We start from the raw sequence: 72,089 nt of genomic DNA on the forward strand, positions 1-72,089 counted from the left end.
GCGCACTCTTAATTGCGTTGGAAAGTAGACATCCAGGGCTTTCCAGCAATATATAATAGTCTATACTTTGCCCGAGTTTTGACGACATAAACTGGCGTTCAAACGCCAATTTCCTGCCCTATTCTGAAGTTAAACGTCAGAAATAGGTTACAAACCAGAGTTAAACGCCACAAACGGGCTGCAACCTGGCGTTTAACTCCAAGAGAAGTCTCTACATATGTAAAGCTCAATGCTCAGCCCAAGCACACACCAAGTGGGCCCCGGAAGTGGATTTCTGCACTTAGTTACTTATTTTCTATAACCCTAACTACTAGTTTAGTATAAAAACTACTTTTAGTGATTTATTTTATATATTTTGATCAGTTTTATGCTATCATAGATCATTGTACACGCCTAGGGGGCTGGCCTCACGGCCATGCCTAGACCTTCATCACTTATGTACTTTCAACGGTGGAGTTTCAACACCCCATTGATTAAGGTGTGGAGCTCTTGTTGTTCCTCATGAATTAATGCAAAGTACTATTGTTTTTCTATTCAATTCAAGCTTATTCTTATTCTAAGATATTCATTCGCACCCAAAAACATGATTAATATGATGATTATGTGACACTCATCACCATTCTCACCCATGAACGCGTGCCTGACAACCACTTCCGTTCTACATGAAAACAAGCTTGAATGCATATATCTTAGCCTCCTGGTTCATGATCAGAGTCTTCGTGGTATAGGCTAGAATTATTGGCGGCCATTCTTGAGATTCGAAAAGTCTAAACCTTGTCTGTGGTATTCCGAGTAGGATCTGGGAAGGGATGACTGTGACGAGCTTCAAACTCGCGAGTATTGGGCGTAGTGACAGACACAAAAGGATCAATGGATCCTATTCCAATATGATCGAGAATCGACAGATGATTAGCCGTGCGGTGACAGCACATTTGGACCATTTTCACAGAGAGGACGGACGGTAGCCATTGACAACGGTGATCCCCCAACATACAGCTTGCCATGGAAAGGAGTATGAATGATTGAATGAAGATAGTAGGAAGCAGAGATTCAGAAGGAGCAAAGCATCTCCATACGCTTATCTGAAATTCTCACCAATGAATTACATAAGTATCTCTATCCTATTTTTTGTTTTATTTATCTTTTAATTATCAAAATCCCATAACCATTTGAATCTACTTGACTGAGATTTACAAGATGACCATAGCTTGCTTCAAGCCGACAATCACCGTGGGATCGACCCTTACTCACGTAAGGTTTATTACTTGGACGACCCAGTGCACTTGCTGGTTAGTTGTGTGGAGTTGTGACAAAGAGTTGAGATTATGTTCGTGCGTACCAAGTTGTTGGCGCCGTTTTAGAGATCACAATTTCGTGCACCAAGTTTTTGGCGCCGTTGTCGGGGATTGTTCGAGTTTGGACAACTGACGGTTCATCTTGTTGCTCAGATTAGGTAATTTTATTTTAATTTTAAGCTTTTTGCTTTTATTTTTATTTTTGAAAAAAAAAAATTTTTTCAAAAAATAAATTATTCTATGTTCTTCAGAATTTTTAAGAATGAATTCTAGAGTTTCATGAGATATGTTGAATCCTGGCTGGCTGTTAAGCCATGTCTAATCTTTTGGGCCGAGGTTTCAACTATCCTTAGAAGAGCTTCTTTGTCTTTCTCAGCAATTTAGCTGTTGTATGTAATGATCTGCTAAAGCTTGGCTGGCCATTGGCCATGTCTAGTGTTTTGGACCAAAGCTTTCACTGAGAGCTTGGCTGGCTAGTAAGCCATGTCTAATTCCTGGACCGGAGTTTTAGACTAACATTGTATGATTCCTGGAATTCTTATTAAAAATTTTTGAAATCCTTATTTTTCTTTTTCCAAATAATTTTCGAAAAATACAAAAACAAAATTTATAAAATCATAAAACAAAAAATAATTTTGTGTTTCTTGTTTGAGTCTAGTGTCAATTTGTAAGTTTGGTGTCAATTGTATTTTTTTAATTTTCATTAAAATTTTCGAAAACTCATGCATGGTGTTCTTTATGATCTTCAAGTTGTTCTTGATGATCTTCTTTGTTTGATCTTTGCATTTTTATGTTTTGTGTCTTTTCTTATTTTTCATATGTATTTTCAATTTGTTAGTGTCTAAAGTTTGAAAATTTCTAAGTTTGGTGTCTTGCATGTTTTTCTTTTCTTAAAAATTTTCAAAAATAAGTCTTGATGTTTATCTTGATCTTCAAAGTGTTCTTGATGTTCATCTTGACATTCAAAGTGTTCTTGCATGCATTAGTTGTTTTGATTCATAATTTCTATGTTTTAATTCAATTTGGTATTTTGCTCTCTCTTTACTAAAAATCCAAAAATAAAAAAATATATCTTTCCTTGTTTTACTCATAAATTTCAATTTCAAAATTCTATCTTTTCAAATCTTTTTCAAAAATCAAATCTTTTTCATTTATTTTAACATATTTTCGAATTTTTTTTATTTTTTATTGATTTTCAAAAACTTTTTCTTATTCTTACTTCATATTTTCGAAAATCTCACTAACATTTAATGTTTTAATTCAAAAATTTTTCAAGTTGTTACTTGCCTATTAAAAAGGTTCAATCTCTGAATTTTAAAATCATATCTTTTAATTTCTTGTTAGTCAAGTAATCAACTTTAATTTCAAAAATCAAATCTTTTTAAATTTCTTTTTCAAAATTAATTTCAAAATCCTTTCTAACTTCTTATCTTTTCAAAATTGATTTTCAAATCTTTTTCAATTAACTACTTAACTTTTTGTTTGATTTTTAAAAATTCTTATCTTTTTCAAAACCATCTAACTACTTTTCTCTCTCTATTTTTGAAAACTCCTCCCCACTTTTTCAAAATTCCTTTTAATTAACTAATTGTTTCAAATTTTACTTTTAATTTTATTTCTTCTCTTAAATTTTGAATACTAACCAATAATTAAAATAAAAATAAAAATATTTTCCTTTTATTTTAATTTTAAATTTCGAATTCTCTCTCTTTCTCATCTCTTTCTATTTATTTATTTATCTACTAACACTCCTCTTCCACTCAAAATTTGAACCCCCTCTTTTTCTTTGTGTTCGAATTTTTCTCTTCTCCTTCTTATATTCTTCTCTTCTTCTACTCACATAAAGGAATCTCTATACTGTGACATAGAGGATTCCTCTTCTTTTCTGTTCTCTTCTTTTTTATATGAGCAGGAACAAGGATAAAGACATTCTTATTGAAGCTGATACTGAACCTGAAAGGACTCTTTAGAGGAAACTAAGAGAAGCTAAAGCACAACCCTCTGGAGAGGACCTGGCAGAAATTTTGGAAAAAGAAAGAGACATGGCTGAACCCAACAATAATGGTGGAGATGCAAGGAAGATGCTTAGTGACTTTATTGCACCCTCTTCTGACTTCTGTGGAAGGAGCATCTCAATTCCTGCAATTGGAGCAAACAACTTTGAGCTTAAGCCTCAATTAGTTTCTCTAATGTAGTAGAATTGCAAGTATCATGGACTTCCTTTGGAAGATCCTCATCAGTTTTTAGCTGAGTTCTTACAAATCTGTGACACTGTTAAGACTCATGGGGTTGACCCTGAGATCTACAAACTTATGCTTTTCCCTTTTGCTGTAAGAGATAGAGCTAGAACATGGTTGGACTCAACCTAAGGATATCCTGAACTCTTGGGAAAAGCTGGTCAATGCCTTCTTGGCAAAGTTTTTTCCACCTCAAAAATTGAGTAAGCTTAGAGTGGAAGTCCAAACCTTCAAATAGAAGGAAGGCGAATCCCTCTATGAAGCTTGGGAAAGATACAAGAAGTTGATCAGAAGGTGTCCTTCTGTCATGCTTTCAGAATGGAGCATCATATGCATATTCTATAATGGTCTGTCTGAACTGTCCAAGATGTCATTGGACAACTCTGCTGGAGGATCTCTTCACCTGAAGAAGACACCTGAAAAAGCCCAGAAACTCATTGAAATGGTTGCAAATAACCAGTTCATGTACACCTCTGAGAGGAATCATGTGAACAATGGGACAACTCAGAAAAATGGAGTTCTTGAGATAGATACACTGAATGCCATATTGGCTCAGAACAAAATATTGACTCAGCAAGTCAATATAATTTCTCAGAGTCTGAATAGATTGCAAGCTGTATCCAACAGAACTAAAGAAGCATCTTCTGAAGAAGAAGCTTATGATCCTGAGAACCCTGCAATTGCAGAGGTGAATTACATAGGAGAACCCTATAGAAACACCTACAATCCTTCGTGGAGAAATCATCCAAATTTCTCATGGAAGGACCAACAGAAGCCTCAACAAAGCTTCAATAATAATGGTGGAAGAAACAAGTTTGGCAATAGCAATCCTTTTCCATCATCTTCTCAGCATCAGACAGAAAATTCTGAACAGAGTCATTCTGGCCTGGCAACCATAGTCTCTGATCTATCCAAGACCACACTAAGTTTCATGAATGAAATAAGGTCTTTGATAAACCCATATTTCATGAGTTCTTTTGTGCTTAATTTGAGTGATTTATACAATCCTTCACCTACTTATTCACATTAATTGCATGGTTTTACTTTCCCTTCCTTATTATGTCATATTGTGAAAAACATGTTTCCTAAGCTTTAAAAATTAATCATTTTAATTACCTTTATTTCCATTCGATGCCGTGATTAGTGTGTTGAGTAGTTTCAGATTTTCTAAGGCAGAATGACTTAAAGGATGGAAAAGAAAACATACAAAAATGGAAGGAGAAGGCAAAACGGAGCTTTGAAGGAAACTGGTATTCACGCGATCGCATGGACGACGCGATCGCGTGCCAAGCACGAATCAGCAGCGACGCGGCCGCATGACTGACGCGACCGCGTGGCAAGGAAAAGCTCCGAATGATGCGACCGCGTGACCCACGCGGACGTGTGACAGAGGCCACGCACCAGAAATTGCAGAAAATGCTCATAGCGATTTCTGAATCCCTTTTTGGCCCAAATCCAAGTACAGACAGCATAGACCAGATGTTATAAAGTGTGGGAATGCATCCATTCAAAGAGAGCTCGCATATTTTATTTTTCAATGATTTAGATTTAGTTGAGAGGGAGATCTTCTCCTCTCTCTCTCTTAGGATTTAGGATTTCTTCTTGTTTTAAGAGTGACTCGCAATCCAGGTTTTACGTTTCTTTGTTTTAGCTTCCTTTTACTTTTATTTATTCCAGCACTTGAATTGATCAGTGAATTTATGAATTTCTTCCATGTTATAGATTGTTATCTGAATTAATAATATTTGAGGTATTTTCAGTTTATGATTATTCTCTTTGATTTAAGTTACCATTGCTTCCCATCTAAGGATATTTTTATTATTCCAGCAATTTTACTTTTTCCCCTTTTGGCCCTGGTTAAGAATTCAGTAACTCAACAGTTATTAAACTCAACATAATTGATAATCGTTATCTTGCTAATTGAGCTGAACTTAAGTAATCCCAGCCTTTTCTTAAGAAATAAATAGGATTCAAAGGTCAATTTAATTAGTCCCTTGACTTTCGTTTGCTTTAGTAAAGGTTGACCAAGTGGAATTCAGATTCAACTTTCATTATAGTTGAGAGAGATAACTAAGTTGGACCTCTAATTTCTCTTACCTTGCCAAAAGCTTGCTTTACAGTATTTATTTATTTTAATTGCCATTTACTTTACTTGTCATTTAAATTACTTGCTTCTCATCTTCTAAACCCCGATTACAACCTTTATAGCCAATAATAAGAACATACTTCCTCGCAGTTCCTTGAGAAGATGACCCGAGGTTTGAATACTCGGTTAACAATTTCTAAAGGGGTTTGTTGCTTGTGACACCCAAAACGTTTGTACGAAGGGATTTTTGTCGGTTTAGAGACTATATCTACAACGCAACTGTTTTTATGAATCTCTTTACTGGTAAAAACCCCGACGTCAGTCTTCCATTAGAAATTTGGAGGCACAGGTGGGTCAGCTGAGTAAAAAGATCACTGAAACTCCTCCCAGTACTCTCCCAAGCAATACAGAAGAAAATCCCAAGAGAGAGTGCAAGGCCATAACCATGACCAACATGGGCGAACCTGTATAGAGTGAGGAGGACGTGAGTCCCAGTGAGAAAAGCCTCATGGGATGTCCTCTAGATAGAAAGGAGTTTCCCTTTGAGGAACCAAAGGAATCTGAGGCTCATACAGAGACCATAGAGATTCCATTGAATTTCCTTCTGCCATTCATGAGCTCTAATGAATATTCTTCCTCTGAAGAGGATGAAGACATCACTGAAGAGCAAGTTGCTAAGTATCTAGGAGCAATCATGAAGCTGAATGCCAAGTTATTTGGTAATGAGACTTGGGAGGATGAACCCCCTTGTTCACCAATGAACTGAACGCATTAATGAGGCAGACATTACCCCAGAAGAAACCGGATCCCGGAAAATTCTTCATACCTTGTACCATAGGCACCATGACCTTTGAAAAGGCTCTGTGTGACCTGGGGTCAGGGATAAACCTCATGCCCCTCTCTGTAATGGAGAAACTGAGAATCTTTGAGGTACAAGCTGCAAGAATCTCACTAGAGATGGCAGATAAATCAATGAAACAGGCTTATGGACTAGTAGAGGACGTGCTAGTGAAGGTTGAAGGCCTTTACATCCTTGTTGATTTCATAATCCTAGACACTGGGAAGGATGAGGATGAATCCATCATCCTTGGCAGACCCTTCCTAGCCACAGCAAAAGCTGTGATTGATGTTGACAGAGGAGAGTTGGTCCTTCAGTTGAATGAGGACTACCTTGTATTTAAGACTCAAGTTTCTCCTTATGTAACCACGGAGAGGAAGCATGAAAAGCTTCTCTCAATACAGAGTCAAACAAAACCCTCACATTCAAACTCTAAGTTTGGTGTTGGGAGGGCACAACCAAACTCTAAGTTTGGTGTTGGGAAGCCACAACCAAACTCTAAGTTTGGTGTTGAGAGGCCCCAACCCTGCTCTGATTATCTGTGAGGCTCCATGAGAGCTCACTGTCAAGCTATTGACATTAAAGAAGCGCTTATTGGGAGGCAACCCAATGTTATTTAATTATATCTATTTATTTTCCATTGTTATTTTATTTTTTCTGTAGGTTGATGATCATGTGAAGCCACAAAAACAACTGAAAAATCAAAAATAGAATGAAAAATAGCATTAAAAATAGCACACTCTGGAGGATAAGCTTACTGGCGTTTAAACGCCAGTAAGAAGCATCAGACTGGCGTTTAACGCCAGAACAGAGCACAAAGTTGGCGTTAAACGCCAAGAAAGGGAGAAAAGCTGGCATTTAACGCCAGAAACAAGCAGCAGTCTGGCGTTAAATGCCAGGATTGCACTCTAAGGGCGTTTTTGCACGCCTCAATGGAGCAGGGATGCTAAGTCCTTGATCCCTTAGGATCTGTGGACCCCACAGGATCCCCACCTACCCCACCTCTTCTTCTCTCTTCTTTACATCTTTTCATAACACTCTTCCCCAAATACCCTTCACCAATCACCTCCATATCTCTTCCCAAATACCCTTCACCAATTACCTCATCCACTTTTCCCCAAAACACCACCTACCTTCAAATTCAAAACCCTTCATCCCTCCTTCAATTTCACACATCACAAACACCTTATACCCCCTTGGCCGAACTCACCTTCACCCTCCATCTCCTCTATTTTCTTCTTCTTCTCCTTCATTCTTCCTTCTTTGCTCGAGGACGAGCAAACACTTTAAGTTTGGTGTGGTAAAAGCATTGCTTTTTATTTTTTCATAACCATTTATGGCACCTAAGGCCGGAGAAACCTCTAGAAAGAGGAAAGGGAAGGCAAAAGCTTCTACCTCTGAGTCATGGGAGATAGAGAGATTCATCTCACAAGCCCATTACTAAAAAAAGGATGGAGCAAACAAGAGAGCCCACTCATGGACCTCAACAAGAGCATGAGGAAATCCCCCATCATGAAATCCCTGAGATGCCTCAAGGGATGCATTTTTCTCCACAAAACTATTGGGAGCAAATCAACACCTCCCTAGGAGAATTAAGTTCCAAAATGGGACAACTAAGGGTGGAGCACCAAGAGCACTCTATCATTCTCCATGAGATTAGAGAAGATCAAAGAGCCATGAGGGAGGAGCAACAAAGGCAAGGAAGAGACATTGAGGAGCTCAAACACTCCATAAGATCTTCAAGAGGAAGAACTAGCCGCCATCACTAAGGTGGACCCGTTCTTTAATTTCCTTGCTCTTTATTTTCTGTTTTCGTTCTCTATGCTTTATTTATATTTGTGTCTTTATTATATGATCATTAGTATCTTAGTGTCTATGCCTTAAAGCTATGAACTTCCTATAAATCCATCACCTTTCTTAAATGAAAAATGTTTTAACCACAAAAGAACAAGAAGTACATGATTTCGAATTCATCCTTGAAATTAGTTTAATTATTTTGATGTGGTGACAATACTTTTTGTTTTCTGAATGAATGCTTGAACAGTGCATATTTTTGAATTTATTGTTTATGAATGTTAAAATTGTTAGCTCTTGAAAGAATGATGAAAAAGGAGAAATGTTATTGATAATCTGAAAAATCATAAAATTGATTCTTGAAGCAAGAAAAAGCAGTGAAAAAGCTTGCAAAAAAAAAGTGGCAAAAAAATAAAGAATAAAGAGAAAAGAAAGAAAAAGAAGAAGCAAGCAAAAAAAGCCAGTAACCCTTTAAACCAAAAGGCAAGGATAGAAAAAGGATCCAAGGCTTTGAGCATTAATGGATAGGAGGGCCTAAAGGAATAAAATCCTAGCCTCAGTGGCTAAACCAAGCTGTCCCTAACCATGTGCTTGTGGCGTGAAGGTGTCAAGTAAAAATCTTGAGACTGAGCGGTTAAAGTCGTGGTCCAAAGCAAAAAGAGTGTGTTTAAGCGCTCTAGACACCTCTAATTGGGGACTCTAGCAAAGCTGAGTCACAATCTGAAAAGGTAATTTATGTATCCGGTGGTAATACTGGAAAACAAAATGCTTAGGGCCATGGCCAAGACTCAATAAGTAGCTGTGTTCAAGAATCAACATACTAAAATAGGAGAGTCAATAACACTATCTAAATTATGAGTTCCTATAGATGCCAATCATTCTGAACTTCAAAGGATAAAGTGAGATGCCAAAACTGTTCAGAAGCAAAAAGCTACTAGCCCCGCTCATCTAATTAAACTGATCTTCATAGATGTTTTCGGAATCAATTGTATATTCTCTTCTTTTTATCCTATTTTGTTTATAGTTGCTTGGGGACAAGCAACAATTTAAGTTTGGTGTTGTGATGAGCGGATAATTTATACGCTTTTTAGCACTATTTTTAGGTAGTTTTTAGTATAATTTAGTTAGTTTTATTATATTTTTATTAGTTTTTAAATAAAAATCACATTTCTGGACTTTACTATGAGTTTGTGTGTTTTTTTGTGATTTCAGCTATTTTCTGGCTGAAATTGAGGGACCTGAGCAAAAATCTGATTCAGAGGCTAAAAAAGGACTGCAGATGCTGTTGGATTCTGACCTCCCTGCACTCGAAGTGGCTTTTCTGGAGCTACAGAAGCCCAATTGGCGCGCTCTTATTTGCGTTGGAAAGTAGACATCATGGGCTTTTCTTCAATATATAATAGTCCATACTTTGCTTGAGATTTGATGGCCCAAACCGGCGTTTAAAGTCAGCCTAAAATTTCTGGCGTAAAACGCCCAAACTGGCACCAGAATTGGAGTTAAACACCCAAACTGGCACCAAAGCTGGCGTTTAACTCCAGGAACAGCCTATGCAAGAAAAAGCTTTAATGCTCAGCCCAAGCACACACCAAGTGGGCCCCGGAAGTGGATTTCTGCATCATTTACTTATTTCTGTAAACCCCGGGCTACTAGTTCATTATAAATAGGACCTTTTACTATTGTATTTTGATCCTTTATCTTTTGATCATCTTTGATCTTGGGATCACTTTTGATCTCTTGATCACGTTTTGGGGGCTGGCCATTTGACCATGCCTGGACCTTCATTACTTTTGTATTTTCAACGGTGGAGTTTCTACACCCCATAGATTAAGGTGTGGAGCTCTGCTGTTCTTCATGAATTAATGCAATTACTACTATTTTCTATTCAATTCAAGCTTATTCTTGTTCTAAGAAATACATTCGCACTTCAACATGATGAATGTGATGATCAAGTGACACTCATCACCATTATCACTTATGAACGCGTGCCTGACAACCACTTCCGTTCTACCTGAAAATAAGCTTGAATGCATATCTCTTGGCCTCCTGGTTCACGACGCATGGTTGCCTCTCCTGACAACAGAGCCTTCCATTACGTAAGATCAGAGTCTTCGTGGTATAAGCTAGAATCAATTGGCAGCATTCTTGAGATCCGGTAATCTCCGTGGGATCGACCCTTACTCACATAAGGTATTACTTGGACGACCCAGTGCACTTGCTGGTTAGTTGTGCGAAATTGCAAAAGTGTGATTGTAATTTCGTGTACCACCTTGGGAATCCCTTTTTCACTGTGTGCCTTCTACACAGATATCTAAGAGCACCTGATCCAATCTCTGATCATGGTTGACTCTCCTAGTGTAAGGATGAGGATCTCCTTGCAATAGAGGCAAGTTGAACGCTATTCTTACACTTTCCGGGTTGAAATTTATGATTCTTCCTCGGACTATGGTGATCCAATTCCTTGGATTTGGGTTCACACTAGTGTCATGGTTTTTAGTAACCCATGCATTAGCATAGAACTCTTGCACCATGAGAATTCTAACCTCTTGGATGGGATTGGTTAGGACTTCCTAACATCTTCTCCGGATCTCTCTTTGGGTTTGCAGATACTCATTCTTCTTATGCATGAAAGGGACCTCAGAGATCACTTTCTTCTCAGCCACTACTTCATAGAAGTGGTCTTGGTGGGCTTTGGTGATGAATCTCTCCATCTCTCAAGATTCAGAGGGATTGGCTACTGCCTTTCCTTTTCTCTTCTTAGAGGAGTCTCCAACCTTGGGTGCCATGAATGGTAATAGAAAGGAAAAAAGCTATCTTTTCCAATACCAAACTTAAAACTTTTCTCTTCCTCAAGCAGAAATAGAAGAATGGAGAAGAAGAAGAAGAAGAAAATAGAGAGAGAGAGAGAGAGAGAGAGAGAGAGAGAGAGAAAGAGAGAAAGGGAGAGAGAGGGCTCAGCCTTGTGGGGTGGAGAAGGTATGAGAGGTGTGTGTATGAAGGGTGATGGAGTGGGATATTTATGGGAGTAGGTAGGGCTTGGGTTCGGCCATAGGGTGGGTTTGGGTAGGAAATTTGATTTTTGAAGTGGGTGGGGGTAGGTGGGAGTTATAATAGTTTGGGGAAATGAAATGGATGTGATTGGGCTAGGGTTTTTGGGGAAGTGTGTATGGGAAAGTGGAAAAGTAGGTGGGGTTCAGTGGGATAGGTGAAGATTCTATGAGACCCACAATTCCTGAGAGGCTAGGGAATTGCAGATTCCTTGCTTCTCTGCATTGGCATTTGAACACCCAGGGGTTGCTCCCTGGCTGGCGTTCAATACCAGTAATGCTTCTCTCTTGGGGCGTTGAATGCCCAGGAGGGCTTCTGATGAGCGGATAATTTATACGCTTTTTGGCATTGTTTTTAGTATGTTTTTAGTAGAATCTAGTTACTTTTAGGGATGTTTTCATTAGTTTTTATGTTAAATTCACATTTTTGGATTTTACTATGAGTTTGTGTGTTTTTCTATGATTTCAGGTATTTTCTGGTTGAAATTGAGGGACTTGAGCAAAAATCAGATTCAGAAGTTGAAGAAGGACTGCTGATGCTGTTGGATTCTGACCTCCCTGCACTCAAAGCGGATTTTCTGGAGCTACAGAACTCAAATAGGCGCGCTTCCAATTGCGTTAGAAAGTAGACATCCAGGGCTTTCCAGAAATATATAATAGTCCATACTTTGCCTGAGTTTAGATGACGCAAACTGGCGTTCAACGCCAGCTCTCTGCCCAATTCTGGCGTCCAGCGCCAGAAACAAGTTGCAAAGTGGAGTTCAACGCCCAAACTGGCACAAAAGCTGGCGTTCAACTCCAAGAAGGACCTCTACACGTGCAACACTCAAGCTCAGCCCAAGCACACACCAAGTGGGCCCCAGAAGTGGATTTATGCATCAATTACTTACTTCTGTAAACCCTAGTAGCTAGTTTATTATAAATAGGACTTTTTACTATTGTATTAGACATCCTGGATTGTATTTTGATCCTGTGATCAAGTCTTGGTTACTCCGGTTCCCCTCTGGGGCCAAGACCAATGAACTCCATTATCACTTATGTATTTTCAACGGTAGAGTTTCTGCACTCCATAGATTAAGGTGTGGAGCTCTGCTGTTCCTCAAGGATTAATGCAAAGTACTACTGTTTTCTATTCAATTCATCTTATTTCGCTTCTAAGATATTCATTCGCACTTCAACCTGAATGTGATGAACGTGACAATCATCATCATTCCCTATGAACACGTGCCTGACAACCACTTCCGTTCTACATTAGATTGAATGAGTATCTCTTAGATCTCTTAATCAGAATCTTCGTGGTATAAGCTAGATTGATGGCGGCATTCATGAGAGTCCGGAAAGTCTAAACCTTGTCCGTGGTATTCCGAGTAGGACTCTGGGATTGAATGACTGTGACGAACTCCAAACTCGTGAGTGCTGGGCGTAGTGACAGACGCAAAAGGATAGTAAATTCTATTCCTGTATGATCGAGAACCTCCAAGATGATTAGCCATGCAGTGACAGCGCATCGGACCATTTTCACAGAGAGGAATAGGATGCAACCATCGACAAGGGTGATGCCTCCAGACGATTAGCCGTGCTATGACAGAGCATTTGGACCATTTTACCGAGAGGATTGAAAGTAGCCATTGGCACCGGTGACATCCTTACATAAAGCCAGCCATAGAAAGGAGTAAGACTGATTGGATGAAGACAGTAGGAAAGCAGAGGTTCAGAGGAATGAATGCATCTCTATACGCTTATCTGAAATTCTCACCAATGATTTACATAAGTATTTCTATCCTTATTTTAGTATTAATTTCGAAAACTCCATAACTATTTTATATCCGCCTGATTGAGATTTACAAGGTGACCATAGCTTGCTTCATACCAACAATCTCCGTGGGATCGACCCTTACTCACGTAAGGTTTATTACTTGGACGACCCAGTGCACTTGCTGGTTAGTTATGCGAAGTTGTGAAGATATGTTTAGACCATGGTTCTGTGCATCCGTTTTTGGTGCCATCGCCAGGGAATCAATTTCGAACAATAATTCACAACCTGAGTAACAATTTCGCATACCAAGTTTTTGGCGCCGTTGCTGGGGATTGTTCGAGTTTGGACAACTGACGGTTCATCTTGTTGCTCAGATTGGGTAACTTTCTTTTCGTTTTCTTTTCAAAAAGTTTTCAAAAATCTTTCAAAAAATCCCTTTTAAAAATTTCTCCCTTGTTTTCGAAAAAAATTTTTAAAATAAAAATGTTTTCAAAAAAATATATTTTTCTTCAGAATTTTTAAGAATGAATTCTAGTGTTTCATGAAGCATGTTGAAGTCTGGCTGGCTGTAAAGCCATGTCTAATTCTTCTGGATAGGGCATGTCAGCCATGTCATGTCTGAGTTACATACTAAAGCTTGGCTGGCTATTAAGCCATGCCTAACCCTTTGATTGGAGCTTTAGTCTAAAGAGCATAAGATTCCTAAAATTCATATTAAAAATTTTGGAATCCTTATTTTTCTTTTTCAAAATGATTTTCGAAAAAAATACAAAAAAATTAGAAAATCATAAAAATCAAAAATATTTTTTGTGTTTCTTGTTTGAGTCTTGAGTCATGTTATAAGTTTGGTGTCAATTGCATGTTCATCTTGCATTTTTCGAAAAAATTCATGCATTCATAGTGTTCTTCATGATCTTCAAGTTGTTCTTGGTAAGTCTTCTTGTTTGATCTTTGCATCTGCATGTTTTGTGTCTTTTCTTGTTTTTCATATGCATTCCTGAATTCTTTATGTCTAAGCATTAAAGAATTCTAAGTTTGGTGTCTTGCATGTTTTCTTTGCATTAAAAATTTTTCAAAAATATGTTCTTGATGTTCATCATGATCTTCATAGTGTTCTTGGTGTTCATCTTGACATTCATAGCATTCTTGCATGCATTCATTGTTTTGATCCATAACTTTCATGCATTGCATCATTTTTCTTGTTTTTCTCTCTCATCATAAAAATTCAAAAATCAAAAAAATTATCTTTCCTTTTTTCTCTCATAAAATTCGAAAATTTGGATTGACTTTTTCAAAAATTTTCAAAATTCAATTGTTTCTTATGAGTCAAATCAAATTTTCAATTTAAAAATCTTATCTTTTTCAAAATCTTTTTCAAAAATCAAATCTTTTTCATTTTTCTTAGTTATTTTCGAAAATTTCAAAAATATTTCTCAAAAATCTTTTTCTTAATTTTACATCATATTTTCGAAAATAACATCACCAATTAATGTTTTGATTCAAAAATTTTAAGTTTGTTACTTACTTGTTAAGAAAGATTCAAACTTTAAGTTCTAGAATCATATCTTGTGATTTCTTGTGAATTAAGTCATTAATTGAGATTTTAAAAAAATCAAATCTTTTTCAAAAACTAATTTCTATCATATCTTTTCAAAAATATCTTCTTATCTTACCTTTTTCAAAAAAAAGTGATTGCAAAATATCTTTTCTAACTTCCTAACTTCTTATCTTTTCAAAATTTGTTTCAACTAACTAACTAACTTTTTGTTTGTTTCTTATCCTTTTCAAAACCACCTAACTAACTCTCTCTCTCTCTCTCTAATTTTCGAAAATATCTTCCCTCTTTTTCAAAAAATTCTTTTTAATTAACTAATTATTTTAATTTTTGATTTTTTTTATTTTCGAAAATTACTAACCTTTTTCAAAAAAACTATTTTCGAAAATCACTAACTCTTTTTCAAAAATTATTTTCGAAATTCTCCCTCTCTCATCTCATTCTAATTATTTATTCATCTACTAACATCTCTTCCTCACATCACTCACCAAATTTGAACCCCCTCTTCCATTTGTGTTCGAATTTTTTCTTCTTCTTTTCTTCTACTCACACAGGGACCTCTATACTGTGGTATAAAGGATCCCTATTATTATTATTATTATTTTTTTCTGTGCCCTCTTCTTTGTCATATGAGCAGGAGCAAGGACAAGAATATTCTTGTTGAAGCAGATCCAGAACCTGAAAGGACTCTGAAGAGGAAACTAAGAGAAGCTAAATTACAACAATCCAGAGATAACCTCTCAGAAATTTTCGAACAGGAAGAGGAGATGGCAGCCGAAAATAATAATAATGCAAGGAGGATGCTTGGTGACTTTACTGCACCAAATTCCAATTTACATGGAAGAAGCATCTCCATTCCTGCCATTGGAGCAAACAACTTTGAGCTGAAACCTCAATTAGTTTCTCTGATGCAGTAGAACTGCAAGTTTCATGGACTTCCATCTGAAGATCCTTTTCAGTTCTTAACTGAATTCTTGCAGATATGTGATACTGTTAAGACTAATGGAGTAGATCCTGAAGTCTACAGGCTCATGCTTTTCCCTTTTGCTGTAAGAGACAGAGCTAGAGTGTGGTTGGACTCTCAACCCAAAGACAGCTTGAACTCTTGGGATAAGCTGGTCACGGCTTTCTTAGCCAAGTTCTTTCCTCCTCAAAAGCTGAGCAAGCTTAGAGCTGATGTTCAAACCTTCAGACAGAAAGAAGGTGAATCCCTCTATGAAGCTTGGGAAAGATACAAGCAGCTGACCAAAAAGTGTCCTTCTGACATGCTTTCAGAATGGACCATCCTGGATATATTCTATGATGGTTTATCTGAGCTATCAAAGATGTCATTGGATACTTCTGCAGGTGGATCCATTCACCTAAAGAAAACGCCTGCAGAAGCTCAAGAACTCATTGACATGGTTGCTAATAACCAGTTTATGTACACTTCTGAGAGGAATCCTGTGAGTAATGGGACGCCTATGAAGAAGGGAGTTCTTAAAATTGATACTCTGAATGCCATATTGGCTCAGAATAAAATATTGACTCAGCAAGTCAATATGATTTCTCAGAGTTTGAATGGAATGCAAGCTGCATCCAACAGTACTCAAGAGGCATCTTCTGAAGAAGAAGCTTATGATCCTGAGAACCCTACAATAGCAGAGTTAAAATACATGGGTGAACCATATGGAAACACCTACAATCCATCATGGAGAAATCACCCAAATCTCTCATGGAAGGATCAAAAGCCTCAACAAGGCTTTAATAATGGTGGAAGAAACAGGTTTAGCAATAGCAAGCCTTTTCCATCATCCACTCAGCAACAGACAGTGAATTCTGAGCAGAATCCATCTAGCTTAGCAAATTCAGTCTCTGATCTATCTAAGGCCACTGTGAGTTTCATGAATGAAACAAGGTCTTCCATTAGAAATTTGGAAGCACAAGTGGGCCAGCTGAGTAAAAGGATCACTGAAATCCCTCCTAGTACTCTCCCAAGCAATACAGAAGAGAATCCAAAAGGAGAGTGCAAGGCCATTGAATTAATTACCATGGCCGAACCCATAAGAGAAGAGAAGGACGTGAATCCCAAGGAGGAAGACCTCCTGGGACGTCCAGTGATCAATAAGGAGCTTCCCTCTGAGGAACCTAAGGAATCTGAGACTCATCTGGAGACCATAGAGATTCCATTGAACCTCCTTATGCCATTCATGAGCTCTGATGAGTATTCTTCTTCTGAAGAGAATGAGGATGTTACTGAAGAGCAAGCTGCCAAGTTCCTTGGTGCAATCATGAAGCTAAATGCCAAATTATTTGGTATTGAAACTTGGGAAGATGAACCTCCCTTGTTCACCAATGAACTAAGTAATCTGGATCAACTGACGTTGCCTCAGAAGAGACAGGATCCTGGAAAGTTTATAATACCTTGTACCATAGGCACCATGATCTTTAAGGCTCTGTGTGACCTTGGTTCAGGAATAAACCTCATGCCCCTCTCTGTAATAGAGAAACTGGGAATCTATGGGGTGCAAGCTGCTAAAATCTCATTAGAGATGGCAGACAATTCAAGAAAATAGGCTTATGGACAAGTAGAGGACGTGTTAGTAAAGGTTGAAGGCCTTTACATCCCTGCTGATTTCATAGTCCTGGATACTGGAAAGGAAGAGGATGAATCCATCATCCTAGGAAGACCTTTCCTAGCCACAGCAAGAGCTGTGATAGATGTGGACAGAGGAGAATTGATCCTTCAATTAAATAAGGACAACCTGGTGTTTACAACTCAAGGATCTCTCTCTGCATCCATGGAGAGGAAGCAGAAAAAGCTTCTCTCAAAGCAGAGTCAACCAAAGCCCCCACAGTCAAACTCTAAGTTTGGTGTTGGGAGGCCACAACCAAACTCTAATTTTGGTGTCAAACCCCCATATCCAAACTCCAAGTTTGGTGTTGGGAGGTCTCAACAAAGCTCTGCACATCTGTGAGGCTCCATGAGAGCCCACTGTCAAGCTATTGACATTAAAGAAGCACTTGTTGGGAGGCAACCCAATGTTTATTTATCTAATTTTGTTTTTGTTTTTCATGTTTTCTTAGGTTCATGATCATGTGGAGTCACAAAATAAACGAAAAATTTAGAAACAGAATCAAAAACAGCGAAAGAAAAATCACACCCTGGAGGAAGCACCTGTCTGGCGTTCAACGCCAGAACAGAGCATGGTTCTGGCGCTGAACGCCCAAAATGGGCAGTATCTGGGCACTGAACGCCCAAAATGGACAGCATCTGGGAGCTGAACGCCAGAACTGCACCCTGGAGAAGAGCTGGCGCTGAACACCCAGAACAAGCATGGTTCTGGTGTTCAACGCCAGAAATAGGCAACAAATGGGTGTTGAACGCCCAAAATGGGCACCAACCTGGCGCTGAACACCCAGAGTTGTGTGCAAGGGCATTTTACATGCCTAATTTGGTGCAATGTTGTAATTCCTTGAACACCTCAGGATCTGTGGACCCCACAGGATCATCTCCGGATCTGTGAATCTCACAGGATCCCCACCCACCTCACCCTCTCTCTCTCCATTCATGGTCATTCCTTCTGTCATCCATTCACCACTCACATCCATACACACATCCCTCTATCTCCTCCATATCTTCTTCTTCTTCATCTATTCTTTCTTCTCTTGCTCGAGGGCGAGCAATATTCTAAGTTTGGTGTGGTAAAAGCATAAGCTTTTTGTTTTTCCATTACCATTAATGGCACCTAAGGCCAGAGAAACCTCAAGAAAGAGGAAAAGGAAGACAAATGCTTCCACCTCTGAGCCATGGGAGATGGAAAGATTCATCTCACAAGCCCATCACTAAGAAAAGGATGGAGCAAACAAGAGAGCACATTCATGAATCTCAACAGGCACATGAAGAAGCTCATCATCAAGAAATCCCTGAGATACATCAAGGGATGCACTTGCCTCCACAGAATTTTTGGGAGAAAATCAACACCTCCCTAGGAGAATTAAGTTCCAACATGGGACAATTAAGGGTGGAACATCAAGAACACTCCATCATCCTTCATGAAATTAGAGAAGATCAAAAAGCAATGAGGGAGGAGCAACAAAGACAAGGAAGAGACATAGAAGAGCTCAAGGACATCATTGGTTCCTCAAGAAGAAAACGCCACCATCACTAAGGTGGACTCATTCCTTGTTCTTACATTCTCTGTTTTTCGTTTTCTATGTTAAGTGCTTATCTGTGTTTATGTCTTCATTACATGATCATTAGTAGTTAGTAACTATGTCTTAAAGTTATGAATGTCCTATGAATCCATCACCTCTCTTAAATGAAAAATGTTTTAATTCAAAAGAACAAGAAGTACAGGAGTTTCGAATTTATCCTTGAACTTAGTTTAATCATATTGATGTGGTGACAATGCTTCTTGTTTTCTGAATGAATGCTTGAACAGTGCATATGTCTTTTGAAGTTGTTGTTTAAGAATGTTAAATATGTTGGCTCTTGAAAGAATGATGACAAGGAAACATGTTATTTGATAATCTGAAAAGTCATAAAAATGATTCTTGAAGCAAGAAAAAGCAGCAAAGAACAAAGCTTGCAGAAAAAAAAACAGGCGAAAAAAAAGAAAATAGAAAGAAAAAGAAAAAGCAAGCAGAAAAAGCCAAAGCTCTTAAAACCAAGAGGCAAGAGCAAAAAGCCAATAACCCTTAAAACCAAAAAGCAAGGGTAAATAAAGAGAATCCCAAGGCTTTGAGCATCAGTGGATAGGAGGGCCTAAAGGAATAAAATCCTGGCCTAAGCAGCTAAACCAAGCTGTCCCTAACCATGTGCTTGTGGCGTGTAGGTGTCAAGTGAAAACTTGAGACTGAGCGGTTAAAGTCAAGGTCCAAAGCAAAAAAAGAGTGTGCTTAAGAACCCTGGACACCTCTAATTGGGGACTTTAGCAAAGCTGAGTCACAATCTGAAAAGGTTCACCCAATTATGTGTCTGTGGCATTTATGTATCCGGTGGTAATATTGGAAAACAAAGTGCTTAGGGCCACAGCCAAGACTCATAAAGAAGCTGTGTTCAAGAATCATCATACTGAACTAGGAGAATCAATAACACTATCTGAACTCTGAGTTCCTATAGAAGCCAATCATTCTGAACCTCAATGGATAAAGTGAAATGCCAAAACTATTCAAGAGGCAAAAAGCTACAAGTCCCGCTCATCTGATTGGAGCTATGTTTCATTGATAGTTTGGAATTTATAGTATATTCTCTTCTTTTTATCCTACTTGATTTTCAGTTGCTTGGGGACAAGCAACAATTTAAGTTTGGTGTTGTGATGAGCGGATAATTTATACGCTTTTTGGCATTGTTTTTAGTATGTTTTTAGTAGAATCTAGTTACTTTTAGGGATGTTTTCATTAGTTTTTATGTTAAATTCACATTTCTGGACTTTACTATGAGTTTGTGTGTTTTTCTGTGATTTCAGGTATTTTCTGGCTGAAATTGAGAGACTTGAGCAAAAATCAGATTCAGAGGTTGAAGAAGGACTGCTGATGCTGTTGGATTCTGACCTCCCTGCACTCAAAGTAAACTTTCTGGAGCTACAGAACTCAAAATGGCACGCTTCTAATTGCATTGGAAAGTAGACATCCAGGGCTTTCCAGCAATATATAATAGTCCATACTTTGCCTGAGTTTAGATGACGCAAACTGGCATTCAATGCCAGCTCTCTGCCCAATTCTGGCGTCCAGCGTCAGAAACAAGTTGCAAAGTGGAGTTCAACGCCCAAACTGGCACAAAAGCTGGCGTTCAACTCCAAGAAGGACCTCTACACGTGCAACACTCAAGCTCAGCCCAAGCACACACCAAGTGGGCCCTGGAAGTGGATTTATGCATCAATTACTTACTTCTGTAAACCCTAGTAGCTAGTTTATTATAAATAGGACTTTTTACTATTGTATTAGACATCCTGGATTGTATTTTGATCATGTGATCAAGTCTTGGTTACTCCAGTTCCCTTCTGGGGCCGAGACCAATGAACTTCATTATCACTTATGTATTTTCAACGGTAGAGTTTCTGCACTCCATAGATTAAGGTGTGGAGCTCTGCTGTTCCTCAAGGATTAATGCAAAGTACTACTGTTTTCTATTCAATTCATCTTATTTCGCTTCTAAGATATTCATTCGCACTTCAACCTGAATGTGATGAACGTGCCAATCATCATCATTCCCTATGAACGCGTGCCTGACAACCACTTCCGTTCTACATTAGATTGAATGAGTATCTCTTAGATCTCTTAATCAGAATCTTCGTGGTATAAGCTAGATTGATGGCGGCATTCATGAGAGTCCGGAAAGTCTAAACCTTGTCCGTGGTATTCCGAGTAGGACTCTGGGATTGAATGACTGTGATGAACTTCAAACTCGTGAGTGCTGGGCGTAGTGACAGACGCAAAAGGATAGTAAATTCTATTCCAGTATGATCGAAAACCTCCAAGATGATTAGCCATGCAGTGACAGCGCATCGGACCATTTTCACAGAGAGGAATAGGATGCAACCAACGACAAGGGTGATGCCTCCAGACGATTAGCCGTGCTGTGACAGAGCATTTGGACCATTTTCCCGAGAGGATTGAAAGTAGCCATTGGCACCGGTGACATCCTTACATAAAGCCAGCCATAGAAAGGAGTAAGACTGATTGGATGAAGACAGCAGGAAAGCAGAGGTTCAGAGGAATGAATGCATCTCCATACGCTTATCTGAAATTCTCACCAATGATTTACATAAGTATTTCTATCCTTATTTTAGTATTAATTTCGAAAACTCCATAACTATTTTATATCCGCCTGACTGAGATTTACAAGGTGACCATAGCTTGCTTCATACCAACAATCTCCGTGGGATCGACCCTTACTCACGTAAGGTTTATTACTTGGACGACCCAGTGCACTTGCTGGTTAGTTATGAAAAGTTGTGAAGATATGTTTAGACCATGGTTCTGTGCATCCGTTTTTGGTGCCATCTCCAGGGAATCAATTTCGAACAATAATTCACAACCTGAGTAACAATTTCGCATACCAGCTTCCTTACTGGCGTTCAACTTTAACACTCTTTACGAAGTGTTCTGTTTTCACTGCTGTGAATTCTGTCTCTTGACTGATGCACATGATCATGACTCTAAGACTGAAAGAAAAATAAAATAAAAAATGGAAATGAAAATAAAATAAAAAGTTGAGTAAAGTTGGGTGGCCTCCCAACAAGTGCTCTTTTAGTCACTAGCTTGACCTTTAGCTCCTTAAGGAGGTGAGTAAGGGCTCAGATTTTCGCCCCTGACAGTGAATTTTCTTCCTGTCCTCTAATGAATGAGCTCTACATGATCTAGAGATAGGACACGGATCACTGTATATGGTAGGACTGGGTTCTTAGTGAAGACAACTCTCATACTAGGTGAGAAGCCTTCAGTTGGAACTTTCTTGTTCCTCTAGCCTTTAGGTACTTTCTTTTTAGTACCTTTGTGCTTAGAGCTTGTTGAGAGCTGCCCAACACCAAACTTAGAATTGATATTTGGGGGCTTTGCAGAGCTCTCCACAGAAAGAGAAGGTTGGCACACTAGGTGTTGCACAGTTGTCTCTTTCTTGGGAGGGTGAAGCTCTAGCAAGTCATTCTCTTGGCGATCCTACTCAAAGCGCCACAGACAAGGTCGAATCTTTTGGGTCAGAGAACGCTGCTTCTTTGGATTCTAGCCTATACCACAGGACCCTAATTTCCATGGAAATCGACTGAACTGGTGTCTCGAGAAGTCCCCAACGACGTCGTGGATTAACCGTCTGAGAGATGTATAAACTTAGCTGTTGGCTCGTGCTTTTTTTCCAGGTACTCACACGAACCCAAGTAGACACGCGTGTTTGTCAGGAACGTTAGTCTTAATGTGATGAACATAGCTAATTGGTTAGATCATCCTATTCACCATGATGAAGATCGGATATACATCTTAGAGATAGATCAAACACGGATCGAAGAAGAAACAATAATACTTTTATTAATTCATAGGAGTTAGTAGGGCTCCTCCCCTCAACCTAGGAGGTTTAGAAAGTCATACTGAAGTAAAATACAATGTAAAACTCGAAAATAGTGTAAAAGATCTGATGTCCAGTTCGAATTACATAAACATAATCCATTAAATCCTAAATAGATGACTAGTAATGGCAAAACAGTCTAATTAGTGCTAAAATCCACTTATGGGGCAAACTTAGTGAGTGTTTGGGCTGAGCTTTGATGAAATCCACGTGCTTAGGCTTCCTTGGGCGTTGAACTTCAGTCCTGACACCTTTTCGGGCATTGGACTCCAGCTTGGAATCCCTTTTTGGCGCTGGACGCCAGAACTGGTCAGATGGCTGGTGTTGGATGCCAGTTTTGGGCCTTCTAATCCGAAGCAAAATATAGACTACTATATATTTCTGGAAAGCTCTGGAAGTCATCTTTCCATACCCATTAAGAACGCTCCATTTAGACTTCTGTAGCTCCAGAGAAGCTCTTCCAAATGCAGGCAGGTCAGATTTGGACAGCATCTGTAGTGCTTTCTCTGTCTCTGAATCAGACTTCTACTCCATCTCCTCAATTTCAGCCAGAAAATACCTGAAATTGTCCAAAAATATAAAAACTCATAGTAGAATCCAAAAATGTAAATTTAACACTAGAACCTATAAAAACGTAATAAAAACTAAATAAAAACTACTAAAAACTATATGAAAATGATGTCAAAAAGCGTATAAAATATTCGCTCATCAGTAACTATTCCCCTTTTTGATGCTATTCATCAAGTTCCTAAGTATGCTAAGTTTCTAAAGGATTTTTGCATGAATAAGGAAAAGATCCATGATTTAGAAACTATTCCTTTGGGTAGCTCGATTTCTGCTTTGATGGGTGCTATACTAGAGAAATGTGGTGATCCTGGTCCTTGTATGGTTACTTGCACTATAGGTGGCGTATAGTTTGTTGATTGCATGTATGACTTAGGTGCCTGTGTTAGCATTATGACATTATCTATATATGATGCTTTGAAGCTTCCACCGTTGAAAAGGTCGACAGCCCGTTTTGTGTTGGCAGATAAAAGCATAATCTCAGTGGTTGGTATTGCGGAAGACGTCTTGGTGAGCATTAAGGGGCTGATTTTTCCTATTGATTTCTACATTCCAGAGATGCTCCCTAATGACTCAAGAAGACCATCATCTATCTTTCTTGGAAGGCCGTTCTTGAAGATCTCTCGGTTTAAATTGGATGCCTTCTCGAGTACCTACTCCTTTGAGATAGATGGAAGAGCAGTGAGTTTCAACTTTGATAAAGCTATGAAGCACCCACCAGAAGACCACTCCATCTTCCAATGTGATATTATTGATGAAACTGTGGCTGAAGTTCACCAAGGGACAGTTGATGAGAAGAACATGGTTCAAGGTGCAAGTGTGGGGGAGCCCCCTGAGTATACTGAAGACACGTTGCCACCTCTCGTAGTTTCGGATAATCAAGTGCGAAGCCATGAGCTGAACATGGAGTTAAAGCCCCTTTCACCTCACCTCAAGTATGCTTATCTTGAAGACAATCAAAAGCTCCCAGTGATCATTGCAAAGAAGCTTACTTCCCAACAAGAGGAGCAACTGCTTAATGTACTGAGAAGAAACAAGAAAGCTATTGGGTGGAGTTTGGCGGACATAGTAGGTATAAGCCATCAAGTCTGTGAGCACCGCATTTTTCTAGATGAGGGAGCCATGCCTATCCTTCAACCTCAAAAGCGGTTAAAGCCCACAATTCTGGAAGTTTTGAAAAAGGAAGTGACCCAACCGCTTGAAGCCGACATTATCTATCCAATCTCGGATAGTGAATGTGTTAGTCCAATACAAGTGGTTTCGAAGAAGTCTGGCGTCACAATAGAGGAAAATGAGAATGGGGAACTCATGGCTACAAGGGTGCAAAATTCCTGGAGAGTGTGCATTGACTACAGGAGCTTGAACTTGGCCACTCGCAAGGATCACTATCCACTACCTTTCATCGATCAAATGCTTGATCGCCTGTCAGGTAAATCACACTATTACTTTCTAGATGGTTATACTGGTTATTTTTAGATCCATATTGCTCCAGAAGATCAGGAGAAAATAACTTTTACATGCCCCTTTGGAACGTATGCATATAAGAGAATGCCTTTTGGTTTATGTAATGCACCGGCTACGTTTCAAAGGTGCATGATGAGTATCTTCTCAGATCTTCTTGAGCATTGTATGGAAGTATTTATGAATGACTTTAGTGTCTATGGTGATTCCTTTGACCTTTGTTTGGATAATCTTGTCAGAGTATTAGAAAGATGTGCTAGTTCAAACCTTGTACTTAATTTTGAAAAATGTCATTTTATGGTAAAATAAGGTATTGTTCTAGGCCATGTCTTTTCTAATACTGGTATATCTGTTGATCCTGCAAAGGTTGATGTTATTTCTGGTATATCAAGGACTTCAGTAAGGTTGCGCTACCGCTTTCCCATCTGCTGCAGAAAGACGTAGAGTTTGACTTGAGTGAAAACTAAATGGAAGCATTTGACAAGCTGAAGATTGCTTTGACCCAAGCTCCTATTGTGAGAGGGCCTGACTGGAGTAGGCCGTTTGAGATCATGTGCGACGCATCTAACTATGCGATAGGAGCGGCGCTGGCTCAGCATGAAGGTAAGGATCCTTACATTATTGCTTATACTTCTAAAACTTTAGATAGTGCCGAGTCTAATTATACTACCACTGAAAAGGAACTATTAGCCATTGTTTTGCTTTGGATAAATTCCGGGCTTATCTACTTGGAACCAAAGTGGTAGTATATTCAGACCATGCGACTTTGAAATATTTGTTAGCTAAGAAAGAGTCTAAACCAAGGTTAATCTGTTGGATATTGTTATTGCAAGAGTTTGATTTAGAGATCAAAGATAGGAGTGGTTCCCAAAATTTGGTGGCAGGCCACTTGAGTCGCCTAGAACATATTAAAAGTGACTCCACTCCTATCAATGATGCATTTCTACTTGATAGCTTGCAAGCAATATCTGAGGTGGTTCCTTGGTATGCACCCATAGCTAATTCTTTGGTTAGTCGCACCTTTCCTCTAATTTTTTCTAGGCATCAAAAGGACAATCTCAAGAGCGAGTCCAACTATTACATATGGGATGACCCATATTTGTAGAGATGTGGTGCTGACCAAATAATCAGAAGGTGTGTTCCACAGTCTGAAATCCAGTCAATTTTAGAGGCATGCCACTCTTCAGAGAGTGGTGGACACTTTGACCCTCAAAGAACAGCAAGAAAAATTTTAGACTGCGGATTTTGGTGACCCACACTTTTTAAGGATGCTAATATTTTCTGTGACTCTTGCCACCAATGCCAGAGGTTTGGAAACATATCCAAGAGGGATGAGATGCCCCAACAACTCATGTTGTTTTGTGAAATTTTTTATGTTTGGGGTATTGACTTCATGGGTCCATTTCCAAACTCAAATGGTTTCTTATACATTCTGTTAGCTGTTGATTATGTTTCTAAATGGGTGGAAGCAATTCCTAACCATACTGATGATGCTAACATGGTTGTTTCTTTTGTTAGGAATAATATTATTTATCGCTTTTGATTACCACGAGCAATCGTGAGTGATCAAGGCTCTCATTTTTGTAACAGAAGAATGACAGGTTTGATGAAGAAACATGGCATCATTCACAAGGTGGCGACGGCTTACCATCTTCAAACCAATGGGCAAGCCGAGGTGTCTAATAGAGAGATCAAGCACATACTCGAGAAGATTGTTAAACCTCATCGAAGGGACTGGAGCTCTAAGCTTGGAGATGCACTATGGGCTTATCGGACAGCTTACAAGACACCCATCGGAATGAGTCCGTTCCGTATAGTCTACCTAAAGGCTTGTCACCTTCCGGTTGAGGTAGAACACAAAGCTTACTGGGCTGTGAAGGAATGCAACTCAGGATTGGGAGAATCCGGAATTGAAAGGAAATTACAACTGGAAGCGTATGAGAACTCAAGGCTCTACAAAGAAAAGGTGAAGGCGGTACATGACAAGAACATCAAGAGAAGAAAGTTTAGAGCTGGGGATCAAGTCCTTCTCTACAACACAAGATTGAGGTTTATGCCAGGCAAACTGAGGTCAAGGTGGGATAGACCCTACATGGTGGAGAAGGTGAAACCGTATGGAGTTGTCCACCTAAGTCACCCCTTAAGCCCTACCTTCTACAAAGTCAATTGCCACTGTTTAAAGCTCTATCATGGTGCAAAAGTGAAGAACAACAAGGAGCTGGAGATCTTCCTCTTGAAGGATCCAGCAAAGGAAGAGGACTGAGCCTATGGACCATCCAACTGAAGGGCGTTAAAGAAAAGTGCTAGGTGGGAGGCAACCCACCATGGTATGATCTTCTTTTTTTTATATTTCTATTTTATTTATTTGCTTATATTCATTTCATTAATTTTCTTTGTTAATTTTCACATAAGCATGTTTCCCTTTTGTTCTGAGTTAAAAAAAATGAAGCATCCCACACGTAAGCGTCACCGACGCGCACGCATCATATGGATGCTGGCGCTCTCTGGTACATTTTTCCTGAGAGTTGTGCTGGAACTATGCGGGTGATGTGCTTGGCGCACAACCTACCCCACGCGTACGCGTCACTAGCAATTTCGTCATCTCACGTGTGGGCGTGACTGACGCACATGCGTCGTATGACCTTTCGGCGCACTCTGGTACAAATAACCCGAGAGTTGTACCGGTACTATGCTGGAATCGTGCGTCTGGCACGATGAATAGTCACGTGTATGCATGACCGACGCTTACGCGTCACTGCGATTTAGGCTTACCCACGCGTACGCGTGGGCGATGCGCACGCGTCATAAGCGCCGAATCACTCAATTCAGCGCGCCCAGACCCCCTTCCTCTTTAATCCCTCTTTTCTCTTTCTAATCCTAATTCTTCTCTTCTTCTTTCTTTCTTTCTACTTCTTCCTTCTTTCTCTTCCCCCCTCCACCACCACCGTCGGACCACCAACTCCGGCAGCCACAATTTCCTTTCCTTTCTTTTTCTCTTATCTCATTCTTTCTCCCATTCATCTCCCCTTTTTCATCTTCTTTTCAAGGTTTCTTTTCTTACTTTCTTCTTCTCTTTAATTTTTCTTTTGTTTCTTACATTCGCATATTTCAATTATTTTAATTGCGTATTAGTTTTGTTATTTGTAATTTCTTTTTCATTCTTTTCTCTTGCATTTTTATTTTGGTATTAGAATTTTATTTGGGTGATTATTTTGCTATTTCTTAGCTTGTTTGTGTTATGAGGTGTACTTTGACAATTGGCATCTTATTTTGGGTCCCCTATACACTTGGATTGATTACCTTACTTCCTATTTTTAATTTGCACTCCAAGTGTTTGTGAAAAAGCTCTCATAGTATCTTGATTTATTTTCTATCTTATTCTTGCACCTTAATGCTTCTTTTTCACAACCCTTGCAATCTATGTGTATTGAGCTTAGTACTCATTAATTTTTATCATAAAAGTGCTCATTATTTTGTTCCATGTGAATATTATTGTTGCTATGGATGCTTGAGCAATTCTTCTCATGCTTATTACTTGCATGCTTTTATCCCTCTTGTATCTAGTGTTAGTGACATGCCTTCATGATTTTAATTGGTGTCTTACTTGCATGTTGTAGCTACCATGTATTTAAGACACTTTCTTTCTCTCTGGCATTCATCATCACTTGCACTTTCTTACTTTCGGTGTTTAGCTCTCTAAATTTAATATTCCTTCTTTCTCTTCCTTTTTCAGGATGGCCATCAAGAGAGAAAAAAGAGAAGGCTTCTAACAAGATACCGGCAAAGAAGGGAACCAAAAAAGCACTGGCTAAGGCGCAACCATCCTCGAGGGTCAAGCCACCTACTAAGCGGGTGAAGAGAATCATCTGAGTTGATGAAGCAGAGAAGGAATTTCCCGCACGAGACTCTGCACAATTCAGTAACCGCTATTGTGAGTGGATGTTCCCCGTCTTAGCAGAGAGAAACTACCACAATGAGTACCTCCTCATTCTTCCAACGCACTTCGTTGACTTTGTGGTGCCCAGTATTGAAATGAGACAGTGGAGATTCTTAAAGAGGTAGCCGCGAGAAGCTAATCTCTCTTGGGAAGTTGAATTCTATGCCAACTATCACTCGCCTACCCTTCAGTCAGTCTTTGTGCGCCAAAAGTAAGTCCCTGTCTCAGACGGTGCCATTCAGAAAGTACTTGATATTTTACTTAGTCCGAAGGGGATGGACGCCTAATAAGAGGCACAGCTTGAGCGCCAGACAATCCAGTTTAACTGGAACAGCGTTGGTGCACACGAACCCCACACCTTCGTACAACAGTACCAGCAAGTACACTGTGTCGTCCAAGTAATACCTGAGCGAGTCAGGGTCAATCCCATGAGGATTGTGGTTTGAATCAAGATATGGTTATCTTGCAGGTCTTAGTCAGGCAGATCAGAAGGTTGTTGATTGTGAAAGGAATACCAAATTGGAATAAAGGATAGGAATAGAGTTGAGAGTTGGAGTTGCTTTTCCTTTCTGAATTAACTCTGGTACTACTGTCTTCTTTGCTTGTGAATGATCTTCTTCTATAGCAGGCTGTATGTGATCAAAGCCATTTTCTGTGGTCATTGATCTCCTCTGCTCCAAATTAAATGCCATTGCACGTGGTCATTCAATCTGGAAGAGGGTGAAGCTTTAGCAGTTCATTCTCTTGGCGATCCTACTCAAAACGCCACAGACAAGGTCGAATCTTCCAGATCAGAGAATGCTGCTTCTATGGATTCTAGCCTATACCACAGAGACCCTAATCTCCCCAAAAATTAGCTGAATTGGTATCTCGAGAAGTCCCTAACGAAGTCGTAGATTAGCCGTCTGAGAGATGTAAAAACATAGGTGTTGGCTCGTGCTTTCCGGCCACATATTCACACGAACCCAAGTAGATGCGGGTATTTTTCAGGCACGTTCATCTTAATGTGATGAACAGAGCTAATTTGTCAGATCATCCTATTAACCACGATGGAGATCGGATATACATCTTAGAGATAGATCAAACACGTATCGAAGAAGAAACAGTAATACTTTTATTAATTCATAGGACTCAGCAGTGCTCCTCCCCTCACCCTAGAAGGTTTGGAAACTCATACTGAAATACAATGCAAACTTGTATGGTGTCTCTGTTTTTTTGAAAATCATGTAAAATACACTTTAAATACTAAACAGATGACTAGTAAAGGTAAAATAGTCTTTTTAGTGCTAAAATCTACTTTTGGGTCCCACTTGGTGAGTGTTTGGGCTAAGCTTTGATGAGATCCACGTGCTATGGGGTCTCTTGGGCGTGGAACGCCAGCTAGGGAGTCCTCTTTGGGCGTTTGTACATTGGTCTCTGCTCTTTCTATAGCCGTTAAGAGCGCTCCATTTGGATTTTTGTAGCTCCAGAAAAACTCTTCCGAATGCAGGTAAGTCAGATCCGGACAACATCTGCAGTGCTTTCTCTGTCTCTAAATAAGACTTCTGCTCCAGCTCCTCAATTTCAGCCAGAAAATACCTGAAATTGTACAAAAACACAAAAACTCATAGTAGAATCTAAAAATATGAATTTAACACTAAAACCTATAAAAACTTAATAAAAACTAAACAAAAACTATTAAAAACTATATAAAAATAATGTCAAAAAGCGTATAAAATATCCGTTAAAGCATCCATATAGTTATCGCCCAACCTGACAGCGATTGGATCTATGGGCAATACCAGACTCGACCCAAGAGCATCTTCGTCCAAGCACTCACTTTGGAGGCTCGAGTGCGGGCACAGATCATGTCCCATTACATATTTCTGAGCACTCATGAGTCCACTTTCACTGCTGACATGGCCATTCTCGTCTGGTGCATTCTCACAGAGAAGCCTCTCAACTTGCCACAACTCATCCAACAGGCTATGGGCTGGGGGCAAATTGCGAGCAACTTACCTTTTCCCGCATTGGTTACAGACTTGGTATCTGCATCGAGAGTTTCCTATCGGGCTGGGGATACGAGGACCATGATTCCTAGGGATGACGAATTTGTCCTAAATGGGAAATATATATCAGACCTCAAGTGCCATCTGTGAGCCGGAATGAAGACCTGAAGAACTGAAGATTGATGGTTTAGAAGTTATAATAAATTCTCGTTGCAAGTATAGTTTCTAGACCAAGCAATCAACCTTTCTTACAAACGTTTGGTTGTCACAAGTAACAAACCCCTTAAAAATTGATAACCAAAGTATTTAAACCTCGGGTCGTCTTCTCAAGGAACTGCAGGGAGGTGTTCTTATTAATGGTTATGAGTCTTGTAAATTGGGGGTTTTGAAAGTAAGGAACAAGTAATTTAAATGACAAGTAAAATAAATAAATAACTATAAAATAAACTCTTCGCAAGGTATGAAAATTCGGAAGTCCTATCCTAGTTACTCTTATGAGAATTGAGTTTAATCCCACTTAGTTAACCTTTACGACAGCAAGGGAAAGTCAAGTGAACTAATTAGTTAGATCCCCAAGTCCTAGCCAACTCCTAAGGAAAGACTAGAGTTAGTGGAATTTAATTCAATTAGAGAAATTAATTAACAATCATGATAAGTTTGATAACTCAAGAGCCTCCAGTTAATCAATTAAAGCCAAGAATATAAAAAAAGTCAAATAAGAATCATAAATCTGAAATACCTCAATTTATATCAAATAAAGAGAAAATCAATCTAAACTTAAAGAGTTCATAGGCCAATTTGGCAACATAAGTAATTAAAGAAAAGCATTAAAGTATCTGAAAGCAAAAGAGAAATATAAAGTAAAAGGAATATTGAACCTGATGAAGAATTGAAATCCTAAATCCTTTAAGAGGAATCCTAATCCTAAAACCTAAGAGAGAGGAGAGAACCTCTCTCTCTAAGAACTACATCTAAATTATGAAAAGTGAATAATGATCGACCCCTTTGAATGGATGCATTCCCCCACTTTATAACCTCTAATATGTGTTTTCTGGACTTGGATCTGGGCCAAAAGGGTTTCAGAAATCGCTGGGGGCATTTTCTGCAGTTTTCTGCACGTGGCGTCTGTCACGCGTCCGCGTGGGTCACGCTTCACGCGGTCGCGTCATCTGGGAGTTTTCCTTATCACGCGTTGGCTTCGCTCACGCGTACGCATCATTTGCATTCTGCTCAAGGCACGCGTCCGCGTCGCTGCCTTTTCGCGCTGGGCACTCGGCCGCTTCGTCCATGCGTTCGCGTTGCTGCCCTTTTCTTCAAAACTCCATTTTTGTGCTTTCCTTCCATTTTTGTGTGTCTTCTTTCCATCCTTTAAGTCATTCCTGCCCTATAAAGCCTGAAAGCACTCAACAGACAAATCACGGCATCGAATGGTAATAAAGGATGATTAATTTTAATATCTCTAAAGCATAAGAAACATGTTTTTCACATATATCACTCAATAAGGAAGGGAAAGTAAAACCATGCAAATTACATGAATAAGTGGGTGAAGGATTGAATAAATCACTTAAATTGAGCACAAAATACATCATAAAATATGGGTTTATCAAGATCCGTCCTTCGACGCCCCTTCATCTTCTGCTCCACCATCATCCACACCACATGCACCACCACCATACACCAATAAGTTGCTACTTGAGATCCTTGAGAAGTTAGACCGGCAAGGCCGACGGATTGAGCAAATTGAGCGCCGCAACAAGCACCAATACAACTACTTGAATGAGCTCGTTAGTTGTACTCACCCACCTCCAGAAGAGCCCGATACCCCGGAATCCACTTCAAATAGCAGCATGGAGAGCCATGAAGAACCGGACAGTGGGAGTGATGATTCCAACCCCAGTTTTCTCATCACTGATGGCACGGAAGATCGTGCCAAGCATTAAGTGTGGGAAGGTCGGTAACTGACTTCCGAAGGTAACAATTCTCTCTCTCAACACCAATATTTTAATTTTCTTTTGTTAGATAGGATAACTTGCATAAGTAGTTAGTTGCTTGCATTTAGGTACTACTTGGTTGAAGTAATAAATTCTTTTTCAAGACACTACTTTAAAGCATTTCACTAATTTGAATTAAAACTTTTTGAACTTGCTTGAAGAATTTTATTTTGGAACATGGTTTTAGAGCTCGAACACACAAAACCAGTGAGATTTTGAACCTATTTGATTGGTTGCTTCTTATCAACCAATGTTTTATTTTAGTGTGTATTGTTCTCTCTAAAATTGCGATCTTTGTCTTGCTTGATTGTATATTTCCAGTGTTTGATGTATGCATGCACTTACGTGATTGAGGCCTTGTTTCACTATAGCTCACATACCCATATGGTCTTACCCTTTCATTTTCCTTTGCAACCCAATATTGAGCCTATTTTACCCCATTTATTCTTTATATTAGCACATCACTAACTCTAAGAGAAAAACAATAAATGTACCTAATTTGAATCCTTGGTTAGTTTAGACTAGTGAGATGCACATGAATTAAGTGTGGGAAAATTGGGTTTGGGGAATACTTGGTAAGGAAATTGGGTATTGTATATTCTTATATTTAAATGTGAAAACAATTTGGGCACTTGTTCATGCACCCAGCACATTAATTATTTGCATTAACTCACTGAAAAAAAACGAAAAAAAAGAAAAATAAAAGAAAAAAATACTATAAATAATAAGAAAAGAAAAAGAGAAGGCAATAAAAAGGAGATAAAATGTCCCAAGGCTAATAAGTGAATTAATGCATATGATTTGTACCCAAAAGATATCAAGGTGCATGGATTTGTGGAAAAATAGTTAATGGGTAGCTAGGCCTTGCATTGTGATGACATGGAATGTCTTAAGTTAGGTGAAAAGTTTAGGTTAATCAAGGATTTGGATTTTAGTCCACTTAACCAAATACATTCCTACCTTGACCCTAACCTCATTACAACCCTTGAAAAGACCTCTTGATATGTGTATTTGTGCATTAAATTTTTGTTGATTGTTAGAAAAAGAGCAAGCCTTGGAAAGCAAGATTAGTAGAGAACCAACAGAATTGACCCTCAGACACTAGAGTGATTAGAGTGTATACACTTCCAGTGAGGGTTCGATGCTCGACTCTTTATTCCCGGCTTTCATGAGCTTTCTTCTTGCAGGTCTACTTGTACTTTATTTTGAGATTTGAATTAGTGGAATCCAGTTTATGTTTGTTCTTTGAGAATTTGTTTACTTTTAACCAAGTAGGTAGAAACATTTAGCATGTAGTTGCATTCTTATTGATAAATTGCATTGCATAAGTCTCACCTTTTTCCCTTCACTTTTTTAGTTTCCTTGAGCTTAGCATGAGAACATGCTAATGTTTAAGTGTGGGGAGATTTGATAAACCACTATTTTATGATATATTTTGGACTGAATAGAGTTGGTTTTATCAACTATTCTCACACTTATTCAAGTAAATTGCATGTTTTTAAGTTTCCTTCCTAATTTTGTCCTATGATTGAAAATATGCTTCCTAGGCCTTAAAATTGTTAATTTTTAATTCTCCTTTATTACCATTCGATACCGTGATGTGTTTGTTAAGTGTTTTCAGGTTTACAGGGCATGAATGGATTAAAGGATAAAGATGAAGCATGTTAAAGTAGAAGGAACACAAGAAACTAAAGAGTTGAGAAGCGAGAAGCGACACGCACGCATGGCTGACGTGTGCGTGACCTGGAGCGCGTGGCTGACGCATACACGTGACCAGCGTAGAAGTTCATCGACGTGTACGCGTGGCCGACGCGTACGCGTGACAGAGCGTCACGTGCTGCACTTAACAGAACTCACTGGGGGCGATTTCTGGGCTAATTTGGACCCAATTTCAAGCCCAAAAACGCAGACTAGAGGGAGGGATGGAGCTGAGACTGGACACACTTCACTTTTCACTTTAATTTTAGATTAGTTTTGAATTCTAGAGAGAGAAACACCTACTTTTCTCTAGGGTTTTTGATGTTATTAGTTTTGTTTAGATTTGGATCTTGAGAGAGTTGCTGATATCTTCAATCGGAGTCATTTTTCTTATAACCTTCTTCTTTAATTTTATTCCCTTAATACTCTTTTTCATTTGGTCATTGAATTTATGTTTGGATATTGTTACTCCTGAATTTCATTAATGCATTGAACTATTTTTAGGTTTATTTTTATTACTTGTCTAGTTATTGTTAATCATTGTTAGTGGTAATTTTGATTTAATTACTTCCTTATAATTATCCTGTCTTTTATTTATGCTCACCATGTATTTATGAAAATGGCATTCATGTTAATGGAGTAGATCTTCCAACTTGGCTTGGGGGTTAATTAATTAGGATCCCTTGAGTTGTGATACTCAAGTATTGATCTGTAATTAGGAATTGCTGGCTAACTCAACTCTCACCAACTCTAATCCTTCCCCATGAAGTGACTAGGACTTGTGGGCAAGAGTTAGTGATACCCACTTGACTTTCCTTCAATTGCTAGAGGATAACTAAGTGGAAGCAATGAACATTTACTATTATACTTGGAAAAGACAACAATGATAGAAACTCCAATTCTCTCCCCTGACCAAGGCCTTTTATTTTGAATACATAACATCTCTTATTAGTTACTCATCGCTTTAATCAAGGTTTTGAAAACCGGTTCGGACCGGCCAGTCAAACCGGTTAAACCGTGAAACGTGAAAAAAGACGGTTCGAACAAACAGCAAAACTGCAAATTCCAAAAACTGGAGTTGAGCCATTGAATCGGCCGGGAACCGGTCAGTCGAACTGAACCGTGACCGGCCGGTTTTTTGAATGCACGTCCAAACGCTGTCATTTCAATCTCTCTCGGTAACTCCATATGCCCAGAATCTCAGATCCAGCCTCTAGTTTGCCCTAACTCCATCCTCCCAATCTCATCGTCCCTCACCTCCATTCAGCACTTTAGCCACCGCCTTGTGCCACCGCCGTCGCGACAGGGCTCGCTCTCTTTCCCTCCATCGCGCAGCAGCCATTGCAAGCTTCCTCCCCTTCCATTGCGTAGCCACCTTGGGAAAATCCAAACGAAGCACTCTGCCACTCTCTCACTCACGCGACCCTCCTCCTCCTTCCTCTCAAACTCGAGCTCCTTCCTGACTCCCACAGCTGCTCTGTCCAGCCACCGGCGTTGAAGCCACCGCTTTGCTTGCTGGTCGTCTCCACCGTTGTTCGAACTTCGAAGCCACCATCGTCGCTGCCACTGGTCTCACCTCGTTCCTCCATCGTGCAGCCACTGTCATGCCACGCCGTCTTTGTTCCACTGCGTCAGCCCCACCGTCGTGCTCCTTGTCACGCTCTGTGCTCTGTCTTGAAGGATCTAGTTTGTTCCTTAATTGATTGAGCATGTAAGTACATTCATCTTTCCCCTTGACTAAGCCCGGTCGAGTTGGATTTTTCACAATGATACTACAATCTCTGCTCTCTTTAGAAGGTTTTTTTTATTTTTTTTAACTGTAATTGTTGTTTTAAACTTTTAATTGGTTAGTTAATCTATAATTTTTCATCTTGCTTCTTCAATTGTTGTTATCATTAGTCATTATTGTGATTTAAGATTGTTAATGATCTTGAATATTGATTTTGATATGCTCTGGTTCTATGAACTGATTGATTTGATTCTGATAATTCTTGATTTGAACCTTGCTGAAGTTGTTCTGTTACCTAACTTGTTGGCATTGAACTTGAGCAACAACAAACTAGAAGGAAGTATCTCCTCTGACTTTAAGTCATTTGGAGCTCTTTATTCTCTTGATCTTAGTGGGAATTTGTTGAATGGAACAATACCAAGAGTGCTTGGAGAATTGAAGCAGTTGCAGTGGTTAAATCTCTCTCGTGACAATTTTTCTAGCACAATTCCATCTAATTTTAATGGCAGGTCAAGCTTAACTTTGGTTATGTTATTGGTTCTGCTTCTTATCTTTGGAGTATTAGCACTTACACTTTGTGTGATTGGTGTTTCAAAGAAATGCAACCAGAAGAACAATTTTTCATATGGAGTCATGATGGAAAAATGGCATTTGAAACCATCATTAAAGCTGCCAATAATTTTGATGACAAATATCTCATTGGCATTGGAGGGCAAAGATCTGTTTACAAGGCTGAGTTGCCTTTAGGTATGGTTGTTGCTGTGGAACAAACTTCACATGGAATCAAATGCGGATGATAAGTTCAATTGGAAGGCATTTGAAAATGAAATCAAAGCATTAACAGAATTTAGGCACCGAAACATCATAAAGCTGTATGGCTTTTGCCAACATTAACGATTCTTCTTTTTGGTATACAAATTATAATTATGTTTTATTATTTTTATTTATATTCTATTTATTATTTATTATAAAACGGTTATTTCGGTTGAACCATAGTTGAACCGGTTAAACTTGTAAACCAGTGAACCAGTAGCCAGAACGGTTCGATGACCGGTTCGTTTTTCAGAACCTTGGTTTTAATTCCTAGCTATTTACTTTTCCGTTCTCAATTTCAAAAATATTCAGGAAAATCCTAACCAATAATTTGCATCTTGTGTCAACTCTTTGGAAAACGACCTGGAATTCTACTCCCGGTTATTTATTATTAATTGTGACACATTCTAAATTGATAGTGGAAATTTTGTCGGTTAAGGCTGTACTTGCAATGCTATTTTTATCAGAAATTCTTAACCGGCATTTTTCCTCACGTCAACATCCAGATCCAATGTACGATAGTGACTTGGTACATCTGATAGCGCCGAAATCAGGTGGGGGAGGCAAAATATAGCACACCGTTGTCTCGACCAGCGTCTCTGGTACAAACTCCTCCTCCTCATCATCCTCAGAAGAATTACTATCGTTGCTATCTGCAACGTACTTTTCGTCGGAGTCTTCCTCACCCACCTCCATGTCTTCCACCGGTATGGCAACATGAATCAGCGGTGGTGGGAAAGGTGGGTCATCCTGCACAAATGTCGAGTGTACAGAACCACTACCACCAACATCACCAACCTCGGCGGAAAGCTCCATCACTTGTTCTACTATGATTCTCCCATGGATGTCGAACATGAGTCGCACATGCTCGTCACCGAGGAGCCAAAATAGTCAAAACCGAAAAACTCCATTACCCAAGGGTGCTAGCAACCTATACTCCACCCTTCCGATCTCTCTTCTCCCTATGCCACCAAGGTTGCTCAATATCAAACTTTTCAATTTGGACAACAAACTTACGCACTGAGTGTGCAATAATAACAGATTCTCACACTCAAATATCACCTTATTATCATTATTTCTCATATGACAATTGGGGTACACATAGAAAACTATGTATCCGCTATTACTGGACATTTTTGCCTACTTTTTGTAAGAAAACGGGAGAAAAGAAGATATAAAATATATGTGTAGAATGCCAAGGGTTACACATCCTTTTGTAGCAGTTGAAAATTTGTCTTACTATATCTCGATTACACTGTAAACGCATTAATTTTACAAGTATCTCGCTTATAGTGTAAATGAGATAAGCATGCACGTATCTTGTTTACACTATAAACGAGATATACACGTGTTACGCATACGTGCCTTATCTCGTTTACAGTGTAAACGAGATACGTGCATGCTTATCTTATTTACATTGTAAATGAGATAAGGCTGGAAAATGGATTTCGTTAATAATTTTTATAATTATTTATTTCAATAACTAATACATTTATTTTATTTATTTAAATAAAAAATTCAGAAATAAAAATATATGATGAAGCATTAACAACTCTAAGTTTATCAAAGAATACCGATATTTACTTATATCGGCGGATATCGACCTCGATAATAATACTATTATCAAAACTCTATTTTAATGATAGCATGTAAAATATAATAATAATAATAATAATAATAATAATAATAATAATAATAATAATAATAATAATAATAATAATAATAATAATAATAACAATAATACATTATTATTTATTTTATTTTTAAAATCTAGAACCGACTCGTCAAAATAAAACTAGTTATCGAAAAACAAATTTTTGAAAAGAATCTCGCTAGGGAACCAATGGGGTATCTGTACAATATGTACAATAGGCTAATTATTTAGCCCAATAAAGATAAATAATAAAAACCCGTCCACTCTAAATTCAAAAATTCTTATTCAGTTATTTCACATCGAATTTCAAATTTCAAATCCCTAATTATAAATTTCAAATTTTTAAAAAATCCAATTAATTATTTCAAAAAAATAACGATCCAAAATTTTAATTTATCAAAACATTTTATTTTAATACCATCTTCTTTTTCAACCTGCGGCCACTCCCACCTTCATTAATAATCATTCCACTCCACCTTCGCTGCTTGGCTTGCTACACGCCACTCACCCTTAGTAAAAATAACCCTCCACTTAAGAATAAAAATAATCATCTGCATACCTAATGAATTGAACATCTAACATATTTTAATTATATATAACTAAATTCAATCCAGTCAAAATAATCATCTACATAAAAATTAAAATAATCATTCGCATACCTATTGAAATGACCATCTTAAATTGACCATTAAATACATTAAAATATCCCATTTACGTTAAAAATAAACATCTCATTTACATGAAAAATAAACATCTACATGCATATATAAACTTCGGCTGCATATTGTCTCCCAACAAAGAATTTCTTCCGATTGGTTGCTTCAAAGGAAGTGTCACTGCAAGTAGGTTTATGTAAAGGACTTTCGAAGATATCAACATTTTGCTTCTTGGAGTTTTTCTTTTTCGGCCTACGCTTAAAGCACCACAGCATAAAAATACAAACGCCTGACAAAATAAATATTAAAAGACCAGCACCGGCAATCTAAATGATATTCTTAGCCATAAATGACTTCCTAGCATTTGCAAGCATTGATGCAATTGGGGAAGAAGGACTATTTGCTACTCTCTACGGTGATTTCTCCGGGGATGGAGCCATAGCCATATGATGTATGATTATATGTGTATTCTAATCTAAACATGCAAAAAGTATTTACTTTTCTTGCTTATTTAATTTTCTTTTTAAAATATAATTTCAATAATAATAATAATAATACCATTATCTATATTTCATATTCAATATACAGCATTACTAATATTCCAGCGGATCTATTGTCATCATGCACAGGAACATAGGTGCTTACTTATTGGGTGTCAAAGTCTCCAAAATATTCAAGTCCCATGCTTGTACATGCAATTTAAATTTATTCATATAAATTTATATATCAATAAAAGATAGTTCAATAAATATCTAGTTTCATCCAGCATCAATGCAATATGCCATGATCAATTAATACAAACCAAGGGCTTCATACATATAAGCATACCATGAATATAAAATCATCCCAAATATGGTTGAATCTTGAATGTTCATGATGCATCTGGGTAAGCATAAAACATAAAACTAAACACACCACTTGCATTGATTATGAACATCTAAATCGCTTAAAAATAGCCATCCATTATTAATGCTTTCAACATACGTTGCTCACCTTATTACATTGCTCACCCTCGACAACGGAGTGGTTGGCTACGTTTTCATGTGGATGTGATGAATTCTCATTACCTCCGAAAGATGGAACACGACACAGCGGTTCAACCAAACTAACCTCCATTAAGAAACTTCCGCGGAGTGATGAACGTGAAAGATGAAACACGCTCGAGAGCCCTTTCTCTTGCGACGTCGACGTCGGGAAGAAGGCACACACTGGCTGCAATGGAGTCGCTGGACGTCTGGGTTGCTACTGTGCCGCACATTCGGCGCACACAATATGTGCGTCCTCCCTTGGCATTGGGCGTTAGCGAACGACAGCACGAGTTAGAACAATGGCAGCGCGATGTCCGATGGCGGCTGCTGATGGTGACCGCGTTGTACCCGTAAGATTCAAGGAGAAAGGGAGAAATAAAGTCACACCATATTGAAAGAGGGAGGTCGTTTATTTGTTTCCATAACTGACGGTAATCCTACTTTGATTCAAATTTTAAAATACAAATTATTCAAAATTAACTAACTGCCTATAATTTAATTTTAATTTCAATTTAATCCCATTGTACGCATTGTATAAAACATATATTGGCTCCTCATACTTTCTCTTTTGAAAAATAGCGTGTAAATATAAAAACTTAGGTCGTTACACGCGACGTGCATGTTACCATCGCTGGCTGTGAAAGGAGGTGGAAAAGGCCATTGATGCACTCTTGGAAGAGTTATTTTGCATTGACTGCATGAACCTGTACAACTAGCTTATGTGCTATTCCAATCAGTTACATCTGCATTATGGGTGTCAAAGCTTTGCTAGAGGTGTGTGATCTCCTCATGCTGCCTCTGATGAGTATGCCTCTATTCTTCCTTCTATTAATGTTAGCATGCCTCCAACTCTGCACACCTCATCCGCTTATCTTGCTGCTCTAGCTGTCAATAGAGGTCCCTGTTAGCAATGTGACTTGCTCCCTCAAGTTTACTGATCCACTAGCAATGGAATGGTCCATCGTCCAATGTTATACACCCTCCCAGGCTTTCAACCACCAATATTCTACATTGATACTTCCTCCTTCGAGATTGGAGGTGCGTCTAGCCCCCACCACACTTTGAGTGGCATATTCTTTGGTGGTTTTCACTAAATTCTCTTGAAAGCGAATTTGACACAGATATAGAAAACACACAAACACATTATTAGATAGAAAATTATATATAGATAACTGGTGCACGAAATTGCGATCATCAACAATGGCGCCAAAGACTTGGTACTCTCAAACGTGAATCACACTTTGTCACAACTTCGCACAACTAACCAGCAAGTGCACTGGGTCGTCCAAGTAATAAACCTTACGTGAGTAAAGGTCGATCCTACGAAGATTGTCAGCTTGAAGCAAGCTATGGTCACCTTGTAAATCTCAGTCAGGCGGATTCAAATGGTTATGGTGAATTGATAATAAAAATATATATAAAATATAGGATAGAGGTACTTATGTAATTCATTGGTGAGAATTTCAGATAAGCGTATGGAGATGCTTTGTTCCTTCTGATTCTCTGCTTTTATATTGTCTTCATCCACTCCTTCATACTCCTTTCCATGGCAAGCGTTATGTAGGGCATCACCGTCGTCAATGGCTACATCCCATCCTCTCAGTGAAAAGGGTCCAAAATGCGCTGTCACAGCACGGCTATTCATCTGTCGGTTCTTGATCATACTGGAATAGGATTCAATAATCCTTTTGCGTCTGTCACTATGCCCAGCACTCGCGAGTTTGAAGCTCGTTACAGCCATCCCTTCCCAGATCCTACTCGGAATACCACAGACAAGGTTTAGACTTTCCGGATCTCAAGAATGGCCGCTAATAATTCTAGCCTATACCACGAAGACTCTGATCTCATGGAATGGAGGGCTCGGTTGTCAGGTGAGGCAACCATGCGTCATGAAGCAGGAGGCTAAGAGATATGCACTCAAGCTATCGTTAGTAGAATGGAAGTGGTTGTCAGGCACGCGTTCATAGGTGAGAATGATGATGAGTGTCATGGATCATCACCTTCCTCAAGTTGAAGAACAAGTGTATATCTTAGATAAGAAATAGGCTTGAATTGAATAGAAAAACAATAGTACTTTACATTAATTCATGAGGAACAGCAGAGCTCCACACCTTAATCTATAGTGTGTAGAAACTCTACCGTTGAAAATACATAAGAACAAGGTCTAGGCATGGCCGAATGGCCAGCCTCCCAAAATGGCATATGAATTCGAAAATAGGAAAAAAGACCTCTAGTACAATAGTAAAAATTTCTACTTATACTAAACTAGTTACTAGGGTTACAGAAATAAGTAATTGATGCAGAAAATCACTTCCGGTTCCACTTGGTATGTGCTTGGGCTGAGCATTGAAGCTTTCACGTGCAGAGGTCTTCCTTGGAGTTAAACACCAGTTTGTAACCTGTTTCTGGCGTTTAACTCTGCTTTGCAACATGTTTCTGGCGTTTAACTCCAGAATAGGGCAGAGAGCTGGCGTTGAACGCCAGTTTGCGTCGTCTAAACTCGGGCAAAATATGGACTATTATATATTGCTGGAAAGCCCTGGATGTCTACTTTCCAATGCAATTGAGAGTGCGCCATTTGATGTTTCGTAGCTTCAGAAAATCTACTTTGAGTGCAGGGAGGTCAGAATCCAACAGCATCTGCAGTCCTTCTTCAACCTCTGAATCTGATTTTTGCTCAAGTCCCTCAATTTCAGCCAGAAATTACCTGAAATCACAGTAAAACACACAAACTCATAGTAAAGTCTAGAAATGTAATTTTTATTTAAAAACTAATAAAAATATACTAAAACTAACTAAATTATACTAAAAACTATGTAAAAACAATGCCAAAAAGCGTATAAATTATCCGGTCATCACAACACCAAACTTAAATTGTTGCTTGTCCCCAAGCAACTAAAAATAAAATAGGATAAAAAGAAGAGAATATACTATAAATTCCAAAATATCAATGAAATTTCGCTCCAATCAGATGAGCGGGACTAGTAGCTTTTTGCCTCTTGAATAGTTTTGGCATCTCACTTTATCCATTGAAGTTCAGAATGATTGGCATCTATAGGAACATAGAATTTAAATAGTGTTATTAATTCTCCTAGTTCAGTATGTTGATTCTTGAACACAGCTACTTTATGAGTCTTGGTCGTGGCCCTAAGCACTTTGTTTTCCAGTATTACCACTGGATACATAAATGCCACAGACACATAACTGAGTGAACCTTTTCAGATTGTGACTCAACTTTGCTAAAGTCCCCAATTAGTGGTGTTCAGGGTTCTTAAGCACACTCTTCTTTTTGCTTTGGACCTCGACTTTAATCGCTCAGTCTCAAGTTTTCACTTGACACCTTCACGCCACAAGCACATGGTTAGGGACAGCTTGGTTTAGCCGCTTAGGCCAGGATTTTATTCCTTTGGGCCCTCCTATCCACTGATGCTCAAAGCCTTGGATCCTTTTTATTACCCTTACCTTTTGGTTTTAAGGGCTATTGGCTTTTTCTGCTTGCTTTTTCTTTTTCTTTCTCTCTCTCTTTTTTTTCGCCATTTTTTCTCTTTTTTTTTTCTGCAAGCTTTGTATTCACTGATTTTTCTTGCTTCAAGAATCAATTTTATGATTTTTCAGATCATCAAATAACATTTCTCCTTTTTCATCATTCTTCAAGAGCCAATATATTTAACATTCATAAACAACAATTTCAAAAGACATATGCACTGTTCAAGCATTCATTCAGAAAACAAAAAGTATTGTCACCACATCAAAATAATTAAACTAATTTCAAGGATGAATTCGAAACCATGTCCTTCTTGTTCTTTTGTTTTTAGAACAGTTTTCATTTAAGAGAGGTGATGGATTCATAGGACAATTATATCTTTAAGGCATAGACACTTAGACACTAATGATCATGTAATAAAGACACAAACATAAATAAAACATAAAGCACAGTAAACAAAAATAGGAAATTAAGAACAAGGAGATTAAGGAACGAGTCCACCTTAGTGAGGGTGGCGTCTTCCTCTTCTTGAAGAACCAATGGTGCTATTGAGCTCCTCTATGTCTCTTCCTTGTCTTTGTTGTTCCTCCCTCATAGCTCTTTGATCTTCTCTAATTTCATGGAGGATGATGGAGTGCTCTTGGTGCTCCATCCTTAGTTGTCCCATGTTGGAGCTTAATTCTCCTAGGGAAGTGTTGATTTGCTCCCAATAGTTTGTGGAAGGAAGTGCATCCCTTGAGGCATCTCAGGGATTTCATGGTGAGGAATTTTCTCATGCTCTTGTTGAGGTCCATGATCTCTTGTTTGCTCCATCCTTTTCTTAGTGATGGGCTTGTCCTCTTCAATGAGGATGTCTCCCTCTATGTCAATTCCAGCCGAATTACAGAGGTGACAAATGAGGTGAGGAAAGGATAACCTTGCCAAAGTGGAGGACGTGTCAGCCACCTTGTAGAGTTCTTGAGGTATAATCTCATGAACTTCCACTTCCTCCCCAATCATGATACTATGGATCATGATGGCCCGGTCTATAGTAACTTCAGACCGGTTGCTAGTAGGAATGATTGAGCGTTGAATAAACTCCAACCATCCTCTAGCTACAGGCTTAAGGTCCAGTCTTCTCAATTGAACCGCCTTGCCTCTTGAGTCAACTTTCCATTGAGCTCCTTTTACATATATGTCCATGAGGACTTGGTCCAACCTTTGATCAAAGTTGACCTTTCTAGTATAGGGGCGTGCATTTTCTTCCATCATTGGCAAGTTGAATGCCAGCCTTACATTTTCTGGACTGAAATCTAACTACTTCCCCCGAACCATGGTGAGCCAATACTTTGGATTCGGGTTCACGCTTTGATCATGGTTCCTAGTGATCCATGCGTTTGCATAGAACTCTTGAACCATTAAGATCCTGACTTGTTGAATGGGGTTGGTGAGAACTTCCCAACCTCTTCTTTGGATCTCAAGTCGGATCTCCAGATACTCATTCTTTTTGAGCTTGAAAGGAACCTCAGGGATCACTTTCTTCTTGGCCACAACTTCATAGAAGTGGTCTTGAGGGACCTTTGAGATGAATCTCTCCATCTCCCATGACTCAGAGGTGGAAGCAATTGCCTTCTCTTTCCTCTTTCTTGAGGATTCTCTAGCCTTAGGTACCATTGATGGTTATGAAAAAACAAAAAGTAATGCTTTTTACCACACTAAACTTAAAATGTTTGCTCGTCCCCGAGCAAAAGAAGAAAGAAAGAAAGAGAAGAAGAAAAAGAATGGAGGAGAGGGAGAGATGTGTGTATTCGGCCAAGGGAAGAAAAAAGGGTTGTGTTGTGTGAAAATGAAGAAGGAATGAGGGGTTTATATAGGAGTGGGGGGAGGTTTAGGGTTCGGCCATTAGGGTTGGGTTTGAGAGGGAAAAGAGTTTGAATTTTGGAGGTAGGTGGGGTTTATGGGGAAGAGGGGATGGATGTGAATGGTGAAGAGGTGATGGGGAAGAGTGATTGAGGTGATTGGTGAAGGGTATTTGGGGAAGAGAGTTATGAAAATGTGTGAAGAGGAGAGAAGAAGTGGTGGGGATCCTGTGGGGTCCACAGATCCAGTGGGGTCAAGGACTTAACATTCCTGCTCCAATTAGGCGTGTAAAACGCCCTTGCTGTGCAATCCTGGCGTTTAACGCTAGACTGCTGCCTATTTTTGGCGTTAAACGCCCAAAAGTAGCCCGTTTCTGGCGTTTAACGCCATGTAGATGCTTGTTTTTGGCGTTAAACGCCAGAAAGATTCTTGTTTCTGGCGTTTAAACGCCAGAATGCTCCTCCACCAGGGTGTGCTTTTTTTTTTTTTGCTGTTTTTTATTTTGTTTTTGATTTTTTTTTGTAGTTTTTGTGACTCCACATGATCATCAACCTAATAAAACACGAAATAAAAATAAAAAATAAAATAGATATAATTAAATAACATTGGGTTGCCTCCCAACAAGCGCTTCTTTAATGTCAATAGCTTGACAGTGAGCTCTCATGGAGCCTCACAGATGTTCAGAGCATTGTTGGTACCTCCCAACACCAAACTTAGAGTTTGACTGTGGGGGCTTTGGTTGACTCTGCAGTGAGAGAAGCTTTTCATGCTTCCTCTCCATGGTAACAGAAGGAGATCCTTGAGTTTTAAACACAAGGTTGTCCTCATTCAGTTGAAGGATCAACTTTCCTCTGTCCACATCAATCACAGCTTTTGCTGTGGCTAGGAATGGTCTTCCAAGGATGATGGATTCATCCTCATCCTTCCCAGTGTCTAGGATTATGAAATCAGCAGGGATGTAAAGGCTTTCAACCTTCACTAACATGTCCTCTACTTGTCCATAAGCCTATTTTCTTGAGTTGTCTGCCATCTCTAATGAGATTCTGGCAGCTTGCACCTCAAAGATCCCAAGTTTCTCTATTACAGAGAGTGGCATTAAGTTTATTCCTGACCCCAGGTCACACAGAGCCTTCTCAAAGGTCATGGTGCCTATGTTATAGGGAATTAGGAATTTACCAGGATCCTGTTTCTTTTGAGGTAATTTCTGCCTATCCAATGCATTTAGTTCATTGGTGAGCAAGGGAGGTTCATCTTCCCAAGTCTCATTACCAAATAATTTGGCATTCAGCTTCATGATTGCACCAAGGTACTTAGCAACTTGCTCTTCAATAACGTCTTCATTCTCTTCAGAAGAAGAATACTCATCAGAGCTCATGAAGGGCAGAAGGAGGTTCAATGGAATCTCTATGGTCTCTAGATGAGCCTCAGATTCCTTTAGTTCCTCAAAGGAAAACTCCTTATTGGTCACTGAACGTCCCAGGAGGTCTTCCTCACTAGGATTCACGTCCTTCTCCCCCCTTGTAGGTTCGACCATGATGGTCAAATCAATGGCCTTGCACTTTCTCTTTAGATTTTCTTCTGTATTGCTTGGGAGAGTACTAGGAGGAGTTTCAGTGACCCTTTTACTCAGCTGGCCCACTTGTGCCTCCAAATTTATAATGGACGACCTTGTTTCATTCATGAAACTTAAAGTGACCTTAGATAGATCAGAGACTATATTTGCTAAGCTAGATGGATTCTGCTTAGAATTTTCTGTCTGTTGCTGAGTGGATGATGGAAAAGGCTTGCTATTGCTAAACCTGTTTCTTCCACCATTATTAAAGCCTTGTTGAGGCTTTTGTTGATCCTTCCATGAAAAATTTGGATGATTTCTCCATGAGGGATTATAGGTATTTCCATAGGGTTCTCCCATGTAATTCACCTCTGCTATTGCAGGGTTCTCAGGATCATAAGCTTCTTCTTCAGAAGATGCCTCTTGAGTACTGTTGGATGCAGCTTGCATTCCATTCAGACTCTGAGAAATCATATTGACTTGCTGAGTCAATATTTTGTTCTGAGCCAATATGGCATTCAGAGCATCAATTTCAAGAACTCCCTTCCTCTGAGGTGTCCCATTACTCACAGGATTCCTTTCAGAAGTGTACATGAACTGGTTATTAGCAACCATGTCAATGAGTTTCTGAGCTTCTGCATGCGTTTTCTTTAGGTGAATGGATCCACCTGCAGAATGGTCCAATGACATCTTTGATAACTCAGACAGACCATTATAGAATATATCCAGGATGGTCCATTCTGAAAGCATGTCAGAAGGACACTTTTTGGTCAGTTGCTTATATCTCTCCCAAGCTTCATAAAGGGATTCACCGTCCTTCTGTCTGAAGGTTTGAACATCCACTCTAAGCTTACTAAGCTTTTGAGGAGGAAAGAACTTGGCTAAGAAAGCCGTGACCAGCTTATCCCAAGAGTTCAGGCTATCTTTAGGTTGAGAGTCCAACCATATTTTAGCTCTATCTCTTATAGCAAACGGGAAAAGCATAAGCCTGTAGACCTCGGAGTCAACCCCATTGGTCTCAACAGTATCACAGATCTGCAAGAATTCAGTTAAGAACTGAAAAGGATCTTCTGATGGAAGTCCATGAAACTTGCAGTTCTGTTGCATCAGAGAAACTAATTGAGGCTTTAGCTCAAAATTGTTTGCTCCAATGGCAAGGATTGAGATGCTTCTTCCATGTAAGTTGGAATTTGGTGCAGTAAAGTCACCAAGCATCTTCCTTGCATTGTTATTATTTTCGGCCATGTCTCCTTCTTTTTCGAAATTTTCAGTAAGATTTTCTCCAGAGAGTTGTGCTTTAGCTTCCTCTTCAGAGTTCTTTCAGGTTCTGGATCAGCTTCAACAAGAATATTCTTGTCCTTGTTCCTGCTCATATGAAAAAGAAGAGAACACAAAAGAAAATATGGAATCCTCTGTCACAGTATAGAGATTCCTTATGTAAGTATAAGAAGAGAAGAGTAGCAAAAGAAAAAGATAAGAATCCAAACACAAGGGAGAGGAGTGGGTTCGAATTTTTGAGTGAAAGAGGGATGTTAGTAGATAAATAAATAGAAGAGGATGAGAGATGAGAGAACTTCGAAAATTAAATAAATTAAAATAAAGTATTTTTGTTTTTAATTTGAAATTAAAGTTACAATTCGAAAACTTAAAAAAAATAAAATTAAATCTAACTAAAACTTAAAACAAATAGTTAATTGAAAAGAAATTTTGAAAAAGAGGAAGGTGATTTTCGAAAATTAGAGAGAGAATTAGTTAGGTAGTTTTGAAAAGGATATGATTGAAATAGTAAACTTTTAAAATCAAACAAAAAGTCAAGTAGTTAATTGAAAAAGATTTGAAAATCAATTTTTGAAAAGATAAGAAGTTAGAAGAGATTTTGAAATTGATTTTGAAAAAGATGTGATTGAAACTTATTTTGAGAAAGATTTGAAAAAGAAATTTAAAAAGATTTGATTTTGAAATCAAAGTTGATTACTTGACTAACAAGAAACTAAAGAGATATGATTCTAGAGTTTAAAGATTGAACCTTTCTTACTAGGCAAGTAATAAACTTAAAAATTTTGAATCAATCACATTGATTGTTAGCATTAATTTCGAAAATATGAAATAGAAATCAGAAAAAGATTTTGAAAATAAATTTTGAAAATTTCGAAAAATATGTAAAAATAAATGAAAAAGATTTAATTTTTGAAAAAGATTTGAAAAAGATAGAATTTTTAAATTGAAAATTTGACTTGACTCATAAGAAACAACTAAATTTTAAAAAGTTGTGAAAAGGTCAACTCAAATTTTCGAAAATTTATGAGTGAAATAAGGAAAGTAATTTTTTTATTTTTGAATTTTTAATGAAGAAAGAGAAAAACATAAAATTGATGCAAAACATAAAAATTTTGGATTAAAATAAAAGATGCATGCAAGAACACTATGAGTTTCAAGATGAATACCAAGAACACTTTGAATGTCAAGATGAACACCAAGAACTTATTTTTGAAAATTTTTAAGAAAAGAAAAACATGTAAGACACCAAGCTTAGAAATTTTCAATGTTGAGACATTAATAATTCAAAAATGCATATGAGAAACAAGAAAAGACACAAAACAAGAAATTTTAAAGATCAAACAAGAAGACTTACCAAGAACAACTTGAAGATCATGAAAAATGCAATGCATGGAATTTTGAAAGTTTTAATGAAATTAAAAAGATGAAATTGACACCAAACTTAAAAATTGACACAAGACTCAAACAAGAAACACAAAATTATTTTTAATTTTATGATTTTATTAAATTTTTTTTGGCATTTTTCGAAAATTATTTGGAAAAAGCAAAATAAGGATTTCAAAATTTTTAATAGGAATTCCAGGAATCTTGCAATGTTAGTCTAAAGCTCCAGTCTAGGAATTAGACATGGCTTACTAGCTAGCCAAGCTTTCAGTGAAAGCTCTGGTCCAAAACACTAGACATGGCTAATGGCCAGCCAAGCTTTAGTAGATACAAATCAGACATACAACAGCTGATACTTCATTCAACTTGCTTCTGTGCTGATGAGTGGAAGCCTCAATCCAAAAAAGATAGACATGGCTTTACAGCCAGTCAGGCTTCAACATGTTTCATGAAACTCTAGAATTCCTTCTTAAAATTTCTGAAGAACATAGAATAATTTATATATATATATATATATATATATTTTGAAGATTTTTCGAAAATAAGAATAATAAAAATAAAAGCTTAAAATTAAGATAAAATTACCTAATCTGAGCAACAAGATGAACCGTCAGTTGTCCAAACTCAAACAATCCCCAGCAACGGCGCCAAAAACTTGGTGCACGAAATTGCGATCATCAACAATGGCGCCAAAGACTTGGTGCTCTAAAACATGAATCACACTTTGTCACAACTTTGCACAACTAACCAGCAAGTGCACTGGGTCGTCCAAGTAATAAACCTTACGTGAGTAAGGGTCGATCCCACGGAGATTGTCGGCTTGAAGCAAGCTATGGTCACCTTGTAAATATCAGTCAGGCGGATTCAAATGCTTATGGTGAATTGATAATAAAAATATATATAAAATATAGGATAGAGGTACTTATGTAATTTATTGGTGAGAATTTCAGATAAGTGTATGGAGATGCTTTGTTCCTTCTGATTCTCTGCTTTCCTATTGTCTTCATCTACTCCTTCATACTCCTTTCCATGGCAAGCGTTATGTAGGGCATCACTGTCGTCAATGGCTACATCCCATCCTCTCAGTGAAAAGGGTCCAAAATGCGCTGTCACAGCACGGCTATTCATCTGTCGGTTCTTGATCTTACTAGAATAGGATTCAATAATCCTTTTGCGTCTGTCACTACGCCCAGCACTCGCGAGTTTGAAGCTCGTCACAGCCATCCCTTCCCAGATCCTACTCGGAATACCACAGACAAGGTTTAGACTTTCCGGATCTCAAGAATGGCCGCCAATAATTCTAGCCTATACCACGAAGACTCTGATCTTATGGAATGGAGGGCTCGGTTGTCAGGCGAGGCAACCATGCATCATGAACCAGGAGGCTAAGAGATATGCACTCAAGCTATCGCTAGTAGAACGGAAGTGGTTATCAGGCACGCGTTCATAGGTGAGAATGATGATGAGTGTCACGGATCATCACCTTCCTCAAGTTGAAGAACAAGTGTATATCTTAGATAAGAAATAGGCTTGAATTGAATAGAAAAACAATAGTACTTTACATTAATTCATGAGGAACAGCAGAGCTCCACACCTTAATCTATAGTGTGTAGAAACTCTACCGTTGAAAATACATAAGAACAAGGTCTAGGCATGGCCGAATGGCCAGCCTCCCAAAATGGCATATGAATTCGAAAATAGGAAAAAAGACCTCTAGTACAATAGTAAAAATTTCTACTTATACTAAACTAGTTACTAGGGTTACAGAAATAAGTAATTGATGCAGAAAATCACTTCCGGTTCCACTTGGTATGTGCTTGGGCTGAGCATTAAAGCTTTCACGAGCAGAGGTCTTCCTTGGAGTTAAACACCAGTTTGTAACCTGTTTCTGGCGTTTAACTCTGCTTTGCAACATGTTTCTGGCGTTTAACTCCAGAATAGGGCAGAGAGCTGGCGTTGAACGCCAGTTTGCGTCGTCTAAACTCGGGCAAAATATGGACTATTATATATTGCTGGAAAGCCCTGGATGTCTACTTTCCAATGCAATTGAGAGTGCGCCATTTGATGTTTCGTAGCTTCAGAAAATCTACTTTGAGTGCAGGGAGGTCAGAATCCAACAGCATCTGCAGTCCTTCTTCAACCTCTGAATCTGATTTTTGCTCAAGTCCCTCAATTTCAGCCAGAAATTACCTGAAATCACAGTAAAACACACAAACTCATAGTAAAGTCTAGAAATGTAATTTTTATTTAAAAACTAATAAAAATATACTAAAACTAACTAAATTATACTAAAAACTATGTAAAAACAATGCCAAAAAGCGTATAAATTATCCGGTCATCACAACACCAAACTTAAATTGTTGCTTGTCCCCAAGCAACTAAAAATAAAATAGGATAAAAAGAAGAGAATATACTATAAATTCCAAAATATCAATGAAATTTCGCTCCAATCAGATGAGCGGGACTAGTAGCTTTTTGCCTCTTGAATAGTTTTGGCATCTCACTTTATCCATTGAAGTTCAGAATGATTGGCATCTATAGGAACATAGAATTTAAATAGTGTTATTAATTCTCCTAGTTCAGTATGTTGATTCTTGAACACAGCTACTTTATGAGTCTTGGTCGTGGCCCTAAGCACTTTGTTTTCCAGTATTACCACTGGATACATAAATGCCACAGACACATAACTGAGTGAACCTTTTCAGATTGTGACTCAACTTTGCTAAAGTCCCCAATTAGTGGTGTTCAGGGTTCTTAAGCACACTCTTCTTTTTGCTTTGGACCTCGACTTTAATCGCTCAGTCTCAAGTTTTCACTTGACACCTTCACGCCACAAGCACATGGTTAGGGACAGCTTGGTTTAGCCGCTTAGGCCAGGATTTTATTCCTTTGGGCCCTCCTATCCACTGATGCTCAAAGCCTTGGATCCTTTTTATTACCCTTACCTTTTGGTTTTAAGGGCTATTGGCTTTTTCTGCTTGCTTTTTCTTTTTCTTTCTCTCTCTCTTTTTTTTTCGCCATTTTTTCTCTTTTTTTTTCTGCAAGCTTTGTATTCACTGATTTTTCTTGCTTCAAGAATCAATTTTATGATTTTTCAGATCATCAAATAACATTTCTCCTTTTTCATCATTCTTCAAGAGCCAATATATTTAACATTCATAAACAACAATTTCAAAAGACATATGCACTGTTCAAGCATTCATTCAGAAAACAAAAAGTATTGTCACCACATCAAAATAATTAAACTAATTTCAAGGATGAATTCGAAACCATGTCCTTCTTGTTCTTTTGTTTTTAGAACAGTTTTCATTTAAGAGAGGTGATGGATTCATAGGACAATTATATCTTTAAGGCATAGACACTTAGACACTAATGATCATGTAATAAAGACACAAACATAAATAAAACATAAAGCACAGTAAACAAAAATAGGAAATTAAGAACAAGGAGATTAAGGAACGAGTCCACCTTAGTGAGGGTGGCGTCTTCCTCTTCTTGAAGAACCAATGGTGCTATTGAGCTCCTCTATGTCTCTTCCTTGTCTTTGTTGTTCCTCCCTCATAGCTCTTTGATCTTCTCTAATTTCATGGAGGATGATGGAGTGCTCTTGGTGCTCCATCCTTAGTTGTCCCATGTTGGAGCTTAATTCTCCTAGGGAAGTGTTGATTTGCTCCCAATAGTTTGTGGAAGGAAGTGCATCCCTTGAGGCATCTCAGGGATTTCATGGTGAGGAATTTTCTCATGCTCTTGTTGAGGTCCATGATCTCTTGTTTGCTCCATCCTTTTCTTAGTGATGGGCTTGTCCTCTTCAATGAGGATGTCTCCCTCTATGTCAATTCCAGCCGAATTACAGAGGTGACAAATGAGGTGAGGAAAGGATAACCTTGCCAAAGTGGAGGACGTGTCAGCCACCTTGTAGAGTTCTTGAGGTATAATCTCATGAACTTCCACTTCCTCCCCAATCATGATACTATGGATCATGATGGCCCGGTCTATAGTAACTTCAGACCGGTTGCTAGTAGGAATGATTGAGCGTTGAATAAACTCCAACCATCCTCTAGCTACAGGCTTAAGGTCCAGTCTTCTCAATTGAACCGCCTTGCCTCTTGAGTCAACTTTCCATTGAGCTCCTTTTACATATATGTCCATGAGGACTTGGTCCAACCTTTGATCAAAGTTGACCTTTCTAGTATAGGGGCGTGCATTTTCTTCCATCATTGGCAAGTTGAATGCCAGCCTTACATTTTCTGGACTGAAATCTAACTACTTCCCCCGAACCATGGTGAGCCAATACTTTGGATTCGGGTTCACGCTTTGATCATGGTTCCTAGTGATCCATGCGTTTGCATAGAACTCTTGAACCATTAAGATCCTGACTTGTTGAATGGGGTTGGTGAGAACTTCCCAACCTCTTCTTTGGATCTCAAGTCGGATCTCCAGATACTCATTCTTTTTGAGCTTGAAAGGAACCTCAGGGATCACTTTCTTCTTGGCCACAACTTCATAGAAGTGGTCTTGAGGGACCTTTGAGATGAATCTCTCCATCTCCCATGACTCAGAGGTGGAAGCAATTGCCTTCTCTTTCCTCTTTCTTGAGGATTCTCTAGCCTTAGGTACCATTGATGGTTATGAAAAAACAAAAAGTAATGATTTTTACCACACTAAACTTAAAATGTTTGCTCGTCCCCGAGCAAAAGAAGAAAGAAAGAAAGAGAAGAAGAAAAAGAATGGAGGAGAGGGAGAGATGTGTGTATTCGGCCAAGGGAAGAAAAAAGGGTTGTGTTGTGTGAAAATGAAGAAGGAATGAGGGGTTTATATAGGAGTGGGGGGAGGTTTAGGGTTCGGCCATTAGGGTTGGGTTTGAGAGGGAAAAGAGTTTGAATTTTGGAGGTAGGTGGGGTTTATGGGGAAGAGGGGATGGATGTGAATGGTGAAGAGGTGATGGGGAAGAGTGATTGAGGTGATTGGTGAAGGGTATTTGGGGAAGAGAGTTATGAAAATGTGTGAAGAGGAGAGAAGAAGTGGTGGGGATCCTGTGGGGTCCACAGATCCAGTGGGGTCAAGGACTTAACATTCCTGCTCCAATTAGGCGTGTAAAACGCCCTTGCTGTGCAATCCTGGCGTTTAACGCTAGACTGCTGCCTATTTTTGGCGTTAAACGCCCAAAAGTAGCCCGTTTCTGGCGTTTAACGCCATGTAGATGCTTGTTTTTGGCGTTAAACGCCAGAAAGATTCTTGTTTCTGGCGTTTAAACGCCAGAATGCTCCTCCACCAGGGTGTGCTTTTTTTTTTTTGCTGTTTTTATTTTGTTTTTGATTTTTTTTGTAGTTTTTGTGACTCCACATGATCATCAACCTAATAAAACACGAAATAAAAATAAAAAATAAAATAGATATAATTAAATAACATTGGGTTGCCTCCCAACAAGCGCTTCTTTAATGTCAATAGCTTGACAGTGAGCTCTCATGGAGCCTCACAGATGTTCAGAGCATTGTTGGTACCTCCCAACACCAAACTTAGAGTTTGACTGTGGGGGCTTTGGTTGACTCTGCAGTGAGAGAAGCTTTTCATGCTTCCTCTCCATGGTAACAGAAGGAGATCCTTGAGTTTTAAACACAAGGTTGTCCTCATTCAGTTGAAGGATCAACTTTCCTCTGTCCACATCAATCACAGCTTTTGCTGTGGCTAGGAATGGTCTTCCAAGGATGATGGATTCATCCTCATCCTTCCCAGTGTCTAGGATTATGAAATCAGCAGGGATGTAAAGGCTTTCAACCTTCACTAACATGTCCTCTACTTGTCCATAAGCCTATTTTCTTGAGTTGTCTGCCATCTCTAATGAGATTCTGGCAGCTTGCACCTCAAAGATCCCAAGTTTCTCTATTACAGAGAGTGGCATTAAGTTTATTCCTGACCCCAGGTCACACAGAGCCTTCTCAAAGGTCATGGTGCCTATGTTATAGGGAATTAGGAATTTACCAGGATCCTGTTTCTTTTGAGGTAATTTCTGCCTATCCAATGCATTTAGTTCATTGGTGAGCAAGGGAGGTTCATCTTCCCAAGTCTCATTACCAAATAATTTGGCATTCAGCTTCATGATTACACCAAGGTACTTAGCAACTTGCTCTTCAATAATGTCTTCATTCTCTTCAGAAGAAGAATACTCATCAGAGCTCATGAAGGGCAGAAGGAGGTTCAATGGAATCTCTATGGTCTCTAGATGAGCCTCAGATTCCTTTAGTTCCTCAAAGGAAAACTCCTTATTGGTCACTGAACGTCCCAGGAGGTCTTCCTCACTAGGATTCACGTCCTTCTCCCCCCTTGTAGGTTCGACCATGATGGTCAAATCAATGGCCTTGCACTTTCTCTTTAGATTTTCTTCTGTATTGCTTGGGAGAGTACTAGGAGGAGTTTCAGTGACCCTTTTACTCAGCTGGCCCACTTGTGCCTCCAAATTTATAATGGACGACCTTGTTTCATTCATGAAACTTAAAGTGACCTTAGATAGATCAGAGACTATATTTGCTAAGCTAGATGGATTCTGCTTAGAATTTTCTGTCTGTTGCTGAGTGGATGATGGAAAAGGCTTGCTATTGCTAAACCTGTTTCTTCCACCATTATTAAAGCCTTGTTGAGGCTTTTGTTGATCCTTCCATGAAAAATTTGGATGATTTCTCCATGAGGGATTATAGGTATTTCCATAGGGTTCTCCCATGTAATTCACCTCTGCTATTGCAGGGTTCTCAGGATCATAAGCTTCTTCTTCAGAAGATGCCTCTTGAGTACTGTTGGATGCAGCTTGCATTCCATTCAGACTCTGAGAAATCATATTGACTTGCTGAGTCAATATTTTGTTCTGAGCCAATATGGCATTCAGAGCATCAATTTCAAGAACTCCCTTCCTCTGAGGTGTCCCATTACTCACAGGATTCCTTTCAGAAGTGTACATGAACTGGTTATTAGCAACCATGTCAATGAGTTTCTGAGCTTCTGCATGCGTTTTCTTTAGGTGAATGGATCCACCTGCAGAATGGTCCAATGACATCTTTGATAACTCAGACAGACCATCATAGAATATATCCAGGATGGTCCATTCTGAAAGCATGTCAGAAGGACACTTTTTGGTCAGTTGCTTATATCTCTCCCAAGCTTCATAAAGGGATTCACCGTCCTTCTGTCTGAAGGTTTGAACATCCACTCTAAGCTTACTAAGCTTTTGAGGAGGAAAGAACTTGGCTAAGAAAGCCGTGACCAGCTTATCCCAAGAGTTCAGGCTATCTTTAGGTTGAGAGTCCAACCATATTTTAGCTCTATCTCTTACAGCAAACGGGAAAAGCATAAGCCTGTAGACCTCGGAGTCAACCCCATTGGTCTCAACAGTATCACAGATCTGCAAGAATTCAGTTAAGAACTGAAAAGGATCTTCTGATGGAAGTCCATGAAACTTGCAGTTCTGTTGCATCAGAGAAACTAATTGAGGCTTTAGCTCAAAATTGTTTGCTCCAATGGCAAGGATTGAGATGCTTCTTCCATGTAAGTTGGAATTTGGTGCAGTAAAGTCACCAAGCATCTTCCTTGCATTGTTATTATTTTCGGCCATGTCTCCTTCTTTTTCGAAATTTTCAGTAAGATTTTCTCCAGAGAGTTGTGCTTTAGCTTCCTCTTCAGAGTTCTTTCAGGTTCTGGATCAGCTTCAACAAGAATATTCTTGTCCTTGTTCCTGCTCATATGAAAAAGAAGAGAACACAAAAGAAAATATGGAATCCTCTGTCACAGTATAGAGATTCCTTATGTAAGTATAAGAAGAGAAGAGTAGCAAAAGAAAAAGATAAGAATCCAAACACAAGGGAGAGGAGTGGGTTCGAATTTTTGAGTGAAAGAGGGATGTTAGTAGATAAATAAATAGAAGAGGATGAGAGATGAGAGAACTTCGAAAATTAAATAAATTAAAATAAAGTATTTTTGTTTTTAATTTGAAATTAAAGTTACAATTCGAAAACTTAAAAAAAATAAAATTAAATCTAACTAAAACTTAAAACAAATAGTTAATTGAAAAGAAATTTTGAAAAAGAGGAAGGTGATTTTCGAAAATTAGAGAGAGAATTAGTTAGGTAGTTTTGAAAAGGATATGATTGAAATAGTAAACTTTTAAAATCAAACAAAAAGTCAAGTAGTTAATTGAAAAAGATTTGAAAATCAATTTTTGAAAAGATAAGAAGTTAGAAGAGATTTTGAAATTGATTTTGAAAAAGATGTGATTGAAACTTATTTTGAGAAAGATTTGAAAAAGAAATTTAAAAAGATTTGATTTTGAAATCAAAGTTGATTACTTGACTAACAAGAAACTAAAGAGATATGATTCTAGAGTTTAAAGATTGAACCTTTCTTACTAGGCAAGTAATAAACTTAAAAATTTTGAATCAATCACATTGATTGTTAGCATTAATTTCGAAAATATGAAATAGAAATCAGAAAAAGATTTTGAAAATAAATTTTGAAAATTTCGAAAAATATGTAAAAATAAATGAAAAAGATTTAATTTTTGAAAAAGATTTGAAAAAGATAGAATTTTTAAATTGAAAATTTGACTTGACTCATAAGAAACAACTAAATTTTAAAAAGTTGTGAAAAGGTCAACTCAAATTTTCGAAAATTTATGAGTGAAATAAGGAAAGTAATTTTTTTATTTTTGAATTTTTAATGAAGAAAGAGAAAAACATAAAATTGATGCAAAACATAAAAATTTTGGATTAAAATAAAAGATGCATGCAAGAACACTATGAGTTTCAAGATGAATACCAAGAACACTTTGAATGTCAAGATGAACACCAAGAACTTATTTTTGAAAATTTTTAAGAAAAGAAAAACATGTAAGACACCAAGCTTAGAAATTTTCAATGTTGAGACATTAATAATTCAAAAATGCATATGAGAAACAAGAAAAGACACAAAACAAGAAATTTTAAAGATCAAACAAGAAGACTTACCAAGAACAACTTGAAGATCATGAAGAATGCAATGCATGGAATTTTGAAAGTTTTAATGAAATTAAAAAGATGAAATTGACACCAAACTTAAAAATTGACACAAGACTCAAACAAGAAACACAAAATTATTTTTAATTTTATGATTTTATTAAATTTTTTTTGGCATTTTTCGAAAATTATTTGGAAAAAGCAAAATAAGGATTTCAAAATTTTTAATAGGAATTCCAGGAATCTTGCAATGTTAGTCTAAAGCTCCAGTCTAGGAATTAGACATGGCTTACTAGCCAGCCAAGCTTTCAGTGAAAGCTCTGGTCCAAAACACTAGACATGGCTAATGGCCAGCCAAGCTTTAGTAGATACAAATCAGACATACAACAGCTGATACTTCATTCAACTTGCTTCTGTGCTGATGAGTGGAAGCCTCAATCCAAAAAAGATAGACATGGCTTTACAGCCAGTCAGGCTTCAACATGTTTCATGAAACTCTAGAATTCCTTCTTAAAATTTCTGAAGAACATAGAATAATTTATATATATATATATATATTTTGAAGATTTTTCGAAAATAAGAATAATAAAAATAAAAGCTTAAAATTAAGATAAAATTACCTAATCTGAGCAACAAGATGAACCGTCAGTTGTCCAAACTCAAACAATCCCCAGCAACGGCGCCAAAAACTTGGTGCACGAAATTGCGATCATCAACAATGGCGCCAAAGACTTGGTGCTCTAAAACATGAATCACACTTTGTCACAACTTTGCACAACTAACCAGCAAGTGCACTGGGTCGTCCAAGTAATAAACCTTACGTGAGTAAGGGTCGATCCCACGGAGATTGTCGGCTTGAAGCAAGCTATGGTCACCTTGTAAATATCAGTCAGGCGGATTCAAATGCTTATGGTGAATTGATAATAAAAATATATATAAAATATAGGATAGAGGTACTTATGTAATTTATTGGTGAGAATTTCAGATAAGTGTATGGAGATGCTTTGTTCCTTCTGATTCTCTGCTTTCCTATTGTCTTCATCTACTCCTTCATACTCCTTTCCATGGCAAGCGTTATGTAGGGCATCACTGTCGTCAATGGCTACATCCCATCCTCTCAGTGAAAAGGGTCCAAAATGCGCTGTCACAGCACGGCTATTCATCTGTCGGTTCTTGATCTTACTAGAATAGGATTCAATAATCCTTTTGCGTCTGTCACTACGCCCAGCACTCGCGAGTTTGAAGCTCGTCACAGCCATCCCTTCCCAGATCCTACTCGGAATACCACAGACAAGGTTTAGACTTTCCGGATCTCAAGAATGGCCGCCAATAATTCTAGCCTATACCACGAAGACTCTGATCTTATGGAATAGAGGGTTCGGTTGTCAGGCGAGGCAACCATGCATCATGAACCAGGAGGCTAAGAGATATGCACTCAAGCTATCGCTAGTAGAACGGAAGTGGTTATCAGGCACGCGTTCATAGGTGAGAATGATGATGAGTGTCACGGATCATCACCTTCCTCAAGTTGAAGAACAAGTGTATATCTTAGATAAGAAATAGGCTTGAATTGAATAGAAAAACAATAGTACTTTGCATTAATTCATGAGGAACAGCAGAGCTCCACACCTTAATCTATGGTGTGTAGAAACTCTATCGTTGAAAATACATAAGAACAAGGTCTAGGCATGGCCGAATGGCCAGCCTCCCAAAATGGCAAATGAATTCGAAAATAGGGAAAAAGACCTCTAGTACAATAGTAAAAAGTTCTACTTATACTAAACTAGTTACTAGGGTTACAGAAATAAGTAATTGATGCAGAAAATCACTTTCGGGCCCACTTGGTGTGTGCTTGGACTGAGCATTGAAGCTTTCACATGCAGAGGTCTTCCTTGGAGTTAAACGCCAGTTTGTAACCTGTTTCTGGCGTTTAACTCCGCTTTGCAACCTGTTTCTGGTGTTTAACTCCAGAATAGGGCAGAGAGCTGGCGTTGAACGCCAGTTTGCGTCGTCTAAACTCGGGCAAAATATGGACTATTATATATTGCTGGAAAGCCCTGGATGTCTACTTTCCAACGCAATTGAGAGCGCGCCATTTAGAGTTCTGTAACTCCAGAAAATCTACTTTGAGTGCAGGGAGGTCAGAATCCAACAGCATCTGCAGTCCTTCTTTAACCTCTGAATCTGATTTTTGCTCAAATCCCTCAATTTCAGCCAGAAATTACCTGAAATCACAGTAAAACACACAAACTCATAGTAAAGTCCAGAAATGTAATTTTTATTTAAAAATTAATAAAAATATACTAAAACTAACTAAATTATACTAAAAACTATGTAAAAACAATGCCAAAAAGCGTATAAATTATCCGCTCATCAATAACACAAAACATGAAAAACATGAGGTATTAAACTTAAGTGGGTCTCTTCAAAGCATCTATTAACCCACTTATGGCGATCGTCCTTTTTGGTGTGGACTTTCTCGAAGATCTTGTTTTGAGTGGGTGGCCGACCCAACTCGCTCTCCTACCATAATAAGACACTTGAAGTCAACTGATATCTAAATAAAAAATAAAATACCCAACACATATGTAGCTAAAGAACATACTGCTTAAGACAATTAATTGTATTATGTTCCATTTTCTTTTTCGTGGCCTCGTATATATTGAAGTCGCTAATGTGCAATGACTCTCCTATATTGGATGTGCGACTAGCCATTGCTTTGGCCTTCATATCTCGGTAATTCTCTTTAGTTAAATACTCCCTGAGATCTGTGAGGATATTATCGGGGATCCACTTAGTTGGAGAACCATGGTTGCGGATGTCAGCAACCATCTCATAGAGGTGTTTCACTATCCTAACCTGCCACGTATTGAACATCTTCTACTCTTCACCACGGTAGAACCTGTAACATATAACAACAATGAGAAGCATGATAATTACTACATATAATTTCCATAAGTTTAGGCATAATTGAGAGCCATCCTAAGGAACGATATAAACCACCTGTAGTGACTTTTAAATAACCATGTAATTCAGAAATAACATTTTCAAATCCCCTATTTATATGTACTCTATCATACATCTAGGATCACTTTTGAGCCATCTATGCCATAATTCTCCTAATCCTACATTTGTCAAAAAGTTTCACATTTTAAATTTTTGTTGTGTTGAACATTTTTTTTTATTTTCTTCCTAGAGATTGAAGGTGGCAATGATGTAGCAAGAGATTAGGGTTGAATCATGCTATAAGAAAAATTTCCCGAAGCAAGTGAACTATAAATTGTTCATCAACTTTTTGGATTTATATGTAGTGGAATATAAGTATATAGTTCAAGAGATTCTTTAGCTTGTTAATTCAAAAACAACTTTTGAGAGATAAAAAAAATAAGCATCATTATCTAGAGAGGAATTGTTTTAATAACAATCCTTAATACTTTTAAAACACCATTTGAGATATTAATGATTATTAGAAGACTTCAAAATTGGTTAGAGTAGAATCTAAGGTATCTACATAACTTGAGACAACTATCAAGAGGAACCTCTTAACTAAAAGAAATGATAAATTCAAAATATAAGGAGTCACTGAGTTTAGAAAATGCACATAGTAATGCATACTGGTTCGAATAAAATACCTACATTTAAGAGGTTGCAGGTTCGAGTCTCATATCTTTGGTAAAAAAAAAAAGTGTACAAAAGATATTATTTGTATTGAGTCTTATTAGACTACAATTTTAACTCAGACTGAACTACAACACATTTAAAAGACTCTAGATATTATTTCCTCAAATATTCTCAAGTCTATAAAATGATACCCTACCAACCTAAGAACTTTGGATCTTGTTCTAAACTTCTCAAACAATACTCAAAATAACTCCTCACCAATATAAAAATTTTAGATATTTTTTTTTTAAAGCCTTCTCACGCTAAGCCTTGACTCAGATTAGATACCACACCAACCTAAAAATTTTAGATATTTTCCTGATTTTCTCAAACAATATTTAGAATAAACCTATCCTAAAAAAATTAGATATTATTGGCTCAAACCTTCTCAAACTAAGCCTTAACTCAGATTGGATATTTCTCCCAACCTAATAACTTTAGATAATCTTTTCTTTAGTCTTCTCAAGACTAGAGATCACTACTAGATTAGGTTACAATCAGTGATGGATCCAAAAAATTTCAAATCATAGGAACAAACATATAGCACATAAAAATAACAAAAAAAATATTGTATAAACATATCAAAGCGTATAAAAATATTAAATATTAAATAATTTTTTATTTAGTCATCATCAATATTAATATAAATAAATAATAATATAATTATTAATTCAAATTTTTATAAATTAATAATAATATTCAAAGTAAAGTTGAGTAAAAAAGTTCAAGGATATAAACTTCAACTAAATAAATTTATTAATTTATAATGCTACAATAATATTTTTTATTAAATTGATTTAATATATATTTTATTTTGTATTTTTAGATACAAATTAGAGTTTAAATTTGATGTATTGATGGTGTAAAATATTTAGGGTTCAATTTTGTATGTTCTTTTGGATGATCATTAACACGATCAATATAAAAAATAGTTTTTTATGACATACCATTACGTAATTAGATGCACATGTAATAAATTAATTTTACACAAATAATGTATCAAAATTTAATTCTAAAAATTAAAAATATATATAAAATAGAGGAGTTAGCTAACTTGTACTCTAAGAAAATATGTTAAAAGTATAATAATAAAAAATTTAAATTTTAATATATTTAATATGTTGAAAAAGTAAAAAAAAATATCAATAATTTTTTGTCCAAATTTTCTTCTTATAGTGTTTTTAAAATGCGCCCTTATGACATAAATTAGCAAAATTTTTAAAATATTTTGACATAAAATTTAATAGATAATTTATTTTAATGTGGAGACAAATACAATTTTTAATGAAAGCAAATATATATACATATACTTTTGTACATTTTTTTAGAATATTAGTGGGGACACTTGCCCCCACAACCACCAAGGTAGATCCGCTCTTGGTTACCATAAAATGTTGAGTTCAAATAAAGACTCACCAGTGTTAACCAGGGTATTGCGAAATTCACAAATTTAACTTAGTTTAAGAACTCATCCTAGTTTTGAGATAGTTCAAAGGTATTATATATCCAAAAAATTAAACATATCTCATATGTGCAAGTGAATTGTTGAATGCAAGAGTGTTGAAGAGTTTGCATACTCAGCAACTTCATATTGAAATCTTCATATTAAAATCTTATACTGCCCTGAGATATAGCCTTAAGAAGTTTTCTAAGAGAAACATAGCATTCTCAGCTTACATGAATATACAACAAATACTTAGATTACAAACTATGTTCACTTTTTTTTTTGTCGAGAATGTAGAACTTATGGGTGAAGATAGGAAAGAGGCTTTGAGAGTAAATTCTTTTATATCTTAATCTTATCTAATCTTCATCACTTAAAAATGTTCTATACTTTTGTTTAAATTGTCTTCGAGATGTTTTTGTAGTTCCTTAAGGATGATTGAAGGATGATGTGCTTCTTACTTGTGTCATCATTGTTTTTTGTCATGTGTGAAGCCTCATCATAATGTACTTATTGTAGATGAGAGAGCAAGCTCCTCCAAATGGTTAGTTTGACTTGTTGAACAAGCTCAATTTTAAACATTGGAATCAAATTAAAACATGCGTTTATATGGACGTCTTTTTAAGTTAAGCATTTCCGTGTCTTTGTAGTTTCTCAAGTGGAAATGGAACATGTTTTTGAGTTGTGTTATGTTAATTATTTTGAGATAGTTTGACTACTTTTGAGGAAGTTTATTCAATCAGTCTTAGTTTTTGAGATTTTGTACTTTAGTATTTAGACTTTCTCAAATTTTAAAGACACATAGTTTGTTTATATTACTTAAAAAAATTTCTTAATACATTCTACACTTTAAACAAATATTAGACAGCACATTAATAAAATTATTGAATATCATTTGAGTTTGTTAATCATCAAAATTTTAATATGAGAATTGTGGAGCTAATAGAGTCTCTCTTACAATTATGAGACTCCAAATTCTCAACTTTAGTCTCAGCGTATATTTTAGATTCTTTACATTACATCAGACAACATAAACAAGCATCATACAATTTGCAATTACCTTTATTAATCCTAACAATTCTAATCACCTTATTCTCTATATAAAAAATAAAGCAAAACAAATAACCTCCATAACAAACAAATAATAAGTATTTCTATATTATTTTATCCCTCTGATCCTACAACTCTATTCTACGTGTTTAAGTTTCTATTCTAAACATACAATCATTTTCAAATTGAACATTATTTTTTAATTTATAAATTATTTTCACTTATATTAATTTATTAGTTTTAATTTCAAATAAGGTTTAATAACACTGATAGCAACAAGTTTAATAAAAGCAACTAGGAACACTTTAAAACGATTGAAAAAACTTAACTAGTACGGAAAACTAAATCGATTAAAAGGAGGAGCTATTCATTAACCAATAGAGATGAAGCTAAAGAGAGAATGGGTTGCAGAATGGTTGGGGAGAAGGGAGGTTGTGCCGATTTCAATCAGTGGCGAGCGGAACTTGAGGATGATTTTTGGAGCGGCTAACATGTTCAATTTGAAATAAATAATATATTGGATGAGTGACAGGAGTAGTATCAAAGAGGGTTTAGCTTGATTAGTAACACAGCATTCAACCAATTAAAATGCTTCTACTATCTTTTTATAAAATGGTTTTTGGGGACGGGGGGAGGGGGGATGGCTCCCCTGTGATTGTACAAAGTTCCGCCACTGATTTCAATCATGATTTGGCCATTACTAATAGCTAGACTATCGGTAAATAATGTTACTGACAAACATGAAATGAATCATTCTTTAAACTGCTTTTACAAATAATCTAATCTCGAAATTTAAATTAAAAGTAATTTAAAATTTTTAAAAATAAAATATAAATTAAAAATATTTTCTCTTTATTTTTTTACGCACTAATTGGGAGCTGCCTTTGCGGGCAACATATTCAATCAATGAAACGTTAACCCGAGAAACGTCATCATTAAGGGTGTGTTGAAAATAGGAGGAGGAAAAGGAAGGGAAAGAAATTGGAAGGAAAATAGTTATTTTTTCTAGGGATGACAACACCATCCGAACTCGCGAGTACCCACCCGAGCGGGTAATTACTCGCCCCACACTGGGGGTGGGTTTTTAGCGGGGCGGCTTTTTGGGCGGGGCAGAGCGGAGCCGGGTTTAGGTACTACCCGCCCCTACCCGTCCCGGTATATATATAATATATAATTTTAATATATAATATGTATAATATATGTAAAATAATTAGTAAAATAATTGATAATATTGTATCATATTTAAAATTTTTAATTTAATTTATGTTATGTATCTGATGATGGTTATATAAATTTTGAAATTTTATTTTATTTATTAGATTTTAATAATTATAGGGGCGGGATGGGTACCCGCGGAGGCGGGTTAGGGTTCAACCATTTACTACCTGCGGATAGAAGTGAGACGGGTTTTATGTGAATTATTGTAAGGCGGGGCGGGGTCGGGTAGAGCAAAAACCCGCCCTTACCCGCTCCGTTGTCACCCCTAATTTTTTCTTATTTGGTTGAGGAGAGAAATGGGAGTGGAAGGAAAATGGATAGAAAAATATTGGTGGGACCCACCAATTTTTTTTTCCTCTAACAATAGAAAGAAAATGGAGAGAAAACTAATTCTCTCTCTACTTCCAATATTACTCCTTTACTTTTTTCAATATATTTTATAATATAAGGATAAAATTATCTTTTTATAACATTTCTTTCCTTCTTATTTTCCTTTCATCTAAAAAAAAAAAAAATTCACTCAATTTCTTTCTTTTCTTTTTTTTTTTCCTTTTTATTTCCTTCCTTTCTTTTTCTTTTCTTCCAACCAAACAAAGAGACACTAAACTAATAAACATATTCTATCAAAGGAACGCCAAAAGCAAAGGTGCCTTCTATTTGGAAAGCCACTAAGTGCAAATCGGCCTTCTTATATGTCATAGTTAAGAAAAAAATTTTAATTATAAAAGTAAAATAGATACAATTTAAAAAAAATAATATTTATGATTTAGGTTGAATTAGTTTATATCCTATTTAAATTTTAAATTTTATAATTTAAAAAATTTAATTATTATTTTTTCTAATATTAAATTAAAACTATTTATATTTTTGTAATTTTTTATTTATCTCATCTACACTAACGGTCCAAAAAGTTAATGATTTAAAAAGTAAATTACAATTTAAAATTTTTAACTTACAAATTTTGTATAATTTGAATAAGATGTAATTTAAAGGGATAAGTATGATTTTGGTCCCTCACGTTAAGGGTCAGAATCGAAATCATCCTTAACGTGTTTTTTTGTATTGAAATTCAAATTTCGAACCACCCGCCATCATCTCTACTTTGTCATTTTTATGAATCATGCACTGCCACTGCATTTAGCTCCTCTACTATTCGTTGTTGCTATCCTCTACCATTCGCTATCGCTAAGCTACCGCCACCTCGACTCTTTTCTCCTTTCTCGTCAAGATTATTATCCACGCTCATATCGACCTTATCCACCATTATCCTCCCCCGATTTCATCACTCGTAGTAACAACATCTGCGTATTTCACTATTTCTATTGTGGTCATTGACTTTCTTGCCATTTACTTCTGATTTTGTTTTTATTGTTAAATTTATTGCTGAAATCTGTGTTGAGTGGTGGTGGTGATTGTTGTTGTTTTTGGTATCGTTGTTGTTCTTGGTGGTGGTAAGTTGTAAGAGTGGAAAGAATTTTCGAAGGAGCTAGCAGTGAGTAAAAAGGGTGATAACAGAAGTGTGGTGTGAGACAAGAACTAGAAGAAGGTGATAGGTTGAGTTTCAGATCGGGTGAAAATGGTTCATAGTGTTGCGACGATTATGAAAAGGGGGCAATTGTGGGAGTTTGAAGGGATGGTATAGGGTAGTAGTGAATGTGAAGCATGGTGGTCATAGTAGTGGCGATGACAGGTAGCCGCAATAGTGGATGGTGGTTGATGAAGGGAGAAAGTAGTGATATTGATTATGAAGAATTCATGTTGAAAGTTTGGGATCTTGGGAAGAAGAAACAATGTTGGAGTTGAGGTTGAAGATAAATGGAGGGGGTAATTTAAAAATTTTATTAATAAATTAACAAAAAATTAGAATTTGAATACTTTTATCTTTCGGAACCCATCTTTTATGGGTATAACGTTAGTTTCTTTGTTTAATGGGTACTTTTATCAGTGTTTGCAAAATTTATTGGTACAAATTGTAATTTTTTTTATATAAAATGATGTATAATTGTTCAATTATATTGTTAAATTTGACCACGTATTTATTTCTCTCATTTTATTCCATGTTAGGTATATTTTGTCCCATTATTAAAATTTTTTAGATTTGTTATTGTCTATACTTTTTTTTTTCCAGTTAAATCTCTACATTACTTTTAATTTTGTAATTATATTATTTTTATATAAAAAATATTCAAAATAATGGAATATTTTTTTCAAAAAAAAATATATAATCAAAGATCTAATTAAGTCCTTAATTATAGGTACTTTCAATTTGTAAAAAAAATATTTAATTAAATCTAACTTTTATATACTAAAAAAAATTTAATTACAAAATTAAAAGAAATGTATAGACTCAATTAAAAAAAAAATATAGCGACCTAATTATATTTGATTTTTCTTTTTATTTGGCCTTACAGTGCAATTTTCTTTTGGCAGTATCATTAACAATGCATCATAACCAACTTGGGTTGGTCGAGTGGTCAGCTCATTTGTCCGCTTAAGCAAGTGTCGGGGGTTCGAATCCCGCCTTGTGCATGCAGCAACCCATTGGCCAGCGGCAGACCCTTAAATGGAGCTCCGATCCGCGACGGATTAGTCCTTGGCCTGTCGGGCTGGGGGATACCGTGGGCAACAAAAAAAAAACAATGCATCATATATATGAGGTTCTATCTCTATTGGCATTTATCAATTTAAAATGTTAATTTTCTGGATACGATTGTTTAAAACAGGGACAATAATAACCTACATTTTACCGAAAGATAGATAAATTTACTTAAATATAATTACTGATGACAAGTCATCTTAGCCTAGTTTTACTAGTCTTTTCCCTTGTTTTTAATAGGCTTTATGCACTTTCTTGCATTGTAAGTTAGTAATTTGGAGTGAAATTGCATGGTTACTTTGAATCAATCAACCACCCTTTAATTGATACAAAATCATGAAGTTTAAACAAAAATTAATTGGTTTTAAATGAATTTTAAGTTTTGTGAATTTTGTGATACTTTGATTGGTTGTTTTGATTACTTGTAGGTGAAGAAAAGAAAAAAAAATAAGAAAATCGTAGCCTAAGGAGCATGATCTAAGCAAAGAAAGAAAGCGTGGCACAAGAAAGAGAAGCGTGGCTCAAAGAAGGAGAAGCATGAATGCATTCAAGAAACAAGGGTATAAAGCTCTTGCCAAGAGCTTTAAAGCTCTTGTGGAGAGCTTTTCTTCAAAGAATCAGAAGCCAAGCTCTTGCCAAGAGCTTTGAAGCTCTTGCCAAGAGCTTTATCAAAAGCAAATGGAAGAAGGAAGCAAGAGCCAAGCTCTTGCCAAGAGCTCTTGAGCTTTTGCTAAGAGCTTTTTCGGGCATGCTTCAAAGAAAATCAAGCAAGAAAAGCTTGCCAATTCACTCACCAAGGCTTGAACCCATGACCAAGGAGAGGGGGCCAGCGCTACTTCACAAGGAAAAACAAGCCAAAATTGGCTTGTTTTCACTCACCAAGGTTCGAACTAAGTCCCTCAAGGAAGCAAGACCTTGTGCGCCACTCATTTGCCAAGGAAAATGGCCAGCAACTTCCTTCACCAAGGATTGAACTGGGCACCTCAAGGAAGCAAGACTTTGGGGGCTCCTCTTGTGCCAAGGAAATTAGCTCCACAAGTGCACCACCCAAGACTTGAACCAAGGACCTCAAGGACAAGTAAATCTCTTGCCAAGAGCTTTCAAGCTCTTGCAAAGAGCTTTGTTCTCTTGTCAGCGGGGAAGGGCGCGCAACACTTTAGCAAGGAAAGGGAACCAAAGCTCTTGGCCAAAGCTCTTGCCAAGAGCCGAACCTTCCCCTGGGAGGTGCACCATGGGCTGAAAATTGAACTAAAAATCCAAATTAATTCATTTCTTCACCAAATTTTAGAGCCCACCCAAATTCTTAGATCCAATTTAGGAAGTGTATAAATAGGTGTTAGTTTGATTTAGAAAGGACCTTTTTACTTACTTTGAAATTTTCTTTTGCTTCTTGGAATTTCCATTTTTGTAATTTTGAGCTTTTACTTTGAACTTGGATCTTGGAGAATTAGGAAGGAGAATTGATCTCTCTTCTTCCTTGATCTTGCTTGAGCACTCTTTACTTTTCATCTTGGAACTTGGGTGGAGAATTGAAGAACTTCTATTTCAATCTCACCTTGAGATCTCTTGTTTACTTTTTCTGCATAATTCAATTTCTGTTTACTGCTTCATCTTCTATTCTTATGCAATTTACTTTTTCATCTTCATTTTGCAATTGTTCTTGTTGGATCAAGGAAGGATTTGAGATCTAGACTTGTTTTCTAATCTCTTCCACTCCTGAGATCTTCAACATCCTTTTTATTGCTGCAAATTAAGCATCACTTTCTGTTTTAATTTCTCAAGTATTTCTACTTTTCTGTTTAGATCTACTTTACTTCAATTCACCTTCTACTCTTCTGTTTTGTTGCAATTTACTTCTGTTTGTTTAATTTCTGCAATCCCAGCTCCCTGAACCCTTTTATAATTCAAGCAATTTATATTTCTTGCACTTTAAGATTCAGTTATTTACATTTCTTGCAATCTAAGTTTCTGCAATTTAATTTACTTGTTCTTTAAGATTCAACACTTTTACTTCTTGTTCTCTTTAATTTACTGCAATTCTTCCCTCTCCCTTTACAATTCATGCAATTTAGTTTCTGCCAAATACAAACCACTCAAACAATACTTGATTCGCTTGACTAAATCAACCACTAAACTAAAATTGCTCAATCCTTCAATCCCTGTGGGATCGACCTCACTCATGTGAGTTATTATTACTTGATGCGACCCAGTACACTTGCCGGTGAATTTTGTGTTGGATCGTTTTCCACACATCAAGTTTTTGGCGCCGTTGCCGGGGATTGAATTAGATTGACAATGATTAAGTGAAGGAGATCTAGATCAAGCACTTTTTCTTTTCTGTTTCTTTAATTTTTGACTAACACACTAACTGTTTGAATTTTTGCTTAAGCCAATTAACATTTCACTTCAGCAATGGATTGAAGTGTTATTGCCTTTCTGGTGTTGTGTGATTCTTATGCTCTGGTTGTATGTCAGGTACAAGGAGAATTATACCCACTTTTTGTAAACAAGACGAAAGAACTCTTAGGAGATTAAGGAGAGCTGAAAGAGGGAAAAACATTGTTGGCAAAGAGGATTCAGAAGAATAATTCCAAGACATGGAGGAACACTTAACAAATCCACCAAATCCACCAGAAGGAGCAGCCCATAACAACAATAATCCACCACAGAGGAGAGTTTTGGCTTCCTACACTTTTGCAAATCCTAGACATTGTGGGAGTAGCATTCTTATCCCAAATGTTAATGCAAATAACTTTGAACTGAAGCCACAACTCATCACCTTGGTCCAAAATAATTGTTCCTATGGGGGAGGACCACTTGAAGACCCTAACCAACACTTGTCTACCTTCTTGAGGATTTGTGACACTGTCAAAACTAATGGAGTGCATCCTGATAGCTACAAGCTACTGCTATTTCCATTCTCCCTCAGGGACAAAGCCACTCAATGGTTGGAGTCATTCCCAAGAGACAGCATCAACAATTGGGACGATCTAGTAACCAAGTTCCTTGCTAAATTCTACCCACCTCAAAGGATCATTAGGTTGAAGACTGAGGTACAAACATTCATACAAATGGAAGCTGAACCCATCTATGAGGCATGGGAGAGATACAAGGCTCTAATCAGGAAGTGTCCTCCTGAAATGTTCACTGAGTGGGATAAGTTGCAGAACTTTTATGAAGGCTTGACTTTGAAATCCCAGGAAGCGTTGGATCATTCAGCTGGAGGCTCTTTGCAACTCATGAAAACTGCAGAGGAAGCTCAAAATCTCATTGATATGGTGGCCAACAACCAGTACTTCTTTGCTCACCAAAGGCAACGCCAACCATCACAAAGAAAAGGAGTGATGGAGTTGGAAGGAGTGGACTCAATCCTAGCTCAAAGCAAAATGATGCAGCAGCAAATTCAACAACAATTTGAGCAAATGGCCAAGAGGATTGATAG

The 72,089-nt window shown here is 37.6% G+C and overlaps 1 protein-coding gene and 3 non-coding genes across 4 annotated transcripts; 3 read left to right on the forward strand and 1 right to left on the reverse strand.

The window, feature by feature from the left end:
• Positions 1–15,771: 15,771 nt before the first annotated feature.
• LOC112745702 (small nucleolar RNA R71) lies at positions 15,772–15,879 on the reverse strand. Its single transcript, XR_003173616.1, has one exon. It is a non-coding gene; the product is annotated as a small nucleolar RNA R71 (small nucleolar RNA).
• Positions 15,880–26,268: 10,389 nt separating this feature from the next.
• LOC112742754 (uncharacterized) lies at positions 26,269–26,937 on the forward strand. Its single transcript, XM_025791983.1, has one exon. It carries the CDS (start codon positions 26,269–26,271, stop codon positions 26,935–26,937), a length of 669 nt encoding a protein of 222 aa, XP_025647768.1.
• Positions 26,938–47,787: 20,850 nt separating this feature from the next.
• Positions 47,788–47,895, forward strand: LOC112745990 (small nucleolar RNA R71). The gene has a single exon (XR_003173891.1). It is a non-coding gene; the product is annotated as a small nucleolar RNA R71 (small nucleolar RNA).
• An 8,908-nt stretch (positions 47,896–56,803) lies between these two features.
• Positions 56,804–56,911, forward strand: LOC112745991 (small nucleolar RNA R71). The gene has a single exon (XR_003173892.1). It is a non-coding gene; the product is annotated as a small nucleolar RNA R71 (small nucleolar RNA).
• Positions 56,912–72,089: the final 15,178 nt, after the last annotated feature.

The sequence above is a fragment of the Arachis hypogaea genome, chromosome 14 (genome assembly GCF_003086295.3).
Source record: "Arachis hypogaea cultivar Tifrunner chromosome 14, arahy.Tifrunner.gnm2.J5K5, whole genome shotgun sequence".
Taxonomy (NCBI): Eukaryota; Viridiplantae; Streptophyta; class Magnoliopsida; order Fabales; family Fabaceae; genus Arachis; species Arachis hypogaea.

Excerpts from the sequence above, each read along its gene's own strand:
- LOC112742754 (XM_025791983.1), top strand. The coding sequence starts at position 26,269 with ATGACAGGTTTGATGAAGAAACATGGCATCATTCACAAGGTGGCGACG.